Source organism: Festucalex cinctus, chromosome 1 (genome assembly GCF_051991245.1).
Source record: "Festucalex cinctus isolate MCC-2025b chromosome 1, RoL_Fcin_1.0, whole genome shotgun sequence".
Lineage (NCBI taxonomy): Eukaryota > Metazoa > Chordata > Actinopteri > Syngnathiformes > Syngnathidae > Festucalex > Festucalex cinctus.
In genome coordinates, this window is record NC_135411.1 from 63874194 (window position 1) to 63946282 (window position 72089).

General features: G+C 39.5%; 4 protein-coding genes and 3 long non-coding RNA genes across 12 annotated transcripts in view; 1 reads left to right on the top strand and 6 right to left on the bottom strand.

Annotated features, from left to right (window-relative positions):
- Positions 1-2594: 2594 nt before the first annotated feature.
- nol12 (nucleolar protein 12) lies at positions 2595-5600 on the bottom strand. The gene is made up of 6 exons (XM_077501576.1): positions 5364-5600; positions 5033-5138; positions 4918-4966; positions 3895-4040; positions 3716-3810; positions 2595-2941 (listed from the first exon to the last, which is right to left on the bottom strand). Exons 1-6 carry the CDS (start codon positions 5471-5473, stop codon positions 2737-2739), a joined length of 711 nt encoding a protein of 236 aa, XP_077357702.1. The 5' UTR covers positions 5474-5600; the 3' UTR covers positions 2595-2736.
- Positions 5601-5952: 352 nt separating this feature from the next.
- On the bottom strand, positions 5953-29409 carry srebf2 (sterol regulatory element binding transcription factor 2). Its single transcript, XM_077501572.1, has 20 exons — positions 29128-29409; positions 23577-23863; positions 22163-22310; positions 21910-22037; positions 21679-21798; positions 21085-21348; positions 20069-20183; positions 19856-20007; positions 19583-19781; positions 18958-19133; positions 15982-16231; positions 13457-13626; positions 13213-13384; positions 11810-11927; positions 11607-11713; positions 11356-11488; positions 9922-10093; positions 8300-8476; positions 8076-8187; positions 5953-7928 (listed from the first exon to the last, which is right to left on the bottom strand). The coding sequence occupies exons 1-20, from the start codon at positions 29216-29218 to the stop codon at positions 7726-7728; spliced, it is 3294 nt and encodes a 1097-aa protein (XP_077357698.1). The 5' UTR covers positions 29219-29409; the 3' UTR covers positions 5953-7725.
- A 5937-nt stretch (positions 29410-35346) lies between these two features.
- On the bottom strand, positions 35347-39182 carry LOC144004386 (uncharacterized). 2 transcript variants are annotated; one of them, XR_013279338.1, is made up of 4 exons: positions 39033-39182; positions 38343-38474; positions 37619-37762; positions 35347-37547 (listed from the first exon to the last, which is right to left on the bottom strand). It is a non-coding gene; the product is annotated as an uncharacterized LOC144004386 (long non-coding RNA). The 2 variants fall into 2 exon arrangements; XR_013279332.1 differs by having other exon boundaries at positions 37619-37765.
- An 8708-nt stretch (positions 39183-47890) lies between these two features.
- LOC144004503 (uncharacterized) lies at positions 47891-49268 on the top strand. Its single transcript, XR_013279401.1, has 2 exons — positions 47891-48243; positions 48974-49268. It is a non-coding gene; the product is annotated as an uncharacterized LOC144004503 (long non-coding RNA).
- Positions 49269-49863: 595 nt separating this feature from the next.
- LOC144004509 (uncharacterized) lies at positions 49864-52437 on the bottom strand. The gene is made up of 2 exons (XR_013279402.1): positions 52072-52437; positions 49864-50198 (listed from the first exon to the last, which is right to left on the bottom strand). It is a non-coding gene; the product is annotated as an uncharacterized LOC144004509 (long non-coding RNA).
- An 11847-nt stretch (positions 52438-64284) lies between these two features.
- Positions 64285-71166, bottom strand: LOC144004418 (uncharacterized). Its single transcript, XM_077501578.1, has 3 exons — positions 71021-71166; positions 69774-69844; positions 64285-67021 (listed from the first exon to the last, which is right to left on the bottom strand). Exons 2-3 carry the CDS (start codon positions 69775-69777, stop codon positions 65397-65399), a joined length of 1629 nt encoding a protein of 542 aa, XP_077357704.1. The 5' UTR covers positions 69778-69844; positions 71021-71166; the 3' UTR covers positions 64285-65396.
- A 19-nt stretch (positions 71167-71185) lies between these two features.
- ccdc134 (coiled-coil domain containing 134) overlaps positions 71186-72089 on the bottom strand; it is a 15708-nt gene continuing 14804 nt past the window's right edge. For all 5 annotated transcript variants that reach the window (XM_077501587.1, XM_077501604.1, XM_077501613.1 and 2 more), the window contains one exon: positions 71186-72089. This exon is cut by the window's right edge and continues 295 nt beyond it. The gene's annotated coding sequence lies outside the window, so the exon portion shown is untranslated.

The window sequence follows — 72089 nt, forward strand, 5'->3', positions numbered from 1 at the left end:
CTTTCTGTCCCTTTTCATTTCTCTTTTTTTAAGCAAGGAAATAAAATTGAACTGAATTGAATTGAAAAAAACATGCTTATAAAAATTAAATATAACATGTAATGCCTATCAGAACCGATCAATGATCATTGATCAATAGGACAAACTAAGACATTAACCGCCGATCAAATATCATCCGATCCTGAACTCTAGCTGATCAGATTGGTGTAAAGTCTAATCTTCATTTAAAATTAAAAAAATAAAAAAGTTGTTTTTTTTTAATAGTGGAAGTTGTGAGCTTTCTTACTCACATTTAACATGAGTTTCAGTGACTGGTTAATTTTGAGCACAGCGACATCCACAGTTATATGAGGGTGTGCAGACTTGTGCAAACACATTTCAGTTTTATTCTACTTCTCAAGACGATTTCCTTTTTTTTCTTTTCAACTAAGTTGTACCGGTTATGTCACATTAATGGTGGAAAAGTCTCATTTTTATGGTAGAGAAAATGCCATTTGAACTGGTGTTAAGACTTTTTATATTTACTGTATTTTTACATTTGAAAAAAATAAAAATCCCACGGCACACAACCAGACAAAAATGTCAAAATATTTATATGTACAATGAAATAATGATGATCTTGTCTCAGATGACTCACAACTTGGCCTACACAGTGTGAAATTGAGCCCTGTTTTGTTTAGTTCAACACAAAGCGGTAGCCTGTTACCGTTGCATGAAAGGCAACAGGTGGAAAAACAGGTTAAGTCTATCGCCTGCCATCTAGTGGAGAATCCTTTAATTGTTCTGCCAATCACTATATACTTCACTGGCATAATAGAGACATCATTTGAAGTAAATAAATAATCACATGGTGCTAGATCAGGTGAGTAGGGAGGTTGCTTCAGCACGACGATGTTCTTCTTAGCTAGGAACTGTCGGATGCTCAGGTAGTCGTGAGCAGTGTTGTCATAGCGACACAGCTCAACTCAACTCAAATTTATTTATAAAGCACTGTAAAACAAGCATTGCTGTATACAAGTAAAATAGAGGCAAGCAAACTATTGTCAATTTCTGTTTAGGAAAAAAAAACTATTTCGGAACAAATCTTCTACCAAAGACAAATCAATTTTAACCACAAACATGAAGTACAACTGGGCTTCAAACTTTACTGTATGACATTAAGAGCTAAAAGAAAAAAGACAACATAGCTGGAAGGTGATAACTAACCACGCAAGAGTAAAAGTGAAACCCAATCCAGCCAAGAGTAGTCTGAAAGTATTAGCTACAAGACCTGTCAATGAAATGCTACAAGCCGGAAATAAGAATAATCAAAGAACATTTGGAATCGCATTTACAAGAAAACGATCATCCTTACCTGAAAAGGGAAGCGTCTTGTTGCCTGAGCAGAGCTCCCGTTGACCCCCCAGTAAGCACATGGCTCATCCTCAAGGTCTCTCTTGTCCCCAGCTGCACATGCTCCCCATTGGCTGACGAGACAATGAGTGAAACAGAAGCATCCACATCGAGCGCTGCGGCTCTACATGAGCAAGGTTAAGTCTAGGGGGTCGACCCGAGAGCCAGTTGCCTGCAAAGCCCCCTTGTATTAAATATCATAGCTTTAGAAAGCGAAGTGAATCGCTCGTGCTGGTGGCAGGTGGCACACGCAGGCTCAGGTTAGCCTAAATAAATAAACACAAGTGTGGAGGAGGCTCAACATACATTAAAAACCTACTGGCACGCTTCTCTTCTGTTGTGTAGGGAAAGTTATAGGTCAGGGGTCAGCAACCTGTCCTTTACTTTCAAAATAGAGATTTTATCTGTCAGAAGATGCAAAAACTTTGAATATTGTGAACAAAACAGTATAGACATATTATGGATTTTTTTTCTTCATTCCTTATTATGGCTATTATTATTTTACATTTTTCTGCCTTTTTTATGCTATCCATTTTCTGACATTTTTGGCCCTTTTATGGCAAATTGGGGGATTTCGTCTTTTATTTTATAGCTACTTTTGAAAATGTTCTGATTTAAAAAAAAAAAAATACAATTTCTGACTTTTGTTGGGCAATTTGTAGACATATGATAATTTTTGGGATTTCTTATATTTTGATATTTTAGTTACCTTTTGAATGTTTTTTTCTGACTTTAGAATTAATTTTCTGACTTTTTTTTTTTTTTGCAATTCCAAATACATTTTATGGTATTTTTCTGCCTTTGTTCTTTGGACATTTTTTCCTGCCCTTATTAAAATGAGTGTTTTTTTTGTGTGTGTGTTTTTTTTGTACATTTTTGTGTACATTATATGGTAATTTTCTGCTCTTTTTGGATATTTTATGGTCACTTTCTGGGCATTCTTATAAACGATTTCATCCATCTTTTGTCTCTTTTTCTGACAACTTACAAAGTTAGACTAACATTTTTTCTATATTAAGAATATTTTAATATTTTATTAATATAAAGAATATTATATCTAAAAATTAAAACATGTAAAAGATTTTTTTTAAGCGATCCACAGGGAGGCCTGCAGGAGAGGGACTTAAAGAGCCGCAGGTTGCAGACCTCTGAGCCAGGTAAATAAAGCTCTAGTAAGGCTGTAAGCAACAGTGCACAGACAATAAGTGTGACAATGATTAGACTTTAATCAAACGAATACAATACATTTGGTGCATACAAAAACGCAGCATAAACAATACAAAACTTTCACATTGCTGGACTTGTGAAAATCAACCGTCTGACTATTCCAGAAAAGACGATCTTTCAGTCTTGTTGACGCTGCTTCTTCCCCGTCATGCGACGTCTCTGCCACTTGCTGGTCTTCTTGGCGCTGATTTTGCTCTCGCCGACTCTCTTGTCAGCCTTCTTGTCCGTCTGCCGGCCTCGTCCTCCTGGGCCTTCCCGCTTCCCTTTCCTCTTCCCCTTGCTGCTGGTGTAGGCACCGAGTGAGGCGGTCAGTGAGCGGATCCTACATAGTTGGGGGACAAATGTACAAAAGTGCAAAAAAATGAACAGGCTTCTAATGTCAGCTGTTATGGCACATACTGTATCGTCTAGCAGCTGTTTAATCCAAATTTTACTCAACTGTATTTAACTCATTAAATCCCAGCTATTTTCACTGAAGCAACTGGATTTTTACAGATTTTGCAAAGCCCCAGTCTCTTCTTTCATCAGGGGAAAAAAAAAAAAAAAAAAGAGAGATATTGTTGATGTATTTGTTTCCGTTTTGCAGCAATTAGCATTAGAATATAGCTAAGTTTCATCATTATTCACAAATCTGTGAAAAACAGCTTGTTGCAACATGGCCCTGGCTGATCTTTTATACTATGCTGCCACTTGCTGGATTTTTTTTTTGTAATAATTACCTGTTAAAGCCCAAACTATATTCATCGAATATTGGCTCCAACACTACCATTGCTTTAAGTGACCTCTTCAGTGTGCTCTAGCATTAAAAAATATATATATATAAAAAAAAACAAAAACAAAAAAAAAAAACATAAAAATACGTTTTTGGTATGGAAGGATAAAGTATTAAAAAACGTATTTACCCGTTTTTGGGTTTGAATGAGTTAATGTTGGTAATTGGAGACCAATGTATTTTTTTAGGTGCTATTTTGTGTAAAAAGATTTGATCTCTGGTATATAATAAGTGTCCATTGAAAAATCACTGAAAAGTTACAGCTGACACAAAATGACAACCATCAATCTTCATTAGTTGCAAACTGCACGATTAGATGCTTACTTTTTGTTCAAGATTGGATTCCCAGCTTTTTTTGGCATTGTTGTTGTTTTTTCCTCTTCCTGCCCAATTTCATTTTCTTTATGTTCCCCGTTGACCTAAAAAGCAAAAGACATTGCAAAGCAGATGTATGCCATCTTCATTTGAATAATATTGTTGTCAAACAGACTTAGTGTGTTCACCTTATTCGTTACTTGTTCGAGCAGGTGATTGGTGGTGAGGTCCAGATCACTGATGGTAGTCACGGTGACCGTGTGATTTGGATGGTCATACTGAACAGACTCTGTTGTACTTGTAATCACATCTTCCAGATCATCTTCACTTTCCTCTGTAAACAACAAATAATAAACATCAAGTTAAATCTTTTATCTGCATATTACCTGAAAATATGTCTTAAATCCCCTCCCTACTGTTACATCAAGTGGTGTTTTTATGGGCTATATGCCACGGAAGAGGCGGGACGTGATTTTGCACATCAGTTTGTTTCCGGTCCGGGTTGCGAACGCGCAACCGAGGGACACAAAGTCGGAAGCACAAGTATTTTTGACGCAGCACACACGTCGCAAACCAAACCGGAATCAAACTGATGTGCAAAAACAGTCCCGCCTCTTCCATGGCATATACCTCATTAGCTGGTGGTGATGTCACATGTGCCTATTACAATCTGATTGTGGAGGGGTAGACTTCCCCTTCTCTGGCGTGTGTCTCAAAGTCACCACAAGTCACCGACAACAACGCAATAAGTAGCTACATTTGATTTTTATGCTTTGACTTGTGAGTGCTATATTTTGGCAGTGAACTCAATTCAACTCACGTCACAATCAGCACACTTTCGCAAATAGAGAACAATTCTTTAAAAAAAAAAAAAAAAAAAAAAAAAAGGCTTCACACTGTTTATTTCCACTTCCAGTTTACTCTCAAATTAAACATAAAATAAAGTAAATTACACTAATTTATTTTGAAAAATTGTGCTTGAGGGTCACGAAATATAGGAACACCAAGCCACGTTCAGTCATCTCAGCTGTCTCTGGTTGTCATGGAAAAAAAGTTCTGCTCCCACAAAAGGAGTGATTTGAACACAAGAGTATTTCAATAGATGGTAAGTGTGTTGTGTATTGTGACCAAAGAATATTAGACATTTTATTCCACCACCTGGAAACATTGGTAAAATAAAATGCATGTCTTCTTTAAGACCTCTGACTCACCAAGCGCTTCTTGTCGCTCCTTCAGCATTTTCATGTATTCCTTATGCCTCTGAAAGACAGTTATGTCTGCATCAAATACAGTTTTCAACAATTTGCTCATTTGCTTGGCACCTACCTCTTCTCTGACTCTGTTTTGCTCTTCCTTGATCTTCTTTCGTATTTCTGCTACAGCTGCTTTCCTCCTTTCCACTTTCCTCTTATGGAAACCAGTGAGATATTCCCTGACAGGAAGATACATAAACACAATGTTTGTTTTGCAGTTTGCTTTGTATAATCACAATGCGTCATACTCAGATTCTTCTATTAATAAAACAATATGAAACAGAAGTTATAGACCTAATTGAAATGTACATGTGGTAGAACCGTTTCAAGTGTGCATATGCGAACCAATGACTAACACCACTCGTGATGCAGACACGAGCCACGAAATAATACGGTATACTTACTCCCTCTCTTTGTCGTCAAACATTACGACGCATTTATTTTCCCTCTTTTTAGATCCTGGCTTAAATTTGGCCTTGTTGGGCACATTATTGGTCTTTTTCCTGTTTTTCATTGCTCTGTGGGGTTACTTTCAATGCGTGAAGCAGATTGTCGCACTACTTCCGGACTTTCACTGCTTAACAGCGCGTCGCTAACTCGGTCCGACTGAAAACATGAAAAATGAAACACGTTCCCACTAACTGCTCTCGGTTGAAATTAAAATGCAAGTTTCCTGATAAGTCTGGACTCTGTAACTTATCAAGAAACTTATTTCACCTTCTCGAAACGATGTCATGATGATGTAAATAAAAACAATGAAGCTACACGAGATAAAAGCCATTTTGTGCAAACAAACTAAACAGTTGTTCAAATCAAGTTAATGTTAAAGTTAGCGTAAGAATCACATATAAATCAAATTATAAAGCTGTAATTTTCTCTCCCTCCCTTCCTCATATAGGTACATACGGTAGACAAATGAGTAAGGGCATTCTAATATAAACAGATTGCCAACTATAGATTATTTTTTTGTTTTTAGGAAAAATGGACTCCAACCACCATCACATTGTTTTATTATAAAGACACCAACATCAAAAGAGCGAACAAGAATGAAATGTGGAAAGTAAAAAGCATAATGGAGAAAAGAAAAACACAAAAAAGATGTAACAACCACAACAGTAATGATCCAGCCTATGCATGGCAAATTGAGCTGCTGTTTTTGCATTCAAGAAAGAGAATGATCTGCCAGGTTTGACCTGTAAAAGAATTTTCTGAAAGTTTCTACAAGCATAAATTGTGGTTGAGTCTCTATTAAAAAATGAATCATTTGCAGTATATACAAAATAAATGGCAACACTAAGCTACCACACCAATCTAAAATGTTTGTTCCGTTTTAAATTCTTCACATTCAAATATATTACACACAAAAAGACTGACTTTCCTCCCCGCCAGCAAAACATGAATCTGAAAAGCAGATAATTAAGACACAAAAGCAGGAATGACAGAAGTGACTTGTGAGGCAAAAATTACAAATTAAAAAGCAAACTGCTTTTAACAATTTCTAGCACCATTTTAAATGATGCGATAAAATAATTGTTTAAAATCAAGGGTGTTTTGCCTAAAATATTAAAAATGTAGACGTCTGAGAAATGGAAATTCAATTGTATCACTCCATCCATTTTCTTGACCGCTTATTCCTCACAAGGGTTGCGGGGGGTGCTGGCGCCTATCTCAGCTGGCTCTGGGCAGTAGGCGGGGGACACCCTGGACTGGTTGCCAGCCAATCGCAGGGCACACAGAGACGAACAACCGTCCACACTCACAAGCCCACCTAGGGACAATTCGGAGCACCCAATTAACCTGCCGTGCATGTCTTTGGAATGTGGGAGGAGCAATTGTATCACTGCACAGACATATCTATCTTACATCAAACATAGGGGTGTTTTTTTTGTTTTTGTTTTTGTTTTTTTAAATAATGGATTACAGTACTTTTTTAAAACGACTCAGCAAAAAAAAAAAAAAAAAAAGAAAAAAAAATATTGACATTTGGAGCAAGACACCTAAAAATGACTTGCTGGCCCAGCCATTCGACTAACCTAATGAGTAACGATTGTCAGTTATGTCTTCAACGTAGGTCATCGTTCAACAAATAGCCAAATGCATACGCTTTAATCTACTTTTAAATGTTACTCTTACAAGCAAAATACAAACTGTTAATATTCAATAAAATTTTACATGTACATCTATTATGCGTTTGTGTAAGTAGGCGTTAGTAATAAACCCACCATATTACAAACAGTCTGCCAACATAGTTGTGAAAAACACCTCTGTGTGATTTACTGAAAGCTGCACATTCTCTTACTTCCAAATTCGAATAAGCGACCTAGTGTTTGGGCAGTTTGTTTTTCCGCACAGTCTAATGCACTGTGAATGAGGTAGATAAGAAGTGACTACTTATAACTGAAAGTAAACCAGTCTGCCTTTATGTATTTGCATTTTACAGCCCTTGGAAATGAAGCTGGCCAACAGATTTCGTTGTTACAAAGTGCCGATTATTGTGCAGCTTGGCATTAAACAGCTAAAAAATGCACCTGGGCATCAATTTGAACAGTTACTCATAAACTGGTCCTTTTCTCTTTGGAACACCTGATTTTCCAACTTTGTACTGTAAATAACAAAAGGCGGCGAGATTGTTCTAAAGCTGAGCATTGAAAAAATGGTGATGCAGGCTTAAAAATACATGGGAGTACATAAATGATTGATTCTTATATACTGTAAGTTCATAAGTTCAATCAACCGTAGCCTTCGTGTTGTTGCATGTGTGAGTGTTCAGGAAGCAACGACGGTTGTGCCGCCGCTCAGACGCAGCAGGATCTGCTGACAATCTTGCAGGGACCGACGATCTCCCACCCGCTCCAGCGTACGTTTGGCCTCGGCCAGAAGGTGGGCGCGATGCCCGGGTGGGGTCAACAGGGGCATGGGCAGGTGGCCGCAGGCCAGCAGGATGGCATGTGCCCACTCCCTCTCGCCCTCTGACAGGAGCAAGGGGGGAGCAAAAGTAGAGATTAGTGGTCATCCCCTTTTGCAATACAGTACTTGTGCAGCAGGATTTTGGTGGATCTATGAGTAATTTTATGCGTGGCAATTCTGTGCCAAAGCAACATTGGCGTATTCGTCACCTGCAGCGTGGAGGCCGTGCGTCCTGCGTCGCAGGTTGTGATCCAGCAGCTGGTGTGTCCTTGTGGGACTGGCTCCGGCCATCAGCCTCACTGTGGTCTCATGAAGGAACACCTAACAGCAAGAAATGAGAAAAAAAAAAAAAAAAAAAAAAAAAAAGACAGCTCATTAAATTAGGGAACGGGAATATTATCTCCTGTTATTTGGTTGTATCCATTAACGTTACCTTATGCTGGGCCTGTCTGTAGCACTGTGTGAGCTTTCTGAGTGCACTGAGGTCACTTTGAAAACCAGCCAAATGAGATGCAGATGCTGGGCCAGGTTCGCCATTTGTGCCGCTTCCTTGCTGCCATAAACTGGTCCTCAAGGTCAGTAGAAGGTCACATACCACGAGCTCCATCGCCTTGGATGAAAAGGAAACACACATCAGTGGAAAACTACTACTATACAATACCTACTATAAAACTGGTGTCATTTTTTTAAAACATATTTTATCAAGAAGGAATATTCAGAATAATGTTATTTAATATTCTCAACTACCTAATATTATTTTTGAATTAACAAAAATAAAGAAATGAAAGTTCCCTGTTTTTGCCATCTATGATGTAGATCCATGATATATTAAAGTTACTTATGCTAGTTACTATGTGTCACTATTTGTTATTTTCCTGATAATTATTAATTATTCAACAATGCATTTCCAATAAAGTATTGCCAAACAATAAAAATAAGCCATTATTTGCATTAAATAAATAACATTTGGACCAATGAAGTGAAAATGGATGACTCTTAGGCCGATCGAATTTCAATTACAATTTAAATTATTACACTCCACAATTACAAATCAGCATAATAGAAAAAAAAAGAAGCCTATTAATACTAATTTTTGAGTTGTTTACATTTATACATTTGCAACTTTTCAAAATTTAAAAATAACCAATTTAATTTTGATTCATCCAACATGAACTTGCATAATTAGTGTTTCAAAGAATTTTATTTGTATTGCATTATTATTTATTTAATTTTTACATTTTCCTGTTTTGTACCTTAAAAAATCCTATTGCACAATGCACATGCTGCACTCTAACTTCAAGTTTTTGCCAATATAAACAAATAAATGTTACTATAAATTTTGTTTGGTGCAAAGGAACTTGCATAATTATAGTGTTTCTATTTTTTTTATTTGTTTTAATATTTTGAAATGTGTAAACATTTTCTTTTTAATACAAAAAAAAACACACAAAAAAACAACGATCGTCCTACTGCATTGAGCACAAGCTGCATTCCAACGTCAAATGTTTGCCAACATAAATAAATAAATAAATAAATAAATATGTATTATTCTAAATATATATTATTATAAATTCTGTTTTGTCCAAAAGGAATTATTATAGTGTTTCTATTTTTTAAATTGGTCTGAATATTTTTAAATGCTTAAACATTTTCTTGTTTTGTACCAAAAAATAAATAATCCTTTGAATAATCGTGATTTCAATTATTGCCAAAATAATCATGATTATTATTTTTTCCCCATAATCGAGCAGCCCTAAGTGACACACCAGATGATCTTTGGCAACACGCCATTGCGCAAGTAGCACCAGTAGTGGTTGGCGTAGGAGCAGCGTGCAGACGTGGGAGGCCTCTGTAATGCACTGCAGATGCGTTGCACTCGACTTGAAAATCATGCAATGCAACTACAATGCACCACAGCCAACTCCTGCCATCTCTACCGCAGATAAACACCCTACGGCAACATCCACCTATGCCAAATCTAACAGAATCTAATAACAAACCCAATAAAAACTGCAAAGGAGACGGTTTGAAGAAAATATTTGCTTTGCTCTGTACCTCATTTAAGCCATCGCCAGGCTGCCCGAGAGACACGGAGATGCTGGAGCGTAGGTAGCTGCTGGCTTGGTCACAACGGGACAGGCAGGCTGCCGTTCCTTCTCCCTTGAGAGGTGACAGACTCATCTGGACTGACTTGCAGAGTGACTGCACAGCTTTGGGCAGAGGGTGGCTGAAATCCAAAGGACAGAGAGATGGTTAAAATGAGTGCAGTGAACCACTCTTATACCTTCTAGAGCCATCGATGATAATAGCTATTTAAATATAGCTTTACCCTCCCATACACACCAGCATAAAATGTATACAAAATTCTGTCTATTCGGACTGTGTGTTAAATATAAGATGGGTGGATTAAGCTACACATGTGAGAGTCTGGGTGACGTGACCATGTTCAACTCAAAACAATCACATTTAAAATATTTCCTGACTGAAATGAATGAAAACACTATAATTAATTATCATTATTATCATCATCCAGTCCAGGTTGTCTCTGTGGATAGAAATGCTATTAATACACACCAGCTCCAACTCCCTAAACCACAAACACCAGCAAAACTGATGTATCACCCCCCCCATAAAAAATAAAATAAAATAAAAAATTATTGGAGAGCACTGTATCTTATAAAACATACAGTGATTACATAATTAGGCAGAATGTAAAGATGTCTTTGCAGGGGATAAAGAATATGTCAGTGATGAGTGTTGCTATATTGTTTGTTTGCAAGTGCTGTTGCAATTTCTTTCACGAAATTATTATTATTAAATTATACTGTAAATATTTTTATATTGGTAATGTGTTTCTGTAAAGCACTTTGTGAAAGCTACGGTTACTGTTTGAAGGCGCTATATAATTGACTTGACCATTTGTGCTCGAATGTAATGTTGCAAAAATCAATGCTAGTTTCGTTAGCCTGTCTATGATATTTCCTATTATGTGTTAGCATCAGGCTAGAGGACTTATTCATAAAGCCAAGTGAGATTAAATATACAATGCATAAGTCTCTTGGTTGCAAGCTGCAATAAACCAGCACTTAGCATTTTTTTTTTTTTTTAAGAATTGCTCACTATTTGGCAAGCTGCTTGTTGGGAAGTTCTGCCAGCACCCAAGTGCTTGTATTTTAATTTTGCTCATAAGTCAAAGCAAAAACAAAAAAAAAACAAAAACAAAAAAAACCTCTAAAACTTGCAAGTCAAATTGCCACTGTATTCTGTAAAATCCCATAAAATCATTTATATTGAAAAATGATTAAAAAAGCAAAAACAAATGAAGGGCAGGAGGGCTGCAGCAGGTGAACTTAATAAAGCAAGGGCACACTGCATTTAATATGGATTGTTCCATAAATCGAGCCAAAAATGACTGCAAATGTACATTTGGATTGGACTGTGAACATCTTGAGAACACTTGATGACTTGACAAGACATGATGGCACTTACTCAAGCGTGTGTCGAGTTCTTGGCATCCTCTCTGCTTCCACCAACAGAGACCTCACAGTGACATCATCGCCCTGGAGCCAAAAGACGGCAGCCTTCAGGACCACAGCCCACCACCGACTCACTGGATCTCTCACTGCCAAACACAAGGAGAGGAAAGCCATGTACTTATGATTGTGTCTTACTGCTTCATACACAAATTATAAATATGTTTTGCCATGCCTACTACATCCTAACTACCAAAGCTCCTATACCTGGTGTGATGGTGTGATTGGGAGGAGTTGAGAAGGGAGGAGCGGACGGAGAGTCCTCTGTACATTTATTCAACTGCTGCAGGAAGTCCAGGGCACTCAAAAAGTCCCTGGAAGAAGGAAGCAATAAGAAGTGCATACTTTAAGAGGAATGCGGAACTGATTCAGCCTCCAGCAAAGCAGTGTTGCTTGGCTCCCCGTCATACCCAGAGCCGGTTTTGTGTTTGCCCGCTTCAGAGTGACTCTGCGGCTGGATGAGGGTATGAACGGCTCTCTCAAGCAATTTTTTGCAGAAGCAGCGGTGCAACTGGGCAACAGGGTCAGCTAGAAGGGAAACATTTACAGTAACAGAAGGAAAGAATTAGAGCTGGCAAAATTAATCGATAAGCAATCAATTATCAAGTTAATTGACAACTATTTTAATAATTGAATAATCGCTTGAAGCCATTTTTTTTCAAATTAAAATTCTCCAAATCCTCCACTTTCAGCGTACCAACAGTAATTGTTCACTGATTTCTGTAGTAATTCATGAAAAAGAGACTGATTATCTTCTGTGTTTTATCTAATTAAGACATTTGCAAACATCTGTTTTTACTTTGGAAAACAATGACCGAACAGGATATCATGGTACAACATTAATCCCCCCCCCTTTTTTTTTAATCACTTTAAGAATACGAAGTACAAAATAAACACCAAATATTGGTTAATAAACAGTAATCAGGGTGAAAATGCTTTTGTGATACACTTTAATGCAAAATTAAAATGAATCTGATTACTAGATTACTTGATTGAATAAACAATAGATTAACAGATTCTAAAAAAAATGCGAGAGTACAGCACTGGCCACAATAGAGTACAGTGTTCCCTCGTTTATCGCGCATTACGTTCCAAAAACTACCCACGATAATGGAAATCAGTATTAATTAAAAAATAAAAAAAATAAATAAAAAAAAATAAATCCCCTTAATTATATATATTTTTTCTATTTATTATGTTTTTTCACTTTAGTATGATTTTTACTTTATCATAAATGTTTTTCATTTATCATTATGTTCTTTTTTCATTTACATTCATTTTTTTCATTAAAAATATGTTTTTTTTTATTTATTTACTTATTACAGTATACAGCACTTTTCATTTACTGTACACATTTTTTCGTTTTGGTATGATTTTTAGTTTATTATGAATGATTTTTTTATGTTTTTTTTTTTTTTTTTTTTTTTTTAAATTTACTTGTTACACAGCACAGTATATATTTTCTACCTCCGGAAAACAATGTCGTGGAGACAGACACCGTTGGTAAGGTCTCGTCGAGATGAATCTGCGGATATCCGTATGTCCCCGGTCGGACGCAGTGTTCGAGAGATACGGCCGCACAAAGACCAAAAAAATAAACAAACCAAAAAGCAAGTGAAAAAAAATATATATATTAAAAAAAAAAAAAGCGTGCTGTAAAAAAATCCATGAATCAGCGAAGCCGCGAAAGATGAACCCGCGATAAACGAGGGAACACTGTACAGCAGACGTGTCTCCTTTGACAAACACAACTTTAAGTCATTTCGCATGAAATGCTTGATGAACTTTCAGAGTACGATTATGTCTTTTGTACCTGGATCTCTCTGCGACGTAAACACCCCATCGTTGCCGTCCGACTTCAACGACCAATCACATCTTAAAAAGAACTGCCTGCCCAATGGTGTGAAGAGCCAGCGCAGGCAATCAGGGATTTGCTTCGCTTCACATTGATTGGCAATGCTCTCCGCGCAACTCAGTAAGTAACCCTGCGAAAAAGGACACGTGTAACTTGAAATGAATCCAATTTCAAAAGTAGATGACAGACATGAGAGCCATACAGGCAGATAGGCGATATGGAGACCCAGCACAGCGCGCATCGCTGCGGCTGCAGTCACGTAGATCTCGGTAAGTTGAGCGGGGGCCATCTTTCCTTGGGCGCTCTCGCTGAGGTTGACCGCGCTCAGGGACAAAGACAGGGCCCACGAGCTGCTTCGCTGAGGCAGCTTTCCTACAAGGAGGATGAAATCACAAAACATGGAATGGAAGTTGCCCAAGTAGCACCTTAAAAGAGTGCATGGACCAACAGTACAATGGTACTTTGAGGTACGAGTTGCCCAACTTATGAGATTTTAGAGCTCTGGGACATTGGTTAAGCCAAAAATAGCAATTTCGGTTTTGGGCTGATAGGCAATTAAAATGTGGGATAAACGTTCTGCCCGAGTGGCTCACTACTCTTGCTGGCATTTCACCGTGCGAGTTTGTAGCGGATGCAGCCGCTTCATTTGCAACAACTTCAACTACTTTCCTAAGACTACAGCTGAGCCACTATTATCTCCCACAGCACCTTGCTTTTTTCTTTGAGGTACACGTCCCTCCAACCATTTCAAATTTTTCAGTGGCAATCAGGTGGCTGGTTGTTGTGCTAATCCTTTGGCTAATGCTAACCATATTGCTCACACAGTTCAAACTTTAGCGATTGTAAACACGTAAATACATTTACCATGGACGGTATGCCAACTTGAACTTCTTGCTCACCATTCAGTCTCAACTATATCATTGCTTACTTTACAGCTACGTGGCTTCACATGTTTCTGCTAACTGCTCAAGGCTAAAAATAGATTAGCTTTCGGACTGACATGCTGCATAGTGCATACACTACGACAGCACAGAACGACTCCAGAGTGAAGGACTCGGTTGTTTTAGCTATGAATGTCTTATTTTGCAGAGCGGATAAATGACGTCATTGATCAGCTGCGCAAATTATGACATTACAGTCTATCACTAACATGGCAACAACCGCTACCACTCCACAGTAATTTTGTTGGGAAAAGGCGGGACATTCTGTACAATAATTCGAGCTGATTGGCCGATGCGACATTCTACACGTTTCTTTTAACCAATCACGGCCACGGGTGAAAATTTCGTGTTCGTTCTTGTCGAATGGGGGAAAACCACGAACAGCTAGGCACGAAGCGCCTCTTGCTGTTCAACATTCAACAAGGAAACGGTGAGTAATTCTGCGAGAACAGAATTAATTGTAGCCTCAATTCGTCCATGTTGGGTTTGTTTATTAGCCCTGGCATCTGCGCTGGCTTCCTGTTTTCGTCACAGTTGCATAACCCGAGAGCGGTACAAGATGGTATACTCCGGAGTTTGTGAACTCACAAATACCACGAGAATTCATCTTGCGAGAGCAAGGTTAGTCTATAACCAATTTTACAGAAAATGCAAAATATCATTTGATTCCGATGAAGAACAGATTGGCGTAATGTCTACTCAAGCATATTTTTTAAAAACTTTTTTATCCAAGATGAAAAACAATGTGTGGCGAAGTCCCACACATCTGAATTTATTGATAAGTACAATGTCTATTAAATTGAAGCAAATGTGGCATAAAATGTTTGATTATTTTTTTATTGTAATTATTTCACTACTGTATTTTTTAATGTATTTTTTTATACTTGAGAAATCTTTTGTTGGCTTTTTTAAAGAGCTGGGATGGATTCATGACATTTCCATTCCCTTTCATGGTGAAAGATGGTTCAAGAATACAAAGTTTTTGAGTAGTGTTGTTCCGATACCGATACTCGTATCGGCAGAGGTGCCGATACTGCATTAAAACAGTAGTGTCGGTATCGGTGACTACTCACAAGTAACATGCCGATACCATTAATTCCAATGCTAATATAGGATTTTGGATGCAACATCGTGTGTCTTGCTCGTGCACGACATTCACTGATATGTGACATGTTCACTGCATGCCAATCTAAGATATCCTATTGGCCCTTGAATGCTCTGAACCAATGGCAGGACAGCTTTTTCATGTTGAGGAAAAAAAAAAAAAAAAACTTAAGTATCGGTCTGGTATCGGTATCGGTCGATACTGCAAAGCTGGGTATCGGTATCGGGAGCCAAAAAACGGTATCGGAACAACACTAGTTTTGAGTTATGAATGTGGCCACAGAATGCATGAACTCATATCTCAAGGCATCACTGTAGTTTACTTCAATGAAATTGAGGATACAATTGCTGCAATTCTTGTCAGACCAGTTTGCTATGTGCAGAGACTGGTGTAGAAACGAAAACAGAAAGCAAAAACAGAAACAGGAAATAAAAGTGAAGAGCGCTGGTTTGCTATAGGACCACTTTGAACTACAAAATAACAACAGTCTATGTCGGTACGTCAGACAGACGAGAAGTGACATTGAGTCAACAAACTAACTTTTGGAACAGTTATTTTCACCTCTCTAAGATTCTTTCACATAGAAGTGTGTGTTTTCTGCAGTCTGATATCAATAGGAAAAAAAATGTATCTTGAGATGATTGATGACTGAAGGTCATTTCTTGGAATGACCATCCCTACCTGTGAGTTGCAGCTGGCTCAGACGATGGTACACCAGGGCAGCATCCTTCGCGCTTGTCCTTGCCTCGTCCCCCTCGTGTTTGCCTCCAATTTGTCGGACCAACCAGCCAAGAGGGGTCGGGCGATGCAAGCAATAGCGAATCAGATTCCAGGACAACGAGCAGACCAGGTCCAGTTTGGTGGAGGGCAACGCTCTGGTCAAGATGGACAAGGAGGTCTCTAAATTGAACAACGCGGCAGCATAATCGCCCTGCGAGAGAAGGAAAACAGGGGCAAGTTGTTTGAAAAGACTAAATAGGTAGGTACAGAAATTAAATTATGCTTATAAAAAACGTAATGGAAGTTGCTCGAAGACAAACACAGAAAATTAAACAATTGAAATCCATACCATATATAATCAAGTACTGCACATTGTCTGTTGTACTGTATAGGCTGGTTACAGCAATATCCCAAAATATTTTGTCTTTTTGTCAAGGAAAAAGGCAAGGGCAAAGACAGAGTTTCCATCTCTGTTTGAAAAATATCCAGATGCATATTCAGATTTGAATCAAATAATATGCATCAAAATCTGTGAGTCAAATTATTAGTTCTTCCAACAGTAACAGTGACTGAGGACAATTGCAGATTTGACATCCATTCTGTTCAGTTTATCACTTAAAGTTCTTATGAGTGTGAAGCATTTTATCAAATACATATAATAATATATACACTTTAAACTTAACACATTCATTTTCTGAAACAATTTACCCTAAAACCACCGCCTAACTATAATTTCGAGGCGGCCAAGCAGAATATTTAGAGATGCACACCGTAACTCAACTTGAAAAGTAAATGTTGACATTTCCACTGTATCACTTATAAGACGTAGTAACTCATTCCATAAAGCGAATTTCATGCCTTCTTTCACCAGCACCCTTTCCTCACAAAACGATTTGGATTTATTATCTGGATTTACCTTCTCTGGCACACTAGATTTATCGAGAAGATATTAAGCACTGGTAGTCCTCTTTGCTATTGTTCATCGTTTCCAAGAGTTATGTGAAACCTATAGATTTGCATGATAACTCCCCAAACCTTTCACACATAAGTATTATGGCCTTAAAATAAAATCCCAAAATTCAATTTCCAATTGTAATTTCAATACAATTCAATTCTTCCAATACAAATAAACATCAAATGACAATAATATTAAAAACTCTGATATGGCCCTTTAAACGTAATCCTTTAGACGTTTTAATAAAATATGCTCAACAATGCAAAAATAAAAATATTGTCTTTATGTTTAATATGTAACAACTCAACTATCACTGAAAATAACACGAATAAAAGGTTCCGCTTCCAAACAATATTAACATTTGTCCCTGAAAACAACAAAAAACAACGAAATCCAGCAGAGTATTTAGCACTCCAGGTACATGCATTTTTTTTTTTTTTTTAAGTAAAATAAGACAGTCAATGTATGCCCTGTCACAATGAAAGGTCTTTTTGATCGGGCACTTAAAGATAGAGACCGAATGTTGTTGTAATGGTTCAACTTTCGGATGTTCTCTTATTGGGAAGTGACATCACTAAATGTAGTCGTATAAAAAGTGATACTGTCACTTGGTGAATTAAATATACCTGGAGTACTTTGAAGTAAAAATGGAAGAGAATGCTGGTGAACGTGTCATGGATTAGTTAATAAAAAGTTACAACAGCTGCTATCACCATCGATGTAGATTAGTGTCAGTATGTGTGTGTATCTATATAACTGATTTTGCAATGCATCAGCACACAACTTTGACATTGTTTAGAGCGATTGACTACTGTATTACTGGGCTCCTTGTCATACGTAAACAAAAAATTCTGCTGTTTCTTATTGGGAGTTTTCGCTGTTGCACACAGAACATTTGCTGTCGTGTGTTTAAGATGAAACAATTCGGTTGAGCTAATCGCTTTGGTTTCAACAGCCTGACAGTGAGTGGCTGAAAAATTTTGGTCTCAAATTTTTGGGGCAAATTGTGACTAGGTGTTCTTAACTAATTTACTCCCAAAAACATAATTTTTTTTGTTTGTTTTGTTTTAAGTGTCCCAAAGACGTATTTATACGTTTTTTGTTTTTATGCCAGAGCATACAGAAGGCTTTGATGCAGCGTCTCAACAGCAAAAAACGTTTGCAGAAATGGTAGTATTACACAAACAGCCGGCAGGTGGCAGCAGAGCAAAGGAGATCAACCAGGGCCATGTTGAAAAAAAGCTCAATTATTCACAATTCTAAATAGATTTGTGAAAATTGATTAAACTTAGCTATGGTTTAATGCTAATTGCTGCAAAACGGAAACAGATAGGAATATACTTTTTCCTAATGAAAGAAGAGATTTTAAATCTTTCTTTTGATATGTTACATGTTTTTATAGCAATAGAACAGTATTCTGTCTTGCAAAATCAGTCAAAATCCAGTAAAACAGCCGGGAGCGAACGGGATTGCTTGTGTGAAAATGGCTGGGAACGAATGAGTTAACAGTAGTCGACTGTACCACTCCAAAATGACGTTTAGAGCTTAACGTCAAGTTATGTATCACGTTTTCCAGATTTTCCTTTTGTGCAAAATATGTCAGTGTAAATGACAAGGAAAATTAACCCATAACACAATTAAAAAAGGAAATGGCCTTTGACAAAATTACTCACTGAAGCGGACTGTTTTTAATGCTTTTAAAATAATAAAAAAAAATAAGCCCCTTTTTTATAAGATGGTAAATAACTGATGGAGTATAATCACAGGTTTTGTTCTCCTGCAAAAATGATGTAACTATATAAATAGCAATAACTCTGTGAGTGCGCCAACTTGGCAATATTTTTGCTATATTTAGAGACAAACTGTGCCTGATACAGTAAGTTGGTAACATGCGGTTCACAAAATCTAACATCATCATCATCATCACACTCTCGTGTCACCAATGGCAGCTTTACTATAAATGACAAATAAACTGTACTTACTCTCTTAAGGTTAACTTCAGCTTGTTTTCTGTGTCTCCAGAACGACACCGACTTGGGTGAGTGAAGCGGCGTGATGGGTTCCCAGAGGTAGAGCACTCGCACACAACCCCAAACCGCTCCCAGCCCACTCAGCATCCAAACCATCACCCACGGCAACACACACCGCAGCCAAGAGCCTGGGAGTCAGAAAGAACGCGCACACAGGTGTCATTCTGTCAATGCACTCTCATAGAAGCACTTTCAACAATTCAAATGGAGATAAATGCTAAACGGATCTCACTCTGCTTCATCTATCTTTCCTTCCTTCCTCTTCAGTTTTACCTCTGGTCTCTTGAGATCTCCCTAATCTGTTGGAATTTAGAGGTTTCTGGGGTTGGTGCAAGAGTCTGGTTTTGTAACCATGTGGTGTTTAGTTGGTGTTGGATTTCACTTGGATTCGTCTTTCTTTCCTTTGATCTGGTCTCCTAACCTTCTGAACTTCATGACTCTGACGAGACTCTTAAGTATCCGGTTGAGGTGAAGGGTAATGGGATTTTTATGAGGTTTCAGTTTTTTTCTGAGCTCTCTCTCTCAAAAAAAAAATCCAAACAGAATCCCGCTTCATCACAAAAGCTTGCTTTCTCACCAAAATCTTGTGAGGGGCTGGGGAACCAGACCAGAGATCGAGAAGACCCATGCCCTTGAGAAAGACTTTCCGAGGTCTCAGAACCCAACAGGGAGGGAAGCGGGTTCAGGGAGAGACAGAAGAAGGTCAGGGCACAGAGAAGCAGACGAGAACCATCCATTACTCCAACAGAGGAAGGAGAGTGTGGCTCAAACTTCATCTGAAGGAAAGAATGACATAAGAATGACATCAAAAATATCCAGAAATGATGGCAGTAAACAGCTTGTACGTTACCTGATGATGATCTATTATGGGGCTGCTGGGCTCAGAGTCCACATCGTAGGAAGAGAATTGGTGAGGGGAAGCTGAGCCCACGTCAGAAGCTGGAGGTGACATCATTGCAATTTCCTCTTTAGGGTCCATACCCTCAGACAGTATCACTGGCTCTGAGATGAAACAAACATATTAATTACACTGAATTTTCTACATCCAACCATCTACACTTACTGTTCTTCTGGTTTGCCATCTTAAGAGCCAGATTCTCCTGTCGAAGTTTGTGGTTGGCCTGTTTCAGGTGCTTAATGTAGTCAATAGCTTTACTCAACACTCCCGATTTATGCATCTGAAGGCAAAAATGCAGAAAAAACAAATCACATGCCTGACATTTACTATATGTTAGAGCTGTCAAATTATACATTTTTTTCATCGGATTAATCTGATTTTACAATTTTGATTAATCACGATGAATTGCTCAATTAAAAAGGCAATCAACATTTTTTGCCTGCCAAATTTAAAGAACACCTGTTATGTGTTCATTCTTTCTACATTTAATGTTTTTGGATCCACTGCACACGCTCATCCTCCTCTTTTTCTAATCAGTTAACTACCTGCACAATTTAAAATGGAAAAAAAATGACCCTGATAGGTTGACATGAACATATATTCTGAATGTCGTACGCAAACATTCATTCAATAATTTACTTGCATGTAGTTATGTTTATTGCTCAAACATAACCTGTGCTACCTTTAACGTAGCCATCCCCTGTCAGCTAAAGGATAATCTACGGTCAAAATTAATAGTGTTGTTAATCTGTGTTTATGCATGATTAATGCGATAAATAGGTGTCAAAATTAGTGCGTTCATTCAGAGTTAATATAAAGTTTCATGAACTCCACTAATTTTTTTTTAACACACGATTTATACCACCCCGCACTTCGAAAGCCTGTACTGAGGGGATTCCATTAATAATAATGCATATATTTGTGAAGACTGGGGTCAAGCTGTATTTTACAATTTCAAAAATGTGCAGAAAGTTATTTCATGTTAAAGATTAGATAGCTCTTAATATGAAAAGAAAAATGCACTGAGTTGTCACAAACGTCTTAGAAATGCAATTATGCCATCTAGTGGCGGAAAACCTAACTGAAAACAAATCAATATCACACTTTTTTTTACAGTATACAGTACAGTACAGTACAGTACATGTTTTTAATTTGAATTAATTTTTTTTAAGATCACTGACCTTGACATCATTGCCTACGACCAAGTCTCTCAGCTCCACGATCTTATCATTGATAGATGACCGGTACCGCTTTTCAATGATGTTGTGGGTGGTCCTCCTCTCACCCTCTTTGACCACCCCTCCTTGGCTCAGCCCCAAGGGGTTTTGCTCGACGCTTGATATGGTGCCGTTGGTGCAGTGGGAGGAGCCTGGCTGTAGTTGTTTGATTGTCAGCTTCTCTCCGCTTCCCAGAACAGTCGTCAGGAGGTTGCCGCCCATCAGTGCCTAGAGACACATAAGCAATGATTAGTGGCATTGCAAACACTGATAATTCAATAGATGCTACTCAGTCTACAACACAAACTAGTTTGCACAGTGACGTATGAATACGTTGTTGTGCATCACAAGAAGGCACACGCAGTCACCGCAGTCACCTACTGTTTTATATTTTTGCGTACAAATGATTTCTGTAAAAATATTTACTGTAACTCTGATTTTATTGTGGGAGCATAACAGTATAAATTTTGGTTATGTAGTAAAAATCGAACGGCTAGGAACCCCCTACGTTAGCAACAGTGGCATTTCATCTTTGAAGTGTATTACAAGTTGTGTTACCGGGACTTGAAGTGTTGTGTTATGGAGGGGCGTGGTCAATGTGGTGATCCCTGCTGGGTTTTGCATGGAGGACAGAACCAGGGAATCTGTCTTCAAAATATGAGGCTGCTGAAGCAAAACCTGGTGAAAAGTACCAAAAAGAGCTTGAATAGCTGCTCTGTCTCAATCATCAATAACAGAAGACATCAATATCAATTTAGATATTTTGATAGCAAAAAGTAGTTTTGGCACCTGTTGCGGCACATGGACTGTAGTGGGCGCTGGAGAGAGAGTCTGAATGGTAGGACCAGTTGTCAGAAGACCCTGGTGAATTGTCACTGGTTGAAGTTGAGGTGATGTCATGACCTGTGATTGAAGTACTGTAAGACCAAGAGAAATGACAAATGAATGAAGAGCCGCATTTCAACTGACTCAATAGAACATTTCAATGACACGGTGATAAAAGTGTTGAAATATAATATTCAAGTCAGCAAGTCTTTGTCACCTGGGAAACCAGGAGTCGGGCTCTGGTGGTAGATGACTGGGCTTTGGATAAAACGAGACTGCCCAACACTGGGGGCTATCATCACGGTTTGGGGCGGCGGCGTCTGGATGGGGGTTGGAAGGAAAGTGTGGACTGGGAATCGCTGGGTCTGCATCCACATAAACAATAAAAAAATAAAAAATAAAAAAAATAAATAAAAAGTTTCATCAAAACCCTGTTCCATCAACACTGATAAATCACCTGTTTTTATTTTTTGTTTTGTTTTTTTGTGGGTGTGGGGGTGGGGGGGGATTGCTGATGACAGACTTGAATCCGCACACAGTTTGCGCATAACACTGACAGTCATTTAATTACTTTGTTTTATTAAATCAAACTTAAATTCAATTCAATTCAATTTATTTCATTCCTTAAAAAAAAAAAAAAAAAAAAAAAAAAAAAAAAGGAAAATGGAAGGGGAAAGAAAGAAGTAAAATTTATGTTATCTACCCCTAATCCACAACAACAACAAAATAATCAACACAAAGTAAATGACAGCGAGCGGTCAAAATGTTTTCAATATAACAATTATAGGACGCCTTGAGTTGAAATACAGCGGGGGGGGGGGGGGGGGGGGGGGGTTGTTATATATTTTGTTTTAGAGAAAATATCTGTTCCTCTTAATTTATACTCACTTTCTCTTTTTTAAAATTTAATTTGTATATTAATTGGTAAACTTTCATGGTGGGCTTTAAACATTATTTTAAGACGGTTAAACTCCATCAATTCATTAAATTTTTTAGTTGTATAAATAACGGATTAGTGTGGTCTCTGCATCCACAGCCGCAAACGACACAAATAGCACGTTTCTGTAAAAGAAAGATGGAATCGGTGTGGGATTTGGCGGCACACCCCCACACGTCAAAGCAATAGGTCAGGTATGAGACAATGAATATATAACAATACCAAAGCATTCTTGTTCAATGATTCTTTAGCCTTATGTAAAACTGCTACAGTTTGTGATACCTTAGATTTGACATATTCTATATGTGATAAGTGTTCAACAATAATAATACCTAAAAACTTTATTTCAACTTTGATAATGAATGTGTTTTAAAATGAGGGTTAACAAAAAAAAAAAAAAGAAAAAAAAATCCTGTCTGTCTGATATATGCAGGTAAAAACTGGGTGGCTACTGTATATTATTCAATAAACTATATATCAATTAGATGCTTGTAAACCATGAGTGCTCTGTTTTCTCACTGTGAGTTTTGTGTGTCAATCAAGTAAAAAAAACAAAAAACAAAACAAAAAATAATAATTTTATCTAGACTGTCCTCACACAGCAACATCGTTATGTGAAAATAGGACAACAAGCTATTCCCCACTTGGCATGGGTGTAAGGCAGCGGCGTACAAAGTTGAAAAAGGTGTCAAACCTGAATGGTGGGCTGGGCAATCAGATGGGGCTGAATGGGTTGGCCCACTTGTGGCCGTGGCTGAAGAGGCGGGGGGCTGCGGGTCACCTGGTGCGGTGCCGCAGACCCTGTGTTCGTGGAGGGGGTCTGAGCAGGAGAGAGAGAAGGAGGGAGGGACCCGGCCCTGGGTGACAATGTCTGAGGGGCTTGGTGAAGTCCAGAGTTCTGATTGGCCGGTCGAGGGGCGGTCATCTGGTCCTCAAACAAGTCTGTTAAGTCCCCCACCTGGTTGACAAGCTGGAGCATCTCTGAGAAAGAGATACATATACATAGTATGTATATAGTATGTGCAGGTGAAGAAAATATTAGAACATCCATAGCTGCTCAGACCAAAATGTAAAAAAGCTGTCGAGGATCATTCCTGTGGTAATGAAGCGCCATTGCCATCACTCGAGTAAAACACACATCAGTAAAGAAAAAAAATATATACATATTGATCTATTAAAGAGTTTACAATGTTTTGTAGTAACTAAATAAATAAAAAAATAGTATAAGGTAATGTGAAACAATTTCATGTACAGTCTTCCCTCGCTATAATGCGGTTCACTTTTCGCGGTCTCGCTGTATCGCGGATTTTTTTTTTAAGTGCAATTTTGCATATTTTTTTACAGTAATATACCCATTTTATAAACTTTATGAAGGTTTGAACATTGTCAATGTTTGAACAATAGAGAAATGTGAGAACATGTAAATGCCTCAATGAGAAAAGTGTGTAAATTGTGCGGTCGGGGATTTTAGAGCCTTAAAACATTTATAAGAGTATGTTACTTATATATGAGCATATTACATAATACTGTATACAGTACTGCAATAACTGTCTTGCACTACTTTTCCTGTCTGAAAATGTACCCAAAAAAAAAGAAGAAAAAAAAAGAAAAAAAAAAAAGCCTAATTTGAAAACTAAGAAATATTCTGGAAATTGATTTCTATAGGTTGGCTATGCTGCTATGGGCTTTTCTCATCGCTTGTTAACATTTATGAACATTATCTTCTATCTGAATATAGGCATAAATGCACATTTTTTTAGTGGTTCAGAATTAGCTGTTAACATTCTCTGCCAACTCCAAAACTTAAACGGCCAAATACTGTGGCAGTTGTTTTCATATTTTCAGAGGTTGAAGTTGACATGAGTAGAGATGTGCATGTGAATTTTGGTGACAATTCATAGCATTTTTGTTTCATTAAACGACATTTAGCTTTAGTACATGTACAGTTGTGCTCATATGTTTACATACCCCAGGGTATTTAAACTTTCAAGCACAACTATATATATACACACAGTATAATCTGAATTTTATTGACATTCACTTATCATTACTTTTCAGTTATACTGCAGTATGACAATGACACAGGTGACTTCACATGTCCTTGAGTAAAAGTGAAAAGCATGAGTCAATGATGAGGGGTTGAGAGTGTCGCTGTCGATACAGCTGAAGAGTGTCAAAGCTGTTTTTATGGCACAAAGATAAGACAAGAACGAGCAGCAAATGTTGCAGACTGGCCTTGAAGTGGCACATGCACACACGGACGCTGCTTCTGCTCTTGGCCTTGACAAACTATGGACTGATGACTGTAAAACTGGAATTTCAACGTTGTTAAGTTGTGGTGCTGATGTAGTTGAAACCGAATTGGCTATTCAAGCTGGGAATTTCTCACCTTTTTCCTGAGTGGCTTGTAATAAAATGGTTTCTAAAAATAAGGCAGGGCGGCATCTGGAGTTTTCACTACAGTATTTGTCAATATACTTAGTCACAGGATATCGTTTAGTATGACACCAACTTTTATTATAGGTATAACATTTATATAACTATAGCAACTAAGTAAAGTGTTAAATATACAAAATTTGACTCTTCTGAAAAAGTTTGTGTTTCACACTCATTCGGCTCCCGACACATCAACAACCATTTACACGGAAAATTGTGATCGTGATCGCACACTATTGACTTTTGACTATTTGTATTCCATTCAACCATTTCCCTTTAAAAATTTACCAAACAATTGTTTGTCTCATCTTAAATGTTTTAATTGTAGCACAATTACATAGATGCGACTTGTGGGCCCCATCACACAACACTGTTTTTAAGACAGCTACAAGGAAATTAGATGAACATCCTTGTGCAGCTTCAAAAGAAGGAAAACAACCTGCCACACTCATCTGGCGACATGTCATCATCCTGCACACACCCAGTGATTACAATTATTCATGTGAATGTGAATATTGTCATTTATATACTGTCAGTGAATGTTCAAAATGAGTAGACTGGTTTAAAAATATCCACAGCTCATGACGATAGCCGTTGTGGGTGTTTTGAAGCCTCCAACTGAGCAAATGATATGAAATAATTACGCAACTTTTGAACATGACGCAGTCCCACCTGCCAAAATAAACTACCAGCAACAATAACAGAGAAGGTGCACAGCTGTTTGGAAAGCCAACGCATGACAATATTAAGGTTTAGACATGACCTCATGGTTGAAGTCCTGGCAAAACTTTAATGCATCAACTTGTCCTAATTTATGCATAAATAAGCATCTTGCATTTCGTCAGCGTGTTTTTAGCTTCTCACGAGTATGGAAATTTCTTTAGGGAGGAAAATTTTAGTAGACTGCATTCATTTTGGTAATAATGTTACTTGTTGCTCATAATTTTACAAACAAAGGCTAAATACAATTACTTGAAATATTTTTCAAAAATAAATATAATAATAACCATATTTTTCGGACGATAAGTCGCTCCAGGGTATAAGTCGCACCAGTCATAAAATACATCATAAAGAAGAAGAAGAAAAAAACATAAGTATGTTGCACATAAATCATATTTTCTGAGGCATTTTATTTTCCAAAAAAGGAGACCAAGGACAGTCGAGCTTGGAGTCACACCCAAAAGGCCTACACGTGTTGACAACAGCCAATGACTTTCGGTTGGATTTGAAACTTCTGCTTCTAACTATGGATAAGTATTTCTTTTCAGTTTCAAATGAATCAGTAGTGACTCGTCACTCGAATTGATAAAATAATTGGTCCAGAGGGAAAAAAAAGCAAGCTGGATCAGAATTTTTACATTCAAATTATAATAAATCATTTAATATTGTTACAGTGACTCCATTTCAGAAGGTGGTGGTAAAACACCAAATGTGTTTGCCCATCGCCAAAATAAAGTACCAGAACAACTTGAAAAAAAAAGAAGAATAAATAAAAGAGAAGTGGTCATGGCAACTAATGTATGTTGTTGTAAGGGACTGTTTCCACAGCTAGCTCACTAGTTTAGCATACGGCATCCGTCACAACAAGATTTTACCATTTGCAGCCCCAAAAGATGCAGTAAGTAAACAAACTAGAATTTGTCCTTTGGACACAGGTGAGGTATGATTCTAGTTAAGATAAGCCGTTTTTAACTAAAAGCAAAACCTTCTTTGTAGTTATATGCAGAAAATTTTAATCGAACTGGAACTCGCTTGCTGCTGTCAACAGTACACGATTAGGGAACAGGAATTTTGGTTGTGAAGAGGAGCTCTAACTTAAGTTGCACCAGAGTATGTCGCAGGACCAGCTAAAACGTAAAAGAGAGAGAGAGAGAGAAAAAAAAAAACATGATATAGACCCCAAGATTGTGATGGAAGTAATGCAACATTTTACTTCCTGATGAGGGAAAAAGGTAGGTGCATAATAGGGGTGTTAAAAAAAAATCGATTCGGCGATATATCGCGATACTACATCGCGCGATTCTCGAATCGATTCAATAATAGGCAAAATCGTTTTTGTTTTTTTTAGGATTCACACCTTAAGCATGGAAGAATGTTATATGAACGGAACATTAAGCCTTAATATTTTATTTTAATGCTGTTTAAACATGAAACAGATTACAACCTCTATAAGACTGAAATTTCAGATAAATAAATTATACATTTTCATATAAATCTTACACTCTACAAGCTTACTGATTAGTATTTTCTAAATTTGAATGAAAAAAAATCACAACAATCGACTTAGAAATTCGTATCGGGATTAATCGGTATCGAATCGAATCGTGACCTGTGAATCGTGATACGAATCGAATCGTCAGGTACTAGGCAATTCACACCCCTAGTGCATAATGTATTTTTGTAATCAATGCATCAAGCAATTAATTGGGACAATGTGTCTCCAGTTAGAGGAAATACAGTAATTGCGCTTTATGCAACAGACAAGAATTGAACTGGTCAGATCAACAATTCAGTGTCTGCCACTATTAATTCTACTTGGATAGATAAGTACATTTTCTCATGTATTGCAAACACATTTATGCTGACAGAATCACAAAACCATGCATGTGTGCACTTCAATGGGTGGCAGACTGTTAGAAAAACATACGGAACACGGTAGCTAAGAGCCCCCCCAGAGGCCAGAACCCCTGACAAGACAGCACAATGAGGATCAGTTTTGTGGGCTTCTCGGTGAAAAGGAAAAAGATTATGTAACAACAGTTCCAAAGAGAGTAATTAGGGAGCCGGAATGTTGTAGCCATTGAGGGGCAAGTGTAGAAGCGTGTATATGGTTAAACAAGTGTCAACTTATCTTTAAAAAAATAATTAAAAATCACACACCCCACCCAGTTCAACATACCCTTAACAAATCCTCCATTGTTTAAGGTATGTTGAACTTGGTGGGTGTTTTCACCTGAAAATGGGTCTTCCTAATAAGAAAATAATATCCTACGACTCCACTTGCTGCAAGGTGTGGACTGTCCGTGCAACAACTCACAAGTGCATCAATCATCATTATCCATTATTACGCTGTCTCACACTGTGTACATTCCCCTAGAACAGAATAATTGAGCAGAAGTACAGTTAAGTGGCACTAAGATCTACTGGAAGAGATGAGTATTTTAGAGCAAGAAGAGGCAGAGAAGGTCCTCGATTCAGCTCAAGTAATTGTTGTTCCCACAGTGTAAACTACAGAGAGGATAATGTCAAGTGCTCTTTGTATGTGTTGCTGCTCCTTGTGTATTGCAGTAGCTGTTTGAAGTTTTAGAATCACCTTAACATAATTTCAGTCCTTCTAACTCTGGATTAGACAGATGAGATCAGAAGGAGTATTTCAAGATAAAATGTTTTATTTTCGCCTTATTCATGTGACAGCTTTACAGATCACTTTAACTGAAAGTGATGAATCTGTGTTTAAAAACTAAATGTATTTGTCTGGAATGTATCCCACGTTTAATGAATCTGCATCATTAAACATACAGGAACAGAAGAGACCCTGGAAACATCCGCTCTCCATGAGACTTTTCATGCATTTTTGAGTAGTATAATGTATTGAATGACAGCTCAGGAGTAATCTGGTTGTAAATGACGGGAAAGGTCAGTCAGATTTTCTTTTCATTTTTTAAAGACTCACATAAATTACAGACATGCTCAGCCTTTTCCGCCGAGCCACACTCGCAAATTCCATGCTTACCAGACTGAGCGGAAACCGACCGACGAAAGCTAAATAAACACGTAACACCTTAATTGTCAGTGATGCTGCAACTCACCATCGATGTCACCCAGCGTTAATTCATCTCCTAACTCCGCTAAAGTCGGGTCCACGTTCTCCATTGGAGACATGTACTCTTCACAATCCATACTTGACCGCTATCACCGACCCGCCTCTCGGCTACGACAGGAGGCTCGAGTGGATACCACACCGATTTAATTGTTATATTCAAAAGTGAAAGTCGGATAAACACCTGCGCCTCAAAAGAGGCAGCGGTCTATCCGGTTATACTCATTTACAATTATGTTTCCTGCAGACGACGCCATATTGTTTTACCGTAGTTACGTCATTCGCAAATAGACGCGGGGGGCTAAGGCACCCTCGGATTGGTCCAAACCGATGTGTTGTTGTCAGCAGACCAGCCAGACCTAACCAATGAGAAAACAGCATTCTTCGTGGCCTGATAGTACGTCATACATCAGAAGCTCCTGTCTCATTTGAATACACTCCGCCCCTAACGCACCCTCACTTGACAAGTAGGAAACCACCCCCGCCAAATGTAACAATTGAAAAATACTGGTTCAATGGTTCATAAATACAGTAGAAATTAAAAATAGATGCGGGAGTCATGGCAGTTTAAATTACTTCCGTCTTCCGCCTACTTTACATTACATCATGACTGAAAGCGCTTCATCTAAACAACATTAATGGTAAATGGACTGCTTTTTATAGCGCTTTAACTACCGAACAAAACAACCACCAATATTCACACAGGACTCGCTGGAATGCCAATATTATTACAGAAGATATAACATGTTTATCACTGACCAATACTTTGGATTTGATTTAACCTGATCTCCACTTTTTGAGACCAGAAACGCGTGTGTGTGTGTGCGTGTGTGTGTGTGGGGTGTGTGTGTGTGTGTGTGTGTGTGTGTGTGTGTGTGTGTGTGTGTATATATATATATATATATATATATATATATATATATATATATATATATATATATATATAGTTTAAACATTTATTAATTTTGTATTGTAAGTGTCTTTTTCCACAAAAACAGCATGTGGGCTACAACTGCCTTTTCCCCTTCTTCTTCATTTGTAATTTAAATAAAATCGATTTTTGGATATTAATTTCGATTCAATTCATAAATGAGAATCTCGATTCTTTTATGAATCGATTTTTTTTGGCACACCCCTAATATATAATATATATATATATATATATATATATATATATATATATATATATATATATATATATATATATATATATATATATAATGTACAGAGAGAGAGAGAGAGAGAGAGAGAGAGAGAGAGAGAGAGAGAGAGAGAGAGAGAGAGAGACTCACACACATAAAATGTTCCTCTCTTCTTTTATTCTTTTAGTATTTTCTTTTTATAGTTTTAGCTCGGTCTTATGTTCTTCAAAAATTATTATAGTCTGGTAACTTTACTTTTCCAGTGTTTCCTCAGAAGGAGCCCTCTGCGGCAGAAGCTGATGTTGGGTCTAGGGACGGAGCTTTCGAGCCTCTCCTGGCACGGATGGCTCCTTGAGATAGTGTTTTCATTACGAGGTTCAGGTAGCCTTGTGGATCATATTCCGCAGCCTCCCTGGTAAGGTGTATTCAGGGGTGCTGGAGAAGAGGTTCTGTTGGGAAGTCGAATCTCGGATTCAGGAGGAGCAGTGTGGTTTTTGTCCTGGCCGTGGAACAGTGGACCAGCTCTACACCCTCGGCAGGATCCTCGAGGGTGTGTGCAAGTTTGCTCCCCCAGTCCACGTGTGTTTTGTGGTCTTGGAGAAGGCATTCGACGGTGTCCCTTAGGGAGTCCTTTAGGAGGTGCTTCAGGAGTACGGGGTACCGAGCCCCCTGATATGGGCTGTTCGGTCCTTGCACGACTGGTGTCAGTTTGGTCCGCATTGCCAGTAGTAAGTCGAATTTGTTTTCAGTGAGGGTTGGACTCCACCAAGGCTGTCCTTTATCACCGATAATGTTCATAACTTTTAAGGACAGAATTTCTAGGCACAGCCGAGGTGTAAATAAATGACTAAATAAATAAATGAATGACTAAAAGTGAAAATAAAAACAGATTTATTTCCATTAATATTTATTTTTTAGATATAATTTTCAAATTATCTTTTTTTATATTGATTTTTATTTTCACTTTTAGTTATTTATTTATTTAGTCATTTATTCATTTATTTTTTTAGTCATTTATTTAGTCATTTATTTAGTTTGAATTTTGGCAGTTTTGGGATACAGCTCGGCGAACAAGGAAGTCTCGCCGGCTTGCAATGGAGAGCTCCAGCAATAGACGACTATCTTGTCCACTGTCTGCTCTCACTTGTTGTCTAATAAGTAATAACTCAAGTCGCAAGGTGAGGTGACAGTGGACACGATCGTCGTCCATTGCTGGAGCTCTCCATTGTAAGCTGGCAAGACTTCCTTGTTCGCCGAGCTGCTCACTCGACAGGCAGTTTGCAATGTCCAACCCAAGACATGCTTAGGACCGCCCCCTCATTTGAATAACATTTTGACTTGGCAGTACGGCCCAAAACCGCCAAAATTCAAAATAAATAAATGACTATATAAATAGATAAATAAATGACTATATAAATGACTAAATACATAAATGACTAAAAGTGAAAATAAAAACGGATTTATCCATCCATCCATCCATCCATCCATTTATTTCCATTAGATTTATTTTTTTTTTAGATATAATTTTCGAATTACATTTTTTTTTATATTGATTTTTATTTTCACTTTTAGTCATTTATTTATTTATTTATTTAGTCATTTATTTATTTTAGATTTTGGTAGTTTTGGTACTCCATACTCCAGTTTGGTGGCCTCAGCATTGCATCTCTGCTTTTTGCAGATGATGTGGTGCTGTTGGCTTCTTCAAGCCAGGATCTCCAACTCCCACTGGAGCGGTTCGCAGCCAAGTATGAAGCAGTTGGGATGAAGATCAGCACCTCCAAATCCAAGAGCAGGGTCCTCAGTCAGAAAACGGTGGAGTGCCGTCTTCGGGTCGGGGATGAGATCCTGCCCCAAGTGGAGGAGTTCAAGTATCTTGGGGTCTTGTTCACGAGTGAGGGCAGGATGGAGCGGGAGATCGACAGGCGGATCGGTGCAGTGTCTGCAGTGATGCGGACTCTGTATCGGTCCGTTGTGATGAAGAAAGAGCTGAGCCAAAAGGCGAAGCTCTCGATTTACCGGTCGATCGAGGTTCCAACCCTCACCTATGGTCACGAGCTGTGGGTCGTGACCGAAAGAACGAGATCCCGGATACAAGCGGCCGAAATGAGTTTCCTCCGTAGAGTGTCCGGGCTCTCCCTTAGAGATAGGGTGAGAAGCTCGGTAATCCGGGAGGGACTCGGAGTGGAGCCGCTGCTCCTCCACATATAGAGAGGACCCAGTTGAGGTGGCTCGGGCATCTGGTTCGGATGCCTCCTGGACGCCTCCCTGGAGAGGTGTTCCGGGCATGTCCCACCGGCGGGAGGCCCTGGGGACGACCCAGGACACGCTGGAGAGACTGTGTCTCTCGGCTGGCCTGGGAACGCCTTGGCATCCCGCCGGAGGAGCTGGGTGAAGTGGCTGGGGAGAGGGAAGTCTGGGCTTCCCTGCTAAAGTTGCTGCCTCTGCGACCTGACTCCGGATGAGTAACATGATGGATGGATGGATGGATGGATGCCTTGTGCTGGGCCTTATGACACTTGGATCAATTGTTTTGGTTTGTTTTGAATGTTTATTTATGCTCTTCTTTCTTTGTGGGTCGCTATGGACTCACTGCACATCTCTGAGTGCACCGCCCTTTCCGGCAGTGGCAATTGCCATTTGTTTTTCTTCAGTTGTCAGCGTTTTGGAGTATATTTTCGTCATTGTTTCTTATGATTGTGGTTGCGTGCATTTGTCAAGGCATTGAAGAATAGGGGAGACGACAGTACATCGAGCAATCACTGCTGTGTGCGCAGATAGACAGGTTTAACTCTGCCTTGTTTTTTCCCTCTTATGCTGACCACCGGAGACAGTTTGTTGTAACTTGTTAACATTCGCAGGGATAACTCGATTACACAAGGGCGCCATTTGTAAACAGTAGAACCAGAGCTGTATTTTGAAGTAAAACTTTGATGTGTGTTGTGGTCCTTTACCTTGTGTTGGCTTTGTTAAAGCGTGGGTTAACAGCTCTTTGTGTAGTGCTGTATATATATATAAAAAAAAAAAAAACAGGCAGACGGCAACTTGGCATCATAATCGGCGATGTCTTGACTGAACTGTTTGCGCTCAGCCTACATGTCAACAACATACCAGCGCCCCCTAGTGGTCACATTAGTAACAATACACCACAATGTGTTGTTACTCTGTTTACAAAATTATCTGTTTCTGCCTTTCTGGCGTTTTTACTTTTCATGTGCCTGTATGTATATTATCCCCCTATATTGTGCCATTTTATTGTATTAAAAACATTAAAATATTTATATGAGTCATTATTCTTGCACTGCTGACAACGCTGGTGGATCTCCATAGCAAGCACGTTTCAGCATATCACCATGGGCTTACATAAAAAAAAATAAACAGCAGAGGCATCACATCTGCTTCAAAATATTGATGACATCGGCGAAGAGACGTGGCGAAGAGGAGGCTACAGACCAGAGGCTACATGCTTAGAAGTAAGAGTTCCAAAAGGGTTCTTCATGAAGGGCAGAGGTTCTATCCTGAACCTTCGACTTCCGGGGAACCCTTTTATGGAAAATAAATAAATAAATCTGCAAGGGTTCTTTTGAGGCCCAGGGTTCCTGTAAGAACCGTTTCAATACAGGGAACTCTTTTTGAAAGATGGGGTTCTTCACGGGCTGTTGAAAACATGGGTATGAGAAGGTCCTTACCATCAAATTTTCAAATGTTTAGCCATGTTTCAATATTCACTCAGAAATTCTAAGGAAATTCAACGAGAGTATTGAGTACATTTTACCAGCTCATTTAAAAAAAAAAAAAAGAAAAAAAAAAAGTAACTCAAGCATTGAGGATCGAACTCAAGACCTTCTGGTTGGGAGACAACCACTGTACCACCCGAGCTATGCCAGTCTTGTTCGTCTCTGTACTGCATTGCTGGTGTGTCCAAAATGAGGCCAACTGAGCGAGGATTCCACCTAACACCAGCATACTAAACCAGGAGAAGCAGCATGGCTCATTTCGTACTGGCTGTCCCCAGTGTAAGGTTTTGCAAGTCTCTATTTCTTGCTTTGAGTGGCTTGTGTCTGTGGCTTATGAGGTAGAGCTGCTTGTTCAGTAACCAGGCGCGGTCAACTGTTCAAGTCCCACTCTCTCTTTTTTTTGTCAGATTAAAATTTTTAATCGTTTGACATATATATATATATATATATATATATATATATATATATATATATGCGAGGTGAGGAGATGTCCGAGGTGAGGAGATACTTCGCATGAAAAGCAATATTTCATAAGGACTTAAATATTTCACAATATTTTTTGCAAAAGTCATTGTGTTAAAACACAATAATTTTGCATTATATTGCAAATTATTGCATTATAAAGCAATAGTTATTGCAATGTAATGCAATAGCATTGTAATATAATGCAATGCAATTGTAAAATAACTAGCGTTAACTAATTAATTAATCACAAAAATATCACATTAATTATGTATTAGATTAACACAGATTAAGCATACAATTAATTTTGACCGCAGAATATCCTTTAGTTGACAGCGGACGGTTACGTTAAAGGTAGCACAGGTTGTGTTTGAGCAATAAACAAAACTACATGCATTAAAGTAAAGCATTTAATAAATGTTTGTGTATGACATTCCGAATAATTGTTCATGTCAAACTATCAGGGTCTTATTTTCCCCCATTTCAAATTATGTAAGTAGTTAACTGATTAGAAAAAGAGGAGGATGAGCGTGTGCAGTGGATCAAAAAATGTTGAAAATGTCTTCATAACATTAAATGTCAAAATAATTAACACATAGCAGGTGTTCTTTCAATTTGGCGGGAAGAATGTTGATTAAAAGCCTTCCTCATTAAGCGATTAATGGTTATTAATCGAAATTCCAAGATGTGATTAATCTGATTCAAACGTAATCATTTGACAGCTCTAAATATAGCGCAATAGCATTGCATTAGATTGCAAAGTATTGCGCTATATTGTATTCTTAAATATTCTCGGAATTTCCCCTACCGGGCTCCGTACTGTATAATTTAGATTGCCAAGTATAAACAGAAAACCAGAGGACCAGATGGCATGAAAAGTAGATTTATTTTAAATTACATAGTTCATTCCAAAGAGGAGTGACAAGGCGAGGTAAGGTAGGACTCAGACGCAGGCGTAAGGTAAGCCACCAAGGCAGCAGGTTTATTACCGGCCAACAGGGGTCTCCTCTCAAGCTGAGAGTAGAACAGGGAGGCAAAAAAGTGGAGAACAAAAAGCGCTCCACTAGGGAGGAAAAAACAGGCAAAAGGTACTGGGGACAACGAAAAGCGCTCCGCTAGGGAGGAAAAAGGGCACAAGGCAAAAGGGGTAACAAAAGGCGCTCCACTGGGGAGGAAAAAGCACAAAAACAAGGCAAAAATACGTGGCAACATGAACGAGGACATAAGGACTGTGGGACGCTTCCATGCACTGACTGTGACACTTCGGCACTGAGGGGAGAATGCAGGTGGCTTTTATTGCAGTAGGTGATTGGTGGCAGGTGGTGATAATCAAGGGCGGGGACCGGTAATTATGGCGCGGCAGGAAGGGCAAGTGACCTGGGGTGAGAGGAGAGTTAGGATTTCAAAGTAAAACGGGAAACAGAGACACAAAAATAAAAGCATGAACCGCCACTCCTGGTGGCGGCGTGACAAGGAGGCCATTTGTGTGAAAAGAAATCCTACCTGATGACAAAAAAAAATACCGTGATTTCGTCAAATACTTTACAATTGACAATTTGTATTATTTCAATTCTGTTCATTTTCTTCTCCTGCTCATACAAAACATTGATAAAAAAAAAATAAATAGCCTACTGAAAAACCAGAAACACGTGATAATATGGTGAGACTTCCATTCCTGTCAAATGTTCGGAGTCATCAAATTAGGGTTAAATGAGAACAGGTGAGGTGCGTGTGTGGTGGTAACAATTGTGAGCTACAGACGTTTGCCTCTAGAGATGGCAGAAATGGAACACTGAAACGATCGAATCATTTAGAACAATTGATTCCGAAAAAGAATCGATCATTTGGGACGTTTGAACATCCCTCCACAGCGACATCTGGTGGCCAATTCTAAAATATTACATTCAAACAGTAGATTAAAGAAGCGTTGCCCACTCTCCAGGAAGGAAAGTAGCTATTGGCTGCCTGTCATCACCTAATTTACACAATTGGCAATCGGCGTATAGCCTACTGTAATTGTAATGGACACTATGAGAGAGCGAAATAATATCATGGGAAAGAAAAACTGAATCATCCTCACTCCCTCAACATATGTAGTACAAGTACAAATGAGCATTTTGCTTCCGATTCTTGGTTTGTTTGTAATTTTGCCTTTGAAATAGATGATCATCATTTCTCAATATAACTTAATGGCGTACATGCTTTGCCCCACATTACTATCACATTAAATCAAAAACGTATACATTTCAAAGGCTATTTTTTTTTTTTTTTTTGGCGACGGCATCTGTTTCAACAACGCAGAGAGGAAAAGAATGACCAGGGGTCCCCTGCGTAGTGGTCTAACCACATCAGAACACAAGTGCGATACCACTGAACCAAACACAACACTGATAAGTCTTACGACTTGTGTTTAGGGTGATGAATCAGCAGCCAGGGCAAATTTTACAAAGTACTTTGATTTATTTCAGATTTAAGACATTTTCATGGAGTGCAGTGGTATGATTTTATTTAATTTTCGAAAAGGGATAACGTTCAATTAATGTAACGTTTGGAGGTGTAATGGAATGCGAAAGGCAGCTGTGGAGGTGACATTGTGATTTTGAGACAGATTTAGGACCGTGATTCAAATCATTAGTTCCGCCCGGGTTTCGGCACGTACCAAAGCCCAGTTTCAATTTTGCCAAAGAATTTACTTGCCAAAGAACCCGGCTAGACAATTAAACACAGCTACTGCAGCCTTAACAGCAGCCTCTGTGACCTCCATAACCTGATCAAGAGTATCACAAACTCCCTCCCTCACACTGTCTGCCTCTAAACCATTAGCGACTCCAATCGCACCACCAGCAAATCCCCCAGCAGCTGCCCCTACACCAAAAGTGGTCTCAACGGCAACCAAGCCAGCCATCCCCATGGCGCACGCAGGCAGGGAGGCTACAATCAATCCAAAGGCAGCTCCAGTTGACAGTCCGACGATGCCAGCAGCCGCGACACGCTTCAACCTCTCCAGCAAAGGAACATCTCTTGACGACATGTCAACTGGCTCGTGCTCGTCGTCAGTGATGAGAAAACTGCACAAAATGGGTTGAAACTCATTATAGTGAATCAAAATAAATGTTAGTATCTAGTAACTTGCTTTTACTTTTTAGTCCTGTGCTCTAATTGGATGTTGCAACTGTCAGTTAAGGCTCCAGTCCGTCTCGTGCCCACACACCACTTCCCTCATGCACGTCCTCTGATGGAACCAGAGATATAGGGCTTTGATTTCCCCCCTCAACAGTGTGTCCTACTGACAGTTAAACAAATATATCAGAAAGTCATTGTTAAAATCCTTTTTAAATGCTGTAGTTGAAGACGCTTCTGTTCCTCTTAGAAAAAGGCAGACATAAGTTTATTTATTTCAACCTGCCTTGTTGATATATCGGACCCACCTTCATAAATCATTAACCGATGGTAAGACCGCCGTAACTCTAATCAATAGTACAAATCAATTTTACATGTAAACTGTTGCTGGCATTACAGTCAGAGACTGAAAGCAAAACTACTTCGAACTTGGGACCTACCAAATAGCATTAGCATGTCCAAAGCCACTGTGAGCTATTTGAATGAAGGCAAATCGTTTCAAATTGTTTGAATATACACCTTCATCAATAGGTTCATTGTCAAAATGACATAATGACATGACATGTTCGTGACAAAAGTGGACTTCAATTTTATATGTAAACTGTTGCGGGAATTACAGTCAGAGACTGAAAGCAAAACTACTTCGAACATACACCGATAGCATTAGCACGTCCAAATTAAGCCACTGTGAGCTATTAGAATGAAGAAGGGAAGTAGTTTCAAATTGTTTGAATATACTTTACCTTGGTCTTGGGGTCGGCTGACATTTGTCAGTAGTGCAACCAGGTCATTTGTCTTTCATGTTGCCCACGTTTCCCATGTCTTTGTTTGCACGGCCCACCTATCTGTCCAAGACGGCACGCCTACAACATGAACTGACAAGAACACACACGCACACAAGTTACATTTCAGAGCACAATGGCTTGCTCATTCTGCAACAGAAATGTGCTTCTACTGGATTTCATCTGGCAAGATAATAGAAAAAGAACACTTGCACATTCTAATGAGATACAAATCCAATGCAAGAGTTGAATGTTGTTTATTTACATTGGCACTGTAGGCACATGACAAGTCGGTTGCAGTGATTCTTATCTGCACTGTCTGATGAAATAGTCCAAGGGCGAATACCGGAAATAGTCCAAGGGCGGATACCGGTACTGTTTGAGTGGGCAAATTCCAGTTATGTGGTGGTGCGTGTGCGCGCGTGTGTGTTTTTTCATGTTAATCCCAGGGAGGCAAATCAACAGCTTTATGTACCACTAATGTATGATAAAGCAGTAGTAAAATTATTGTCACAGTAAATACTTATTTGAAAAATGTAGCTTCCGTAGTCCGTACATAGTTGGAAGAACGTGTACCACGCCTCACAAACTTGAAGGAAAGTCTCCAACTCCCCCAAAAGTTTTAAAATACTTTACCTACAAATACTTTACCTAGTTCGATCAGTACTGCTACCGTGTGGCTTGTCAGTCTTGTCACTTGGCCGGACTTCAGTACAACTGCTGTCTGAGTCTGCGTCGTCCGTTTCCTTCTTTTTGCTTCTCACCAACACTGTGCGACACATCCTCTTCAAAAAGGCATGTATACAACAGTAACGTATACACATGTATAAAGCCCACCAATGCAGTCTTTACACGCTTCCTTCAGGTTTACACCCATTAAGGCCTAAAGCGCCTGGAAAAACATGCCTCTGCATTTTAGAGGCGTCCATAAGGATTCATTACATTTCAGACCAAAATGTTCATTTGGAAGCAATTGCTTCCTCGGGATATCACCAGGCACAACATTAGAAATACAACACCTGCACATTTTAAATCCAATACAGGACACGTTTTTAGGAATAATAAATATTTTAGGTGTATGTGTGTGGTGTGAGTCTCTCTCTCTCTCTCTCTCTCTCTCTCTCTCTCTCTCTCTCTCTCTCTCTCTCTCTCTCTCTCTCTCTCTCTCTCTCTCTCTCTCTCTCTCTCTGAAACTTATTTATATTTACTTTTTTGGTAGCAATGCCAACCAACCATTAAAATAATGACCTTTCAAAAAAATGGTATTGTGTCTCAATTTGCCCCAGGTCAGGGGTAAGATGACCCATATCAAGGGGTAAGTTGAGCCATAACGTGTAAACTTACCAATAAGGATTTTTTTTTTTTAAAGTGAACCTGTGCATATTTTTGTAACAACCAGTTTTGAACTAAGAACACACCACAAACAAAAACGTGCTGTTTCAGTGCCATCTTGCTTCGACCACGAGGAAGTAATGGACTGCTTTTGAATATGATTAGTAGGGCTGTCAAAGTTAGAGCGTTAATAGATTAATTAATCACAGAAAAACGTCGCATTAATCACGTATTAACGCATATTCGCACTATTTTTTTTTTGACCGCACTTGAGCCTTGAACGTAACCGCAGATGGTTACATTGAAGGCTACGCAGGTCAGTGATTAGGTCAATGCACGGCATTTCCTATGCCTGTTGTTCCAAAATGAGCGAGGTGACTCCCCTTAAAACGTTATCGAAGAAAACTGAAGTTTCCGATGCTGTGAAAGTACATTGCGAATGCACCATTTTGCCTGTATAGCATTAGCACTTGCAAGTGCATAGCGTGTTATTCTGGTTATTCTGTTGTAACTAAGCGTCCTTTAAGCTGTTTAATGACACTAGTTGGAGTTAACCGTAAAACTAAATACACAACGTTAATAATTACATCCACTGTATATTTCAATACAAAACATGCTTCATTTTTAAAACATCGCTAGCGTAGCGCTAACCAGAAGTCAGCAAATGCTAACAGGAAGTTAGTATTGACTTCAGGAGTGTTTTTCTTCAAATGACGAATATCCACATACAAATGATATGAGATAACACTATGCAAAGGCACAATTATTTTAATAGAATTCTATCGCAACTTTGTTCTGTACCACTGATTTGAATGTACGGCTGGATAGCCATATACGCCCGTGCAAGCCGTTGAAGTCACAGGGCGGCCATCTTGCTCCTTCCATCTCGTGAGCAGACTACTGTATAAAGTATGAACTATATGGTATAGGTCAGGGTTGCCCAATTCCGGTCCTCGAGGGCCGCAGTCCTGCAGGTTTTCAATTTTTCCGCCTACCAACACATATACCAACACATATAATGAGCTCACCAGCGTGCCTGATAATGATCCTTACCTTTGTTTCAGGTTTGTTGGTAGACGGCAACCCTGGTATAGGTACAGATTAGTGTTGTTCCGATACCGATACTGGTATCGGCAGAGGTGCCGATACTGCATTAAAACAGTAGTATCGGTATCGGTGACTACTCACAAGTAACATGCCGATACCATTAATTCAAACGCTAATATAGGATTTTGTATGCAGCATCTTGTGTCCTGCTGGTGCATGACATTCACCGATATGTGACATGTTCACTGCATGCCGATCTAAGATATCCTATTGGCCCTTGAATGCTCTGAACCAATGGCAGGACAGCTTTTTCATGTTGATGAAAAAAAACCTTAAGTATCGGTATGGTATCGGTATCGGCCGATACTGCAAACCTGGGTATCAGTATCAGGAGCCAAAAAACAGTATCGGAACAACACTAGTACAGATGAGACATATACAGCTTATAGGCAGTTAATGTAAGGCTGGGGTGGCGGGGTGGGGGTTTGTGGACCCCCTCTGGAGCCAGCCAGGTGGAGCTCGAAGCCGAGCGTCTGCTGGCCGGGCCTTCGCCCATGGGGCCCAGTCGGGCACAGCCCGAAAAGGCAATGTGGGTCCCTCTATGGGCTCACCACCTGTGGGAGGGGCCAAAGGGGTCAGGTGCGTAGAGAGCTGGATGGCGGCCAAAGGCGGGGACCTTGGCGGTCCGATCCCCAACTACAGAAGCTAGCTCTTGGTACATGGAATGTCACTTCTCTGGCGGGAAAGGAGCCTGAGCTGGTGTGCAAGGCAGAGAAATTCCCACTAGATAGTTGGACTCTCCTCCACACACGGCTTGGGCTCCAGTACCTGCTGGGGGACTTCAACGCTCACGTGGGCAATGACAGTGAGACCTGGAGCGGCGTGATTGGGAGGAATGCCCCCCCACAAAATCAGAACCCGAGTGGTGTTCTGTTATTGGCCTTCTGTGCTCGTCACGGATTGTGCATAACAAAACCATGTTCAAACATAAGAGTGTCCATACCTGCACTTGGCACCACTACACCCAAGGCCGCAGTTTGATGATCAACTTTGTAGTTGTGTCATCGGATTTGCGGCCGCATGTTTTGGACACTCGGGTAAAGAGAGGGGTGGAGCTATTAACTGATCACCGCCTGGTGGTCTGTTGGCTCCGTTGGTGGGGGAAAATGCCAATCAGACCTGGCAGACTCAAACGTATTGTGAGGGTTTGCTGGGAACGTCTGGCAGAATCCCCTATCAGAAAGAGCTTCAACACCCACCTGAGGCAGAACTTCTCCCTTATCCCGGGGGAGATGGAGACATTGAGTCGACCATGGTCCATCGAGTGGACCATGTTCCGCACCTCCATTGTTGAGGCGGCCGATCGGAGCTGTGGCCGTAAGGTGGTCGGTGCCTATTGTGGCGGCAATCCTCGGACCCGCTGGTGGATACCAGCAGTAAGGGTTGCCGTCAAGCTGAAGAAGGAGTCCTATCGGGCCTTTTTGACCTGTGGGACTCCGGAGGCAGCTGACAGGTACCGGCTGTCCAAGCGGAATGCGGTTTTGGCGGTCGCTGAGGCAAAAACTCGGACATGGGAGGAGTTCGGTGAGGCCATGGAAAATGACTTCGAGGAAATTCTGGGGATGTGGTGGTTGACACGCCTCTACAACATCGCATGGACATTGGGGACAGTGCCTCTGGATTGGCAGACCATGGTGGTGGCCCCCCCTTTTAAGAAGGGGAACCGGAGGGTATGTTCCAACTATAGAGGAATCACACTCCTCAGCCTCCCTGGTAAGGTCTATTCAGGGGTGCTGGAGAGGAGGGTCCGTCGGGAAATCGAATCTCGGATTCAGGAGGAGCAGTGTGGTTTTCGTTCTGGCCGTGGAACAGTGGACCAGCTCTACACCCTCAGCAGGATCCTCAAGGGTGCGTGGGAGTTCGCTCAACCAGTCCACATGTGTTTTGTGAATTTGGAGAAGGCGTTCAACCGTGTCCCTCGGGAGGTCCTGTGGGGGGGTGCTTCAGGAGTACGGGGTGCCAGGCCCCCTAATACGAGCTGTTCAGTCCCTGTACGACCGTTGTCAAAGTTTGGTCCACATCGCGGGCAATAAGTCGGATTTGTTTCCAGTGAGGGTTGGACTCCGCCAAGGCTGCCCTTTATAACTGATTCTGTTCATAACTTTTATGGACAGAATTTCAAGGCGCAGCCGAGGCGTTGAGGGGTTCCGGTTTGGTGGCCTCAGCATTGCATCTCTGCTTTTTGAAGATGATGTGGTGCTGTTGGCTTCATCCAGCCGTGATCTCAAACTGTCAGTGGAGCGGTGCTCAACCGAGTGTGAAGTGGTTGGGATGAAGATCAGCACCTCCATTTTTTATTTTTTTTTTGAGAGCTCAGAATTGTTCATTCGGTAGTCTTACCGATTCAACGTCTTATCATCATTGCTCTATTTAAAAAAAAAAAATTTTTTTTCGTGTAGTGGTGCGTTTGTGCGCGTGCGTTTGCGTGCGTGTGCGCGTGTGTGTGCGCGTGCGTGTGCGTGCAAATACGTATACATTTATACTCATTAATTCACCTAAAACCTCATAAAAATCCCATTACCCTTCACCTTAACCAGATACTTCAGAGTCTCGCCAGAGTCGTGAGGTTCAAACGGTCAGGAAACCAGAGAAAAGGTCAGAAAAGATAAAAATAAAAGAAAGATAAATCAAAGTGAAATCCAGCACCAACCAAACTTCCTGCCTTCCCCATGGTTACAAAATCAAAGTCTTACGCCAACCCCATTCCAACAAATTAAAGAGATCTCAAGAGACCAGAGGAAAAACTAAAGAGAGGAAGGAGGGAAGGATCGATGAGGCAGAGTGAGATCCACAGAAACCAGTACATCCAGTCCATCAAAGTGAAATCCAGCACCAACCAAACACCTCCTGCGTGGTTACAAAACCAGAGTCTTACGCCAACCCCAGAAAACTCTAAATTCCAACAAATTAAGGAGATCTCAAGTGACAAGAGGAAAAACTAAAGAGAGGAAGGAGGGAAGGATAGATAAAGCAAAGTGAGATCCACAGACACCAGCACCCACTGATTCAACGAGCAGTGGGAGGGAGAGGCGAATTCTGTTTGAATTTCAGTAGATGCTGGTGTGATGGATCTGGCATGTATAAGGACCGCCACCAAAGAAAGGAGCCGTCAACCGCGGCCCAGCAAAGCGAGCACCGCCCCCCCCCCCCCCCCCCCCCCCCGAAATCCCCCGAGCTGCGGCAGCACCAAGGCCACCCCCATGCCACCCGGGCGGACACCGGTCGGCGAGCCAACCCAGACGCCCGGAACACCCCAGCCCCCGCCCCGGCCCGCAGCCCCAAGCCCAAGGCCGCAGAATGAGGCCCGGCGGGCCCCCACAGCGCCCCACCGGTCCCCAGCCCCCGCCCCCCCACGCCCCTCCCAGCCCCCGCCCCCCTTCCCGCACCCCACACAAACCAGCCACCCAGTGCACTCGGTGCAGCGTCTGCAGTGATGCGGACTCTGTATCGGTCTGTTGTGGTAAAGAAAGAGCTGAGCCAAAAGGCAAAGCTCTCAATTTACCGGTCGATCTACGTTCCCACCTTAACCTATGGTCACGAGCTGTGGGTTGTGACCGAAAGAACAAGATCCCGGATACAAGCGGCCGAAATGAGTTTCCTCCGCAGAGTGTCCGGGCTCTCCCTTAGAGATAGGGTGAGAAGCTCGGTCATCCGGGAGGGACTCAGAGTCGAGCCGCTGCTCCTCCGCGTTGAGAGGAGCCAGCTGAGGTGGCTCGGGCATCTGGTTCGGATGCCTCATGGACGCCTCCCTGGGGAGGTGTTCCGGGCATGTCCCACCGGCAGGAGGCCCCGGGGTCGACCCAGGACACGCTGGAGAGACTGTGTCTCTCGGCTGGCCTGGGAACACCTTGGGATCCCACCGGAGGAGCTGGTTGAAGTGGCTGGGGAGAGGGAAGTCTGGGTTTTCCTCCTAAAGCTGCTGCCCCGCGACCCGACCCCGGATAAGCGGTAGAAGATGGATGGATGGATGGATGTCCATTAAAAACAGTGACTAGGAAAAGTCGAGGCTTGAATAGGCCATGGATGACACCGGGGATATAAAATGCATGTAAAAGGAAAAATGTGTTATATAAATGCTTTTTACTAGAAGGAACTAAAGATGTCGAACTCAGCTATAAGAAGTTCAAAAATAAACTGGTAAATATTAAAAGAACAAGCAAAAGAGAATATTACTATAGACTACTAGAACAGAACACATGTAATACACACAATACATCCAGAGTATTTTATAGATGGTAAAAGTATTGTTATTGATAAAATAACTGATATTATTAATGAATTTAATGATTATTTTATTAATGTTGGCAGTAAATTATTCATCCATCCATCCATTTTCTTGACCACTTAGTCCTCACAAGGGTCGCTGGAGCCTATCACAGCTGGCTTTGGGCAGTAGGCATGATATACTCTCAACTGGTTGCCAGCCAATCGCAGGGCACACAGAGACGAACAACCATCCACGCACTAGCACACCTAGGGACAATTCGGAATGCCCAATTAACCTGCCATGTATGTCTTTGGAACATGGGAGGAGACTGGAGTACCCGGAGAAGGCCCACGTGGGCACGGGGAGAACATGCAAACTCCACCCAGGAAGGCCGGAGCCTGGACTCGAACCCGAGTCCTCAGAACTTGGAGGCGGACGTGCTAACCACTCAAAAACCGTGCCTCCCTGGTAGTAAATTAGCAAAAGAAATTCCTGAACCAGAAAATAGATATGAAATAAAACATATTAAGAACAATTCCTCTATCATGTTCCTAAGTACAGTAAACAATACTGAAATATTAAATGGTAAATCATTCAAAAATAAAAAATCTAAAGCTTTAAAATTGATATGGCGCTAATAAAAAAAAACTATTATAGCAACCTTTTGCCCATGTCTGTAACCTATCCTTCAAAACTGGTATTTTCCCAACTAAAATGAAAATTGCAAACGTTATCCCGATTTATAAAAGTGGAGAGAAACATCTTTTTACTAACTATAGACCAATATCATTACTTCCACAGTTTTCTAAAATCCTAGAAAAACTGTTATTACATAGACTCGACAATTTCATTGAGAAACATAATTTACTAACTGAAAGTCAATATGGTTTTAGAGAAAAGAGATCCAAAAGAGATAATTAATCACTCACATTATATAGAACCAACAAATCCATTATTCATTAAATTAAATACTATCAAATTCTATTACCTTGTCGGATTTAAAACAGCTCAAATAATGTACAGAGTATACAATAACAAACTTTGCCACAGTATTCAGAAGTTATTCAAAATCAAAGAAGGGTGTTGCTATGGGTTACTGGGCACAAATGACTTTAAAAAACAAATGACAAGAAAAAACATCAAGCAAATGTGTGTTTCTGTTGAACGGGTTAATTTGCAGAACAATTATGAAATTGAAGTGAAAAAAATGTGAATCAATTACTGTTTTAAAAAAAAGATGATTAAAAAGTTAATGATAGAAAAATATGTAAATCAGGTATAAATGTAAATAAATTTGTGTGTGCATGTATGTTTAAATGTGTATGTACTCATTATGTTTTTTGTTGATTTGTTGTGATTGTATTGTATTGGTGCTAATGTTTTATGTTTGTTTTTTGTGTTTCTGTAAAGCGCTTTGTGACAGTTCAGGCTGTTTGAAAGCACTATATAAATAAACGAGTTGAGTTGAGGTGAGTGTATGGGCATGTGCAAGTGTACCCACATATGTTCAATACTTAATGTTTGGGAAGTTTATTGTATTGCATATGTATGGCTTTACTTTCGCTCTCTCTTCTTTGCGTATATGTAATATATCTGCACTTAAGATAAACATGTTTTGTTTATTTTCTATTGTTTACTTTTATATTAGTAAGAACAACTCATTAGTATATTATTATGAAAGAAGTATTAGGGAGTAGACAAGGCAAGGCAAGTTTATTTGTATAGCACATTTCCTACACAAGGCAACTCAATGTGCTTTACACAAGGAAAGACAACACATAAGCATCAAGAAACAGTAGTTAACATTCAGAGGAAGAAAAAATAAATGAAAATAGGTTACAAAATTCACACACAAAAAAAAAACAAAAAAAAAACATACATTGTCAATATTAAAACATTCAGCAAACTTTAAAAACATTTAGCAAATTTTAAAATAATAATAAAAATCATAATTAAAAAGGAAAAAAGAAAGCACATGATTAATTAAAGCTGTTTAGAAGCCCTTAATCAAAAGCAAAGTTTTTAACCTGGATTTAAAAGCGTTTACACTCGGGACTGACTTCACTTCTGTTGGCAGCCTATTCCATCTGTGTGCAGCATAATAGATAAATGCAGCTTCACCATGTTTGCTTCAAACTCTGGGTTCCACTAGTTGGCCCAAGTCTGCAGATCTCAGAGCCCTGCTGGGTCAATCAGCATTTCTTTGATATATTCAGGACCCAAACCATTCAGTGATTTATAGACCAGGTGCAGAATTTGGAAATTTATTCTAGAGCTGACTGGGAGCCAGTGTAAATCCTTAAAGGATAGTTCAGATTTTTTTTACATGAATCTCAATTTAATCCTCACCTCCAGTGTGTGCGATCATCACTGACTTTACCCCTAACAGCGTTCTGTGACACGAGTTCTGGTCCGGTGTTGGCCGAGAGGAAAATAGTCCAGCAAGCTGGCTGAGGTCACGGAAATAAAGCATTTTTCTTCTAATAACAGTTTGTGTTCAAAAGAGTGATACATTTGCATCACTAAACTCCTTTCTGAAAAAAGTCAGACGCCATTACCGCCAGGCACTATTTTTCTGTTCGTTCGTATCACTGCGCGGCGCCCCGCATGCAGCTGATAGACACGCACTAATCTACAAGTCTTTTCGTATGGCGTTAGATTTGTGCCACAATTCCGTACGTACCAAAAATGTGTTACGTACGTACAAAATGTGTTTTGTACGTACCAAAAATGTGTTTCGTACGTACAAAATGTGTTTCGTGCGTACAAAACAGTCCTCGCGCACGCTTGCTACGTCTCTCCTCAACACGTACGAAACTTTGATTTACGCTTGCGATGCAAGGGTCGAGGCGTAATATTTGTGCCACAATTCTTAACCAATCAGGAGTCGGACAGGAAAGCAAATCCTGATTGGCTGTTTAATATCCAATCAGGCAGAACTTTGACAACGTGTCGTCAAGCCGCGTTGCATCATGGGCGCTTCTTCGATTTTTTTTTGTTTTGTTTTGTTTTGTTTACTAGCACTCGGTGCTTTCCCGTTTGTATTTTATCTGCATTTCTGCTGACTTTTATTTACTTAACAAAAGTTGTGTTATATTACGGGGTGAAGCAGCTCCCAACTGCTTTCCTGCTTAGCGGAAGACAAGTTTTAGCCCTCATGGGACCGTTGGATGACCGTTGGGGGGGACGCTAACTACTTTCAACATTTTCATTACGGTAAGTAGCATAACAGTAGCATCTTTTAACTTGGCCACTATCACACACAGGCTTCCAAGACAATCAAAATTGTATGTAATAGTTACATACACGACATTGGCAATGGATGTGCATAGTTATGATGAAGAAAAAAAAATCGCCACCCCCTTTCTTTATTTTCTTATGCATTTTTAGTGCCTAGTGCCACCAAATGTATATCGTGTAACTAACAGACAGAAAAAAACATGGAATGTCCAAAAGCACGGTTAACACAATGCCATAGTTACTGATTTTTAAGTACGTTAGTGATATTGATTAGAAAATCATGGAAAATTACGAGATATCAGCTCTTGAATTCAATTCACGAGTTAATTTTGTTGTCATTACCTGTATACTTGTGCACATAAATGCCATCTCAAATCACTAAAGCAGCCTTTTACCACCTAAAAGACTTCGACAGCAGGGTTGCATGCTCCATACCAGAAGAACCTGGCTCATGCTTTTATTTCCAGTAGACTTAATTATTGCAAAGGTCTTCTGACTGTTCTCCCTCAAAAGAGCATCACATTATAGCTGCAGAGGTTATGAAGTGGTTACCCTTAGTTGTACTAGACATTTAACAAGAGCAAGAAACTGTAGAAACATGGATGGTCTCATTGTTTTCCCATAACTACATGAAGATGGATGGATATGATTGTTTCACGTTTTACAATTAATAACCTTGAGCTTTTGTTTGTTTCCAATTTACCAGGTAAACCAATCCAGATTGCGCATCGTTTCTATATCCGGGTCACAGTCATCAATAAGATGTCTAAGGATAGAGAGTACAGCTGAGATGGATGGGACGGCGATGGATGGCTCCACAATAGCAGTCTACCATGCCTACTGTGTGTAAAACTTGAAATAAAAACTGCAAAGATGCACTGTAACTGAGGACGATTCATTTGATTTAAAAACAAAATGTACAGTTTGCTGTTTGTTGATCGATAATGCATCATTAAGTGTCAATTACAAATACAATGTGTAATATATTTTCATCTGTGGAACCTCTTGGGTCTTGCACTCTCAATACATCATCATGAGTACAGTACTCTGAGGTCTTCTTGGTCAATGATGGGCAAATGTGCAGTGTGTGCACTTCCGCACTTTAATCTTGAAACCATAAATGTGTCATGTACTGCATTGGCACTGTACCTGCAATAGTATTTTGGTTATTCTTTGCAGGTTGTTTACAGTGTGTGTGACACTTTTTATTTTTCTAATTGTCAATTATACTGTTTGCAAGACACATTTAAATAAGTTCAGTAAAAGTGTCGACAATTTACAGGAGAAAAAATATTTTAAAAATGTTTGATTTGGTATGCTGCAAAACAGGCCATTACAACTATTCGAACTTCAAATTATGATAGTCCAATGTTAATGTTGTCATTCTTCAGGAGCTCTTGATTTCTCTGCTGTCAAGCTCAAGCTTCACGTTCTGACTCTTCCTACAGACATTTTAATGACTAAGTCAAATTGGTCTCATCAGCTGGCTCAAAAACGTCAGGAATTAGGGCTGCACAAAATTGGAAAATCATGCAATATGCGATTTTGCTGAATATAGCAATAGATATTGCAATATTTAATATGGATCTAAAGAAATGACTGATGATGATTTTATTATCTAATGAACAAATTATATTTCTCATGCAGTAAAATGTATTCAGAGTTATTTAATTGTAATGACTTCAATAATGTTCAACTAGTGGATGGTGGTGCACATTTTAGCAAGTGGCTGACTGGTCAAATTCAGATAAAAGCATAAAATTCCATATGAAACTTATTGCATGTCTGTTATATGCATATTGCATGGGCCAATAGCGCGATATCAATATTTTTTCCACTCCACTTCTTCATCTTCTGCTTCTCGTGGTGTTTTTGACACTTCTGTTGTGGTGTCATCAGGTGCATTCTGTGTCCTTTGTCATCTTTGTTGCCTGGTAATAAAAACAAAACCCAAGGTTAGCGCTCAGATTTTTAATTGTCTATCTGTTGTTATGGAAAAATGACAAGATCAACCATGTTTCTCACGTTAGTAAAACAATTATTTTGGGCAAACATGTTTATTTCAACAGCTGCTAGTCATGGTGTATGGTTGTCTTGTAACCAAAATGAATTCAATTCTTACGTCAATAACTATGGCATTGGACTGCCAAACACAGTGCTCTTAGGTATTCAATGTTTTCTATTATTCACGATATACCTTTAGTCGGTCCCGTCGCCATGGGCGGGCCTTGGGGGTCCGTGCCCGCCCGCCCTAGCAAGATGACTCACCAACTATTCGTCCTATCAGTCACGTAAACTTGCGCCTTCTGTTTCAAGTAAAGCATGGCGTGCCAGCCAACCACATACCTCCTTTCAAGTTTGGCTTTGATTGACAACTAAGGCTAGCCAATTACAATCCGGATCACGAGGGCTGGAGTGGGGTGGGGGGGAGACGCGCGCTCTGCAGACGTGCCTTAGCCAAATCTACTTCCGGGTAGATAGTGCGCATTTGCCGGCTCGCGCTGGGACAAAGACTGAGCAGTGAGCACTCGTGCGTCTTTAATGGGAGCCACCAAACGCCAAACCTTGATCCAGGATGACAAAGTTGACATCATTGGGAATCCTGAGTCCACTGGTTACGTTTACAAGTGAGTGGCAAACTTTTCTTTTAATTAGTCAAGCCACACAGCACGGATGAATTGTAGCAATACACAGTATGCTGTTAACAGACCCAAGCAGTCACACATACACAACAACAACTATGGAGCATAAAATTATTTATCACTAAAGCAGTTGCAGTACAATGTGAGTTGAATTCTCTTTTTTTTATTGCCAAGTTTGTTCATGTTGATGACTGTCACTAAGTTCTAATTAAAAAAAAAACAACAACAGCACTTTACACATCCTTTTGGATTGATATTCTGCTTAGTTTTTTACTGAACCCATATGTTGTTTCTGTATATCATCGACATAACTCAACCTTATTTCTAAATCACTTTAAAACATCAATTGCTGCATACAAAGTGTTGTGCATGGAATAGAAATTAGTCTTTTAGTAGACACAAGTGAAACAAAATAACACAAAATAAAATTAATTAGAGTAAATATAAGTAGATAAGTATACACGCAAATAAAATTAATACTAAAAAAGAAATCTGTATAAGTATAGAAATAAAATAACACAAAATACAGAAGGCACCAAAAAAAAGTAAAATGATGTGAAGTCTCATGCTGAGTCAAAGATCAAAGAATAGAGATGTCTGGCAAAAATGATATCCATATCGTACAGCCCTATTCCAACATGCAAATGAAGGCAACTGCTAGCCAATTCCAGATAGAAGGGGCTGGGTCACAGAGTCATTCATTCGGACATAGTTGTTTACAGAAGTGAAGAGTGGATTTGTTTCAAATGAACTTTTGAGTTGAATAAATGCAAAATGAACTACACATTTTTTTCAGTTTGTCTTTTAGATTTCAGATTTCCGCTTTTAAGTGACAGAAAATATTTCTGAGCACTTTTGCAGTTGTCACAATGCCGCTGTTCAACCTGATGAACATTAGATTTAGGTTGATGAAGTGTGCCCCCCCCAAAAAAGGTAATGCCCCCCCTACAATTTCTTTCTGGTGACGGGTCTGCCTTTAGTGGTACCAGGCACTAATTACTAAAGAAAAATGGATGGTCTAACATTTTCTTTTCTACTTCTTATACAACGCCACTCATGATGGCATGCATTGTTTAGGATTGTAATGATAGTAGCACGATCAAAAGAGGACAAAACTATAGGATTTACTGACTTAAATACAGTACAGTATTTTGTAACTTACCATAATGAAAACGTAAGTAGCAGGTTAGCCTCTTCTCTTTTTTTTTCTTCTATTTTATGCCGTCATCCAACATCACCATGAGCGCTAAAACTTGTTTTCCCTCCTTCTTCCGCTAAGCAGGAAAGCAGTTAGGAGCTGATTCATCCCGTAACATAACAGAACTTCTATTAGGTAAATAAAAGTCAGCAGAAATACAGACACAAATTCAAACAGGAAAGGACCGAGTGCTTGTTTAAAAAAAATAAAAATAAAAATCGAAGAAGCGCCCATGATGCAACGCGGCGTGACGACACGTTGTCAAAGTTCTGCCTGATTGGATATTAAACAGCCAATCAGGATTTGCTTTCCTGTCCGACTCCTGATTGGTTAAGAATTGTGGCACAAATATTACGCCTCGACCCTTGCATCGCAAGCGTAAATCAAAGTTTCGTACGTGTTGAGGAGAGACGTAGCAAGCGTGCGCGAGGACCGTTTTGTACGCACGAAACACATTTTGTACGCACGAAACACATTTTGTACGTACGAAACACATTTTTGGTACGTACGAAACACATTTTGTACGTCCGAAACACATTTTTGGTACGTACGAAACACATTTTGTACGTACGAAACACATTTTGTTACGCACGGAATTTTGGCACAAATCTAACGCCATATTTTCGAAGGCGGAAGGCGCGCGATCAGCTGTCTGCAGGGCGACGCGCAGTGATACGAACGAACAGAAAAGTAGTGCCCGGCGGTAATGGCGTCTGACTTTTTTCAGAAAGGCAAGGCAAGGCAAGTTTACTTGTATAGCACATTTCATACACAAGGCAACTCAATGTGCTTTACGCAAGGAAAGACAACACACAAGCATCAAGAAACAGTAGTTAACATTCAGAGGAAGAAAAATAAATGAAAATAGGTTACAAAATTTACTAAAAAGAACATACAATAACAATCTTAAAACATTCAACAAACTTTAAAACATTTAACATAAGGAAGTTTAAAATAATAATAATAATAAAAAAAAAAGGAGTTTAGTGATGCAAATGTATCGCTCTTTTGAACACAAATTGTTTTTAGAAGAAAAACGCTTTATTTCCGTGACCCAAGCCAACTTGCCGGACTACTGTCCTCTCGACCAACATCGGACCAGAACTTGTGTCACAGAACGCTGTCAGGGGTAAGTCAGAGATGATCGCACACACTGGAGGTGAGGATGAAATAGAGATTCATGTCAAAAAATCCAAACTGTCGATTTAAGTACTGGAGTAATATGTTCTGATCTCTTTGTTTTGGTCAGAACTCGAGCTGCAGCGTTGTGAATGAGCTGCAATTGTCTCATGTTCTTTTGAGAGAGTCCAGTCAGAAGACCGTTACAATAATCTAGTCTGCTGGAGATAAAAGCATGGATAAGCTTCTCTTGGTCTGCTTGAAGCATGTAGTCCTTCAGTCTGGATATGTTTTTCAGCTGGTAAAAGGCTGTTTTAGTGATGAATTTAATATGATTGCTGAAGGTCTGGTCTGAGTCTATTAGTTCCCCCAAGATTTCGAACTTGGTCTTTAGTTTCTAAAGACAGTGACTCAAGCTGTTTTTTAACAGCAATCCTCTTTTCTTTATTGCCGAAAACAATGAGCTCCGTTTTGTTTTTGTTCAGCTGAAGGAAGTTTTGGTTCATCCAGTTGTTAATTTGCTCTAGAGAATGACACAATACGTTAATAGAACTGCTGTCATTTGGGGACATTGATAAATACAGTTGTGTGTCATCTGCATAACTATGATAGTCAACATCGGCGTTCTGAAGCATTTGACCCAAAGGTAACATATACAGACTGAACAACAGGGGTCCAAGGACTGACCCTTGAGGGACCCCACATGTATTGTGGCCCTTGTTTTCCTTTTGTAATACTTCTTGTAGTACTGTTAATGTCTAATAATTACAGACAACCAAATTGAAAACTTTGCCTTAAATTTCTCTGCTCAGCAGCTATACTTACTAAGACTATACTATACTATACTATACTATACTATACTATACTATACTATACCATACCATACTATACTTACTAAGAGTCTTAAAACAAGGATCCAGACTAACATTTTTTATTTTATGTTTTTGTCTAGTAGCACAGTGGCCCCAAACAAGAAATTTTAGAGACACAAGTAGAATATTTAGGGACACACGCTAAAATGACTTGCAATGGTAAATATTCATCCCGAAGTGTGGGTTCATAGTTTTGTGAAGAGATGGATAAAATGAGATGGATAAAAAACGGGTGTATTTTGCTGCTTATTTACTCATATTCCACAAACACAAAATCAGTCAGAATGTCGTGTTTAGACCAGTGAAGGCAACAGAACATATTGTAAAAAATATTTTGGAGTTGACCTCCTCAGTCCATAACAAACAATGATACCATTGTATAATGATGCTGATATTTAACAACAACAACAACAACAACAATAATAATAATAATAATAATAATAATAATAATAATAATAATAATAATAATAATAATAGGGGGATACGGTGATCGAGTGGTTAGCACATCCGCCTCCCAGTTCTGAGGACTACGGTTCAAGTCCAGGATCCGGCCTTCCTGAGTGGAGTTTGCATGTTCTCCCCGTGCCCGCGTGGGTCTTCTCCGGGTACTCCGGTCTCCTCCCACATTCCAAAGACATGCATGGCAGGTTAATTGGGCGCTCCGAATTGTCCCTAGGTGTGCTTGTGATTGTGGGTGGTTTTTCGTCTCTGTGTGCCCTGCGATTGGCTGGCAACCAGTCCAGGGTGTACCTGGCTACTACCCAGAGCCAGCTGAGATAGGCTCCAGCGACCCTTGTGAGGAATAAGCGGTCAAGAAAATGGATGGATAATAATAATAATAATAATAATAATAATAATAATAATAAAGTACTTTGACAGTGTAGATTGCTTGGTATGAGACAGAAAACCAGACAATGAGGTGTTGTTATAAGTTTATAACATTTATTTGTCATTTGTCATTCCATGGTTCATCACAAAAAGGAGTCAATTTGTTCACAATCAGCAGAATATGTAGAAAATACCTCACAGAAAGTACCTCATTAAAAAAAAGACAAACATTGGGATCTCGTCGGTTATTTTACAAATAAAACAGTTCATATGATTCTATCTAATTAAAAATAATGCACTGAAAAGTCAGCAACACATAACATGGTGAGATTAAGTGCTAAGCCTAAAACTCATTTTTAGTAAAAAATAAAAAAACAAAAACATCTCAGATGACTTGAGGCTTATGTAAAGTAGGGGTTGAACAATTTGAGATTGTGATCCTGATAAAATCTGAGTCAAAGTTGATTAATTGATGTGGTCAGAAGTCCTTATCATCTCTTGTTAAGATGAAACAAGAGAAACAAATCAAAACAAATGTTTAAAAATGAAATGATCATCACACCGAGTCTAGTTAATTAGTGATGTTCCTCTTCAACACGCTGGCTGGTCTCATCTTATGTCCAATAGTGTAGCGTGTTCTCATACATGATATGTAGTCAGGTTGAAATAAAAAGGGATTTTCTCTCTTTTAGTTGTTCTATTTCATGTGTGCTTTTATTGTTTAGATAGATCAACTTGCATACTTTGCATGCACTAAAATATTTTCACACGCTAGAAGATTACGCCGGCTGTAGATGTTGACGTCGGTGTCCTGAAGTGCGTACAGTCAGTGTTGTGATGTTGTATGATACAACTTCTACGCTGAATGAAGTTCTCGCTAGCACACAGGTGTTGCCCGCATATTACTGGATGTAACATTTTCGCCACAAAGACGAAGCATCACACTATGCCTCTGTGCTCGTTCCTCGTCACCAGGCCAGTGGTCACGCGGTGCTAGTATGAATTTTTTAAGACTAGCTCCGATCGGAATAGCCCGGTAGTTAGCAAGGCTAAACTAAACACTATTCAAATTGACATCCAGATTGTTTGTAGTTTTGTTGGTGGCTGGACGTGGCAAACCTCCACATTTGCGTTATAATTCGCTGACGACAGCATAGGCGAATCTTCTGTAAAGTGGCTACTTGGAAGCACAATGCCAAAAACATGTTTAGCGACGTTGATGTGATCGATCAATAAGTCCGTTCAACCCCTAATAGAAAGTAGCTTTTAATTTAACCAAACCAAATCCAAACCAACCATATTTGAGGCCCAGGTGTATGATTAGTAACAGTTTATTCCCTGTCATTACGAAACCAAGTAGAATAACAATTGATACAGCTACATTAATAGATAATATATTTATAAATAAAATACATTTTAAAATAGAAAGTGGACTCCTTATTAATGATATAAGTGATCATCTTCCGGTCTTTGCAGTTCTTCATGATTATTTTGAAAAAAAAATTATGAAGCCGTCAACTTACACAATTGAAAAAAGATTAACAACACCTAGGTCCATGGCTGCCTTTAAGCTGGACCTAGAAAAGCATAACTGGTCTGAGGTCTATTCAAAAAACGATCCTAACACTGCATATAGTGAATTCCAGTCAACAATTAACTTTTTATACAATAAACACTGTCCAATAGTTCAAATTAAAAGGAAGTATAAAGGTCCAAATAAGGTATGGATGACAAAGGGGATAGAAAATGCATGTAAAAAGAAAAATATTTTATATAAAAGATTTCTTAAAACAAGAACTATGGAATCTGAAACAAAGTATAAGACCTATAAAAATAAATTATTAAATATTATACGTATAAGGAAGAAAGATCATTACCATGCATTACTAGAGCAGAATAAAAACAATATGCAAGAAATATGGAAAATACTAAATGATGTAATTAAAAATAGATCTAAAAAAATAAATTATCCAGAATATTTTATAAAAGATAAAAACAGTGTAATTGATAAAATTTCAGACATAGTCAATAACTTCAATGAATATTTAGTTAATGTGGGTAGTAATTTGGCAAATGATATTCCAGAGACAAGAAATAAACATGAAATAGATAAGTACGTTGTAAATAATTCATCCACTATGTTCCTAAATGGTGTTAATACAATTTTAACGAAACAAGTAGGCGCCCAAATTTCTCGTTTACGTGTGCGTTATTTTGAGCTTGGGGACAAGCCGCATACTCTCTTAGCGCGACAACTTAGAGGTCAACAAAATAGTAGGGCCATACGTAGAATTAAATCTAGTGCTGGAAAAATATTCACACTCCCAAAGTCAATAAATGAACGTTTTGCTAACTTTTATAAGGAGTTGTACAGGTCACAAGCTCAAGGGAATGTGGACTCCTGGTTGAAGGATGTCCCCATTCCAAGATTGGACGATACCTCATGCCAGGCCTTAAATCAACCTCTGACCATGATGGAGGTTTCAGACGCCATTAAATCATTAGCTTCTGGGAAGGCCCCCGGATCGGACGGGTATGGACCAGAATTCTATAAAAAGTTTGTTGGACAGATATCCCCACTCCTGCTTAGAATGTTCTTACACTCTATGGAAGTAAAAGCACTTCCTGCCACTTTATATGACGCAAATATAACCCTGCTTCTAAAACCTGATCGAGATGATTCAAATCCTGCATCGTATCGTACGATCTCTGTTAAATCTTGATTGTAAGATTTTTACAAAAATACTTGCTAATAGATTAAATGTATGTATTGAGTCCATTGTGCATAAAGATCAGACTGGCTTCATCCCCAACAGATATTCTTTTTTTAATACTAGAAGGGTGCTAAATATAACATACTATAAATTTCCATTGGGTTCAAAACAAGCTATTTTATATCTAGATGCTGAGAAGGCGTTTGATCAGGTCGAGTGGGGATATCTGTTTAAGGTTCTAGAAAGATTTGGCCTAGGTGAATCCTTTGTATCCTGGGTTCAGTTAAGCGTATTTACGCCCCTCTGCTTCAATTGTTACAAACCAAGATAGATCGTGTCCGTTTATGTTGGAGAGGGGCACTCGTCAGGGGTGCCCGCTCTCACCACTGCTATTCGCTTTGGCGATTGAACCCCTGGCCATCAGCCTAAGAGAAAATCCACTCATTAAACCCATAGTGATTGCGGGAGTTAACCATAAAATATCACTTTATGCTGATGACATTGCCATTTTCATTTCAGATCCTGAGTACTCTATTCCCAATCTGTTAAATCTAATTAATAGTTTTGGTGCAGTATCTGGGTATACCATTAATTGGCAGAAGAGTGACCTGATGACCCTTACAAAAGATTTAGAGCCTGAATTTGCAGCTTCGATTCAGTTTACGATTTTGGATACGGTTAGATACTTAGGTATCAAAGTTACAAAAAACCCAAATTCTCTATTTAAACCAAATTTTACTGAAAGATTAAATGCCCTAAAAGAGAACATAGAAAAGTGGAGAACGCTACCTTTATCCATGATTGGTAGAATTAATACAATTAAGATGGTCTCCCTACCTAGATTTCTTTATTTATTTCAGAATATTCCCGTGTATATCCCAAAAAAGTATTTTAAGTTGATTGACTCTGTTATTTTGCCTTTCATTTGGGGGTATAAGGCGCATCGAATTGCAAAACAATACCTCCAGCAGCCTAAGGAATGTGGCGGTCTTGGCCTGCCTTGTTTCTTACATTATTATTGGGCAGCTAATGTAAGAGTCATGGTGCATTGGCAGATTAATAAAGACTTGGTGTCATTAGACAGTGTTCCCTCTTGGTTGACAATTGAACATAGTTTAGTCCCAAAAACCTCTCTTAGGGCAATTGTTTTTTCCTCGCCTAGACCATTGTCCGCTCAGAGAGGAGAACATTTCATTATTCTGCATACTCAGAAAATCTGGTTGCAGATTAGAAAATTCTGCAATCTCCTAGGCACGACCATACATGCTCCAGTGTGGCATAATCATGCTTTTGCTCCATCGTTTATAGATCCTGTTTTTAGAGAATGGAGCAGGATTGGTATAGAGTCGATTAAAAATTTGTATATTGAAGACACATTCTGTTCATTTGAACAATTACAAAAAAACTACAATTTGCCTAAGGGTCATTTTTTTTTTAGATTTTTACAATTGAGGAGTTATGTTAGACAAAATATCCCAACATTTAATTGTCTCCCTCTGGAAAATGACTTGTTTAAAATATTGATGGGGCCCCCAGAATCCAAAGGTTTAATCTCTTCATTAGTAAAATTCTTTCTGAGCAAATATACTCGTTCCACGTCGTTGATTAAGCAAAAATGGGAAGAAGATTTCAACACTACAATTACGGAGGATACATGGACGAGAGCGCTGAGTGACATTCAAAGATGTTTTGTTAACTCTAGGCTACAGATAATTCAGTATGAAGTAGTTCTTAGGTTACATTATTCAAAGGTGAGGTTAAACAAAATATTCCTACAAACATCACCTCTATGTGAACGATGTAAGATAGCGGATAGTACATTAGCACATCAATTTTGGTTCTGCCCAAGGATTCAAGGTTTTTGGTCTTCAATATTTAGATGGTACTCTCAAGTATTCAAAATAACCATTGACCCTGACCCCATGATTGCTCTGTTTGGTTTCTCGGATGCATTGCAACAATTGGGTCATGGTAAGACTTTTGTGGTTGTTTATGGCATGGTAATAGCCAAAAGGTGTATCTTAAAATTATGGAAGTCTGACGTCCCACCCCACTTTGAAACTTGGCTTAGGGAATTTATAGGAGTGTTACACATAGAAAAATTGAGATATGAGGTATCAGGGAACACCCAAAAGTTTTGCATTGCATGGAAGCCAATTTTAGAACACTTGAAATTAAGCTAGACCCCTACTCCTTTCCTTCAGTCATCATTTGAGGTATATGTGGACTTTGGTATAGAAAAAAAAGGGAAAATTTGGATAAGTACTTCAATGTGTTTTTGTCTTTATATGTATGTATGGGAATATGTATAGTATATGTTTTTGGAAACTGTACACGTGCAGAGTATACAAATGTACAAATTGATGTACAGTTCTTTGCTGTGATTTTTATTTCCCTGTTTGTTTGTTTTTGTTTTTGTTTTTTTGTTTCTTCCTCTGGATGTGGGTGTGTGTACATGTTTGTCTTGGGTGTCAAGGTGACATTTGAAAGCAGATGATTACTAGAAATTGATTGTCACTGCTTGTTGTATGTTGTTCATTGAAAACGTTTCTAAATAAACATGGTAAGAAAAAAAAGCGATATTTCTTTTATTTCGATAAAGTACAATTTTGCCTTGTAGGCGTTTCCATTGAAGAGTAATTTGCTTCTGAGGCGTAGTTCTCGTAATGTCCCGCCTCAACTCTCGCGAGATCTCACAGTTCATGTAGGCGGTCGCATCATGCAACGTCACGAGAATAAATTGTTTGCGTGTTTCAGACTTGATACATGTAAGGGATTTTAAATATATCTCAAATTCTATTAGAAAACATATTATAGATAGATGCAGGGAGATTTAAGAAGTCTTGTTTATGATGCCTGGAAACAGCAGTGGCGCGGGCAGCAAGTCAAACAGCGACATCTGTTGGCTTTTAGGTACACACGTTTGGAATGTGATAGAGTTTACTGTTTGTATGTTGTTAATTTAATGTTTTAATTGTTTTCGTATGTTTGATTTGTATTCTATGTTGGCGACAGCAGTTTTCATTGCAGAGATTTTTTTAAGTGCTCTCAAAATAAAGTTGAGCTGAATTTAAATTTGTTACTATTGTTAGTAACGTTTTACATACATAAATGCAAATTTTGTTTTGTTTGTGTGTGTATTTTTATTTTTTTTGCAATGTTTTGATCGCTTTGGTGATGTTTGTTGTTGGACTTGCAGCAGTTGTTCAATCGAGCATTTTGCACCGTTGTGGCCTCTCGCTGAGCCACTGATCCTGTACTTCCTTTTCTCCGTGACCGGGCGGAGTCACATGACTAGTAGGAAATGCGGGAAAAAAAAGTGTTTCCGTTAAAATTTTGCGAAGAACTACCATTGCAGCACGTCTCAAAAAGCACCAAATGAACGCGTAAATCTAATGTCTAATGGAAACGCACCTATTTAGGTGAAAAGCGCCACCCAGCCTATCAATTGTGTTTCCTAGCCACGATCACTGCATCAATTGACTATTCTGAAATGGATTTGCCTTGACTTGATGAGCAGATTGACCAATCAGGTGTTAGGACCCGCCCACTAACTTTGACGGGCGAGCTTGACAGATAAAATAAATTCACGAAACACCGCAAAACAGCGACCATGAAATAATTAAATAGAGAAATAAATAAATGAATAAATAAATAAATAAATAAATATATAAATAAATAAATATATACATAAATACATAAATATATAAATAAATAAATAAATAATCACAGGGAAATTAATTAATTAATGACATATTTAATTAATTAATGACACTTTTATTTAATTATTTAATGGTGTATTTATTCATTTAATGTTGGCACTTTTGGTCCTCCATATTGGCTTGCCTTTTTTGTTTGATTGAAAATAAAGCCACAAATTTCTCTCCATACTTCTGTTCCTCTTAGAAAAGGCGTACAATAATTTATTTATTTCAAACTGCCTTGCAGATAAATCGAACGCGGCTTCATGTATCATTAACCGATGTTAAGACCGCCGTAACTCTAATCAAATGAACAAATCAATTTTACATGTAAACTGTTGCCGGAATTACAGTCAGAGACTGAAAGCAAAACTACTTCGAACTTGGGACATACTAAATAGCATTAGCACGTCCAAAGCCACTGTGAGCTATTAGAATGAAGGCAAATCGTTTCAAATTGTTTGAATATACTTTACCTTGGTCTTGTGGTCGGTCGGCGTTTGTCAGTAGTGCAACCAGGTCATTTGTCTTTCACGTTGCCTGCGTTTCTCATTTTTGTATTTGCGTGGCCCGTCTAACGGTCCAAGAAGACACGCCTACAAGATGCACTGACAAGAACACACACGCACTCAAGTTGAAAGGTTAGTCTTCACAATATGTTCAAGTAGGTTGCAGTGATGCTTATCTGCACTGTCTGATACTGTTTGGACAAATTCCAGTTGTGTGTGTTTTATATATGGCGTATTTATTATCCTGGTTTCGGCTCATGGGCAACTAAGACACTTATCAGTGGTTGATAAATATATTGTGTTTGGTATCATTTTAAAGGGCCAAGACACATTTTTTTTTCTTTGCAGAGCAGTTTTGCGGATCAATGACTTCAATTGAGGAACAAATTTGAAGAACATTTTTTATTTTTTGCAGGTAAATCCCAGTGAAGCAAATCAACAGCTTTTTGTACCACTGACCTATAAAGCTAATCTTGCTCTCGCAAGATGAATTCTCGCCATATTTGTATTTGTATGTTCACAAACTCCGGAGAATACATCTTGTACCGCTCCCTCAAGAAACCACGCATTATTATTACATATTATTAAATATTATTGTCATTGTGCAGAGTGCAAAGAATGGTAGACAAATTGTATGTATACTCAAGAAAAATATAAACGCACCTTTTTGTTTTTGCTCCCATTTCTTTATGAAATGAAGCCAAAGATCTATAACTTCTTCCACATACACAATATCACCATTTCGCTCAAATACAGTGCACAAACCAGTCTAAATCTGTGATAGTGAGCACTTCTCCTTTGCCAAGATAATACATGTAACCTCGCAGGTATGCCATATCAAGACGCTGATTAGATACCATGATTAGTGCACAGGTGTGCCTTAGACTGCCCACAATAAAAGCCCCCTCTGAAATGTGCAGTTTTGTTTTGTTTTGTTTTGTTTTATTGGGGGTTGGGGTCTGGGGACCCACAAATTTGACTGTTACTGACTGGTTTTCTGAGTCCCCATCAGGCAAGACAATAGAAATACTTATACATTTTAATGAGATCCAAATCCAATAGGTGAGCTGAATGTTATTTACATTGGCACTGTAGGAAAGGTACAGTATTAGAGCATAGTGATTCAGTTTTTTTATTATTATTTTTTTTACTGTAGGCCATTACACAAGTGTTTCTGTAACGTTTTGAATCTAAAATGATGAAGAAATACTATACAGACAATCTGCACAGTCAAAAGACAAGGCGTGGCTAAAGCACGCTACTGGATTCTTGTCAAACGAAAGTTCAAGTCTAGCTGTTGGATTACTGTAAAACGAAAGTAAAAGAATATCCACTGATTCTTGTAAAACAAAAGTAAAAGAATAATTGCCAATCCCTTAGTTGTCCTTGATTTCACTCAAAAGATATGTTAAACTTTTTTGTTTGACCACATGTGGCAGAAGTACTTCAAAATTGAATTTTCTGCATTCAGCAGCGTAAACGTTTTGCATTTAGATCCCCCAAAAATAATTTTGGTCTCATTCGACCAGAGCACCTCTTTCAACATGTTTGTTGTGTCTCCCAGGTGGCTTGTGGCAAAACTTGAAATGTGACTTTTTATGTTTTTATGGTCTTCGTTGAGAAATGGCTTTCTTCTTGCGTGTGCAACCAATAGTTAGTTGTCTTATGTCTTATCTGCAGTTAGTCCAGAGTGATTATGGGCCTCTTGGCTGCACCTGTGATCAGTACCTAATCCTTGTCTGGGTTGAAAGTTTAGAGCGCAGGTCTCAAACTCCAGTCCTCGAGGGCCGCAGTCCTGCATGTTTTAGAGGTTTCGCTCCCCTCAAACACACCTGATTCATCAGCAAGCTCTGCAGGAACCTGGTAATGATCCTCATTATATGATTCAGCTGTTTGAGGAGAGAAACCTCTAAAACATGCAGGACTGCGGCCCTTGAGGACTGGAGTTTGAGACCTGTGGTTTCGAGGGATTGCCGCCAGGTCTTGCTAGCAGTGGTTTGATACTTTCCATACAATATGATTGTTCCAACAGTGCTCGGCGATATAGTTAAAGCTTGTGAAGTCTTTTTCCGTCGTAATCACGGCTCACCTGTTTTCTGAAGGTGAGCTGTGATTGGTCGTTACCTGAGCCCTGAGATTCAGTCGACAGCAAGTGGCAAAATGGCCACCCTTGGAGATGGATAACTGGGTTTTTTTTTTTGCTGCTTTTCCATAAACACAAAATTCATCAGAATGCCATGTTATGACGAGTGAAGGCACACAGAACATAAGAGTTTTATTGGAAGGAATATTTTTGAGTTGATTTACCCTTTAAAAACCTCTTAAGGCTACAATGATTCTATGGTGTAATGATGCTTATATATTTATTCAAAAAACAAAAAGTTCTTCCACAATTTAGATCGCTTAGTGTAAGACAGAAAACCAGAGGATGAGATGTTGTGAAAAGTACATTTATTAGCCATTTGGCATGACATGGTTCATCACAAAAAGGAGGCAATTTGTTTATAATCAGTACAGTATGTAACAAATACTGATCTAACCCCCCCCCCCCCCAAAAAAAACAACAACAAACAAACGTGATACAAAAAAAAATAATGAAAAGGCAGCAACACGTGACAACATGGTGGGATTTTTTTCAAGTGCTAAGAATAATCTAGAGACTTATGTAAGGTAGGGGTACAATTTTTGTACTCGAAGCTAAAGTGATGAAAATGGAGTCAAAGTTGATTAATCGCTGATGTCAATGAATTTTTTTTCCAGCCACAGTACAGAGGTCCTTAACTACGACGGCGTATTAGGGCCACATAGAAATATACATTTTTGTTAGAGCAATATGAGGAGAAAATAAGTGGCAAATTTGCAACATTTTTCATGCCGCGTGGCTGTTTGTGTCAAGTGTAAGGCTGGAGAAAGGAAACACATGTATCACACTACACAAGTCACAGTTTGCAAAATGTCTATGGTAGAAGAACTCCTTAAAATGTCCTTTGTGGTCGGGTTTTCAAACAAGGAGATACTAATTGCTTTAGCAGAGATTAATATCATAGTTGCCAGTTTATAAAGTGGCAAATTTGCCACTTTTTATCTCGTCATATTAAAAATTGGCAAATTTGCCACTTTTTTTTCTCATTATATTACCCCTGCCCTCTAAAAAAAATTAAATAAATAAATTCTACGTGGCCCTAATACGCCGTCGTACGGCCTTGATCCAAATACAGGATGTCAGGTTCATGATTAATCACGCAACAGGTGATTCAAATCATTTGATTACAAAATATCTATAAAGCTTAACTGTCTCTGAAAAGTATTACCACATTCACAACACTTAAATGTTTCATAAAATCAAGGCAATTTTAATAATTTACCACAAAAAGACAGCACAGGAAAATATAAAATGCAGTCTTAAAATGATTAGGGAAGAAACTTCAAACCTATCTGGCACAATTAGGTCAAAAGTAAATGCCCCCTTGCGTATTCATAAGGTTGAACAACTAGTGTAATTTTTGGACAATATTTTGTAGATAATCAGAGGTGCACTGTTGGTATTCATTTATTCCAGGAGAATTTATAAGACGTCTTTTCGGAGTCTTGGGATTTATATTTGACCACTTTCAGTTTGATCCCACCAGATGAGGCTACAGCTGCTACAGCCTTCACAACTGCAGTTACCGTATCTGGGGTAGACCATCCTTTGGTGGCAACAGGAGCAGCTTGCACGACTTCTGCCGCTGCTGCAGCACTTGAAGTTGTGGCCGTTTCTGCAGCTAAAGCTCCAACTGAGGCTGGGGCGTTTTGCCCTGCCACCGATGTTAAGCCTCCGTGAGCTACAGACGCACCGCTCGCACCATGAGGCACAAGAGCAGCACTCAGGGCTGCCCCCGTCCCCAAGGCAGCCCCCACGCCTACGGCAGCCCCGACAGCAAAAGCTCCGACACCACGAACCTGCTCAAGAGTTTCACAAGCTCCTTCCTTCACACTCTCCGCCTCTGAACCGGCAACGACTCCGATGGAACCGCCAACCAGTGCCCCAGCAGCTGCCCCGACAGCCAGCGCCGTCTTTCCAGAGGCTGCCGCAACCACCGTGCCCACCGTGTTCCCGACACCCACAGCAGAAGCTCCGGTAAGCTGCACTGCAGCCAAGCCAAAGGCGTTTCCTACGAGAGATGCCGAGGCGGCCGCTACCAACGGGACGGCGATGCCAAAGGCGACACCGACCGCCAGGCCGACGAGGCCAGCGGCCACCATTCGCTTCAACTTCTCCAGCACCTTCAGAGAAAGCAGAGCCTCCTCCCTCGTTTTCTTTGAGTTTTGGCTGCTTCCCCTATGCTCGCTTTTCTCATCTAGTCTCTGAAACTTCCTCTTCCTGGGCCAATGTGAAACGTGTTTCTTTTCTTTTTTGTTATCCTCCAATTCCAATTCTTCTTGCTGCCTGTGCTCTAACATCATCCTTCTCTGCTCTTCTCTAATGGCTGCCTCAGCCTCTTCAAACATAGCATTGGTATAAAACCCTGTTTTGCTCTGCTTCACCATCCTGTCCACCTTCGTTACGAGTTCTTTAACCTGTGCCACATTTCTGGCGTTTTTATTGTCGAACACTTGGTACCTGCCCCCACACATGTCAATGAGCTCTTTAAGCCCAGCAGGAGACTCTTTCAGGTATTCCTCAATCTCCATGTCCTCAAGATCATCCCCCCTGGTAAACAGAACCACTGTGTGGTGTTTGACAGCATCACCTCCAAATATGTTGGCCAGATTGGTGACAGCCTGCTTCTCGTGATCCGTATAACGAGGCCCAATCGGCACCACCAAGAGAAAAGCATGGGGCCCAGGAGCGGAGACAGACAGACATTTAGCAATTTCTGTATGAATCTCCTCCTTACTGAGGTGCGTGTCCCCGAAGCCTGGCATGTCAACCACCGTAATACTCCTCATTCTCTTCTGGTCGTCATCTTCCACAAGGTCAGTGCTCCCATACTGGCATTTGCGGGTCACTGAGGTGGCACTCAACTTTGACAGGAACTGTCTTCGGCCCAAGATTTTGTTCGCAGATGCACTCTTGCCAGTTCCGGTATTGCCGATAACAACCAGCCTGAGGTCTTGAAGCTCCGTGACCCCCAAGACCTCCTCCATGTCAACTGGATCGTCTTGTTCTCCACTTAGTGATGGGAAAGCTGCAGAAAATGTGTTGAAAATGGTTATTATAGTCAGTGGATCAACCTGCTCATTTTAGATGCTAGGATGCGGTAACATCACACTTTTGCTTTTCAGTCAAATCATTCAGTGGAGCAGTACAACGTACTGAGACCACATGTGACCCGCCCCGGCAAAATGGTCGTCTTGTTGGAAAAGAACAGGTTGCATAATTGAGGAAAATAGAGCAGGAGGTCGAATATGTCGATTTTGAGATTTCGCCACAAATAGCCTCCTTGAGGTCTTTATTTTCATTTCCCAGCAGCACAAAGATAAAAAAAAAAAATGAATAGAAGTGTCTGAAAATAAGCAATTACTAGACACTTTGCAGAGGGGGAGTTTTTAGTCTAGCTGCTAGCGAGCGCCGTGTCTTGTCTGTTTATCCATCCATCCATTTTCTTGACCGCTTATTCCTCACAAGGGTCGCGGGGGGTGCTGGCACCTATCTCAGCTGGCTCTGGGCAGTAGGCGGGGGACACCCCGGACTGCTGCCAGCCAATCGCAGGGCACACAGAGACGAACAACCATCCACACTCACAAGCACAGCTAGGGACAATTCGGAGCGCCCAATTAACCTGCCATGCATGTCTTTGGAATGTGGGAGGAGACCGGAGTACCCGGAGAAGACCCACGCGGGCACAGGGGAGAACATGCAAAATCCACTCAGGAAGGCCGGAGCCTGGACTCGAACCCGAGTCCTCAGAACTGGGAGGCGAATGTGCTAACCACTCATTCACCCTTGTCTTTTTAATTATTAAAAAAAACAAAAAACAAAACAAAAAACAAAACAAAAAACGGATTGCTTCACCTAATTCACAATTTCACAAATTCATATAAATGTTGTGAGGATAAGCGGTGCTGATAATGGATGGACATAGCAATAAAAAAAAAAGTCGAAATACACATTCAGCGCGAACGTGAACAGAAGAGTTATCCGACCTTGGAACTGACATATGTTGTCGGTCGGGATACCGGCGAATTGTAATCCAAACAGACAGAGATTATCTTCAATTTTGGTATCTCCTTCCTTATGAATTGATTTCTACTTTTAATTGAAATTAGTACATTCACACACTAAACCATTTTGAACACTAGCGGGGGAGCAGTCGCTATGCCCCTGCGGAGCAGAATGATTGACAGGACACTATTCCTTCACTCAGACTGAGTCGGGAATTAAAAGTTGTGACATGCGCCAGTGCCTTGTATGTAATGTAGACTAGTGTAATAATGTATTGTAAATACTACTAATATAATATTTTGATCGTTTGTCGATGTCTACGACACCATTACACGCCGCTTCTTCGATGGATCAAAAATTAACCGTCCGCCTTCGTACGTCGCAAACATCACATTTTTACTTATGCTCTTTTCAATGGGATGACATAAACATATAAATGAGATATGAAATATGACTTGAACTTGAAGATGAAAAAGGATCATGATGGTCTTCCATAAGCGAGTCACCCCGAGACCCCGCCCCAAAATGCACACATGCAGGCTACATCCATCCATCCATTTTCTTGACCGCTTATTCCTCACAAGGGTCGCGGGGGGTGCTGGCGCCTATCTCAGCTGGCTCTGGGCAGTAGGCGGGGGACACCCTGGACTGGTTGCCAGCCAGTCGCAGGGCACACAGAGACGAGCAACCATCCACACTCACAAGCACACCTAGGGACAATCCGGAGCGCCCAATTAACCTGCCATGCATGTCTTTGGAATGTGGGAGGAGACCGGAGTACTCGGAGAAGACCCACGCAGGCACGGGGAGAACATGCAAACTCCACCCAGGAAGGCCGGAGCCTGGACTCAAACCGGAGTCCTCAGAACTGGGAGGCGGACGTGCTAACCACTCGATCACCGTGCCGCCCATGCAGACTACAATAACGTGTAAATACAAGTGACTAGTGTCATGTCCCTTGTGTATTACTTGGGTTGGGATGGTGGAACAAAACACAACAAAAACTGTTAAACCATCACAACATTTTCATTTTCTTAAAGTGATCAAAAACATTTAAAATATAACATCCATGATAAATTATTAATAAAACACGTATCGCTGGCCACATCAAATGGCAAATAATCTTTTCATTTGCATAAAATTATTAAATCAAATTTCCCACTGTGATCATAGGCCCTCATTTAAGCAAGAAAATACCACAAGGAGCAACAATAAAATAACCAAAATAAAATAACCAAACTGGCTGATGCCTCAGAAGATGGATTGCAAGCTTAATGTGATTTTCAAAGTCTGATTTCAACTTTTCCTAAAGTTTTAAAGGATCCAAATCTCAGATGATGACCTTACCTGCTATTGGAATTGACATTCTAGTGATATTTTAACAGTTCCTGAACATTTCAGGTTCATGTCTTTTTCTTAAAGGACTGGTTGCTATGGACATTTAAAAGATGAAAGTACCAAAACCCCTTTTTCTCAAAACTAGGGATTTCTATTCTACCTTCCAACATTAAAACTGCTGTAATTTTTCAGGTACGTCCATCTATTATATAATATATATATATAATATTTTAAGGTGAATTAAGTGTAGAATTTGAATATCTCACTTTTGTTTGTTTTTTGGCACATGAGGACCCTTTTGCCAGAGCCGGTCACATATATTTAAAAGCAAAACAGGTTTTAACCCTCAACATCTTAAAATACGAAGGAATAAGGTCACATATTGGGGGACTTTTGTATTAACATCACTTAGAAGAAATGAAAACTCTTGTGCTTACACATTTCTCCAAATAGGAGGCAAAGAGTGCTTGCGCCACGCTGCTGCTTTGTCGCTCCTGGTCGAAGTTTACTGTAAAGTTCACACAATAAACAATAATTGAAACATTGTACATTTAAACACACAAAAAAATTAAAGGGTCGGGATACATACACATTAAAATAAAAGCTATTTTTGTGCAAAAATCTAACTGTAGGCCTGTGAAGCCCTTTAATACTACTCTTTTAAAGTCTATAATAAACTTGACTGTACGAGCATAGCAAATTCCGGCTACTTGTAATCTCTCCAACGTAATATTTTCTGCTCCAGAGAGCATAGGAGCGAATGGGGGCGTACATGTTTATTGAAAACATTATATGAATTAAACATGTATGTAAATGCTCCCCCAAATATATTTCATTCTACATCTGGATTTTTGCTATTTGTAGGCCAGCTGGGTAGGCTATGACCTATAACATGCAGCTGCGGGTGGATGCGTGGGTTGGGTCGACAAATAACGCCTTTTACCTCCATATTTACCGTGTTTAGCTGGGTTTTCACCTGAAAGTCTAACGAAACCTGGTCCACTTGAACAAAAATAAACTGTCATACAAAAGTCTTCCACAGACGCCCGAATGAGCATTGAGCACGTTCACAAAAACGTTCATAGGCAGAGAGTTACTGTAGGCCCTACACTACATTCAGTTCAATGGGTCATGGTTACTAATATTAACAAAATTAAAGTCTGTAATAATTATTTTTGAAACGTTTTCGTTTTAACGTCAACCCCATTCCTCTGACTGGACTTTTTGCTCGGGTACGGTGGTCCCTTGCAAATGAGAGACGCCAGATGGTGCCAGAGATCCATGGCTGATTTATTTGTATTTGTTTTTTTTCTTTTTTAACACAACGCCTTTATAACATATTGACAATTTAAAAGCAGTAACAATACGATTACAGTAAAAAACAAAATAAAAACACGTCGGGAAAATGAAACGAAAAGCTGGAGGAACTTGCAGTGTTACTATTTTTGCTCCTCGTATTGCTCAGTCAGTAACCTAAAATAAATGTCGACTAACTCATAAACGGAAGACCCGTGACTCAAATCTACTGTACAAATCAACATGACAGCACTAGAAGACTCTGCTTGATGCGTCCTAGGCGGAAAGCGAAACTAGGGAACTTGGGATCTACTTTCTAGCATATGCTTTCGACGTGCTTATTTGCTAGTACGTGCTATTAAAATCAAGGCAAATATTTTGGAAATACCTTGCCCATATCTCGTTCAGTCGACATTCAGCTACTAACAGGCCGTTTGTGTTGTGACGTTCCCTGCGTCGCCCGTTTCGTTTCTTTTGCGTGTCCCACCTCTACATCCTGTCCAAGGAGGAACCCTATATGACACACTGACGAGCACATACACGCCCACAAATGTAGTCTTTGCACACATTCGTCACGTTTTATTACATTTCATACAAAATGGCTTGTTCATTCTGCAGCAGCAATGTGCTTCCGCTGGGTATCATCGGCCACAACATTAAAAATTCAGCATTTACTCATTTCTAATGAGATCCAAATCAAACACAGAATCTGATATGCTGTTTACATTGGCACTGTAAGAAAGATACAGACCGTTTGTATATTGCAGTGATTCAGATTTGCACTGTCTCACAAAAGTGTTTCTAAAATTTTGATTACCTTCCATAATGGGTGGAAAAACTTTAAATATCTTTACAAAGCCTATCACAGTACATATACAGGAACTCATTCAATGCTGCAACTGCAAGTAATGTTGTGGCTGGTGTGCGCATTTTAACAGTCAGAATTATGTGACCCTAAAACGAAGTACTGTACAAACAACTGCACACTCAGACAGGGCATGACCAAAGTACAGCCATTGGCTTCTTGTAAAACGAAAAATATAATTGTAAATCCCTTGTCATTTGACTCTACAAGACTGATTCAAATGTAAGATACATCTGCAGCTCACTGATCAAGCTTCAGGCCCATCATAATCTATGTCACCTAATCAGAAACAAGTCAATCATTTTCAGTGAGGTAAACTTGAAATAATATTTGGCAACCTGAAGCATATGGACTTGAAACAGACAGTCAATGTAGACAAAACAGTAAAATCTGTGGAAGGTTTTGAAGTAAATTACATACAGTAGAACTCATTCTAAAACAGATTTAGCCAATTTAAATGTTGAAAAACAAGTTAAACCGTCAGACTTCTCATCTTTAACATAACACTGTCTTCTAATGAATAAGTAACAGTACAATAAATTCAAAAGCACGCCTCATTAAAAAAAAAAATCATTTTTTAAATATGTATATA

Excerpts from the sequence above, each read along its gene's own strand:
- nol12 (XM_077501576.1), bottom strand. The coding sequence starts at position 5,473 with ATGAAAAACAGGAAAAAGACCAATAATGTGCCCAACAAGGCCAAATTT. Across the intron at positions 4,967-5,032 it reads AAAACAGAGTCAGAGAAGAG|AGGCATAAGGAATACATGAA; the intron begins GTAGGTGCCAAG and ends ACTGTCTTTCAG. Across the intron at positions 4,041-4,917 it reads GGAGCGACAAGAAGCGCTTG|AGGAAAGTGAAGATGATCTG; the intron begins GTGAGTCAGAGG and ends TGTTGTTTACAG.
- srebf2 (XM_077501572.1), bottom strand. The coding sequence starts at position 29,218 with ATGGATTGTGAAGAGTACATGTCTCCAATGGAGAACGTGGACCCGACT. Across the intron at positions 23,864-29,127 it reads AACGCTGGGTGACATCGATG|AGATGCTCCAGCTTGTCAAC; the intron begins GTGAGTTGCAGC and ends TCTCTTTCTCAG. Across the intron at positions 8,188-8,299 it reads ACAGACAGGCCCAGCATAAG|GTGTTCCTTCATGAGACCAC; the intron begins GTAACGTTAATG and ends TCTTGCTGTTAG.